General features: G+C 40.8%; 1 non-coding gene across 1 annotated transcript; it reads left to right on the forward strand.

The window, feature by feature from the left end:
- Positions 1-31526: 31526 nt before the first annotated feature.
- Positions 31527-31633, forward strand: LOC111765687 (U6 spliceosomal RNA). The gene has a single exon (XR_002797967.1). It is a non-coding gene; the product is annotated as a U6 spliceosomal RNA (small nuclear RNA).
- The last annotated feature ends 40456 nt before the right edge of the window (positions 31634-72089 follow it).

Consider the following 72089-nt stretch of genomic DNA (forward strand, 5'->3'; position numbering starts at 1 on the left):
GGAAATTTTTTTCTTTTAGAACCTTAACTATATCATACCACTGCCTTCTTGCCTCCATGGTTTCAGATGAGAAATCAGCACTTAATCTTATGGAATCTCCCTTGTATGTGATGGTTCCCTTTTCTCTTTGTCTTGAGCATTGGATAATTTGACAAGTAAATGTCTTGGGGTGGGCCTGTTGGGATTTATGGTGTTTGGGGTGCGTTGGGCTTCCTGGACATGTATATCTATCTCTCTCAATAGATTTGGGAAGTTTTCAGCCATTATTTCCTCCAACACCCTTTCTGTCTCCTTTCCCTTCTCTTCTCATTCTGGGATGCCTATCATACATATTTTTGTGTGTTTTGCATTGTCATTCAGGTCCTTAAGTCCCAGCTGGATTTTTTCTACCTTTTTATTGATCAGTTCTACTATCTGTTTGATTTCAGATGTACTGGCTTCCACATCACTTAATCTCTCCTCTGCCTCTTCAAGTCTGCTGTTATTTGCTGAGAGTGTATTTTTGATTTCTTGAACTGTGGTGTTCATCACCATCATATGTTATCTTTTTGCATATGTCTGCAATTTCCTCTCCAAGTGTTATCTTCATATTGTTAATCTCTTCCTTTACTTCATTAAGTTGGTCTCTAATATATGTTTTGAGATCTTTAATTACTTGTCCAATGTTCTGCTCTCCTTCCTTGTTTTTAGTTTGTTCATTGGATTCGGCCATGTTTTCCTGACTATTGGTTTGGTTTGTAGTTTTTTGTTGCTGTCTGCTCATCATTTTATCTTGACTGCTTTAATCAGTTCCTTAGCTTCTTTGTCTAGTCTTGGGGATTAATTAGTTGTTGTTCATTCGTAAGTGTTATGTCTTCTTTTTGTCACTTTGTTCTTCTTATTCTATTTTTTTTGTTGTTGCTGGCTAAGTTCACTTTGAAGGAAAATATTAGGGCCAGGGAAAGCAAAATGAGAAAGAAAAGAAAATGTATAAAGTAGTATTGGTAATAAATGTTAACAGAGCAACAATGTGAGATCTAGGAGAATGGATATTAGACTCATGTAAGTTGTGTAGAGTTATAGCAGTAAGTAGAGTACTGATAATGAGAGAGTCAACTGAATATGGGGAGGAATATAGTATGAATTAAAAGGCCAGTGTTTTTCTGAGAGAGGGAAAGAGAAAAGAAAGACAATAATATCAAGAGTGGATATAAGACAGAAAACAGAGCAAAGGTATCAGAAATCAAAATTCAGACAATTTGGGGGCCAAAGAAAGGGAGGTGGAATGTAAGAGAAACAGTAGGTGATGGAGGATAGAAAGATGTAGGGGAAAGGGACTAGTGTAGGTGACCAAAATCAATACACACAGAAAAGAGGAAATAGAGGATGAGGAAATACAGCAAATGTGAAGCTTTCCCTGCAGCACCTATTATATAAAGAAAATAAAATAAAAAAGAAGAAAAAGAGAGAAAAGGGAAAACAAAGAGAAGAGAAAAAGGGAGGCAAAGAAAAAGGGGAGAAACAAGCAAGAAAAATAAAAAGAGGAAAAAAAAACTAAATAAATGAAAAAGGACCTTGGGGGATAAAATGAGAGAAAAGACCAGGAGACAATGCAATATTAGCAATCAAGACAAAAAAAAAAAAAAAAAAGAGCCAACATTTCAAGCTAGGAATCCTATTTGCAGTTAAATAAAACGCTTAGGGATCTGACCTTCCCCCTTTCTCCCTTCCTCACTTCTCTCTCTCCCAGGGCAGCAGGAAAGCTGCCTGAGAGGTCTGGCAGGAGATTCAAGTGGGTCCTTGTTGAACCAACTCAACACAGAAGACAATGACTCTTTATTTCCAGTGTGAGAGCACCTACACCTCACCAGAAACCCCAATTATACTATTGGAAGCTTGGATAGTACCTCCTACAGTCTCTCCCCCTTAGGTGTGCTATGGGAGGTCTAATTGATTTTCTGACTCCACCTTTTCCCAGACCAAGTTTCCTATCCCAGGACGTTTAGGTAAATTGGGCTTCCTCAGCAGATTCACCTTTCCTTTATTTCCAGACTCTCCCCAAGTCAGCTGGTACATTCCTCCAAGCTCAAGGAGAGAAAAAAAAACAACAACAAAAATTGCGGAGGGCTAGGGTAATCAAGGACCTCAGATGGACCTTAGGGCATGCTGGATTCGGGGATAGGAAGTCTGTAATATTGGAGACTCAAGGTGTGTGAGTCTCTAGAGCGTGGTCCACCAGGGTTTAGGGGACACAGACCTGGGAACCACACATCCAGTTAACACGGTACCTGGGAACACTGCAGCACAACACAGCCTTCAGGGATCACTGCAGCTGGGCCACCAGCCCTAGGGGGAGGGGTTCTGCCTACAACTTCTGACCTCTGTGTCAGAAACCAAAAGTTCCACCTCTTGCAAGAATCTCGTCTGTCACTGTCTCACCAAATCAACATCCAGACATCTCCTGCCCTGCAAGCCCTGAAACAGCCCGCTCAGGGTTTGGGAACACCTCAGCACAACAAAGTTTTCAGGGCTCACCGCAGCCCTAGGGGGAAGGGTCCCACCCACAACTTCTCACCTTCATGTAAGAGACCCAAAATTCTACCTCTTGCAAGATTCTCTTCTGTCACTGTCTCAACAAATCGACATCCAGACACCTCCTGCCCTGCAAGCACCTGAAACAGCCTGGTCCAGCAGGACTCTGACCCCACTCAGCTGCTTCTTTGCAGGAGAGATTATGAGGTGCAATCATTCAGACGTCATCTTGCCCCGCCTCCTCCTCTTCACTGACTTTTGACTCAGTCACCTGTAGCTTTATGGTGTGAACCAGCTCCTTGTTCCCAGGTTACAGACCTGCCTATCATTCCAATAATCCTGTCTCACTTGAATGAGAAGGGTATGTCTTAAAATGTAAAGCTTCTAGTTCTCACACTGTCTTCTGTAGTCCAAATGACTGTTGATGTGTAACCTGATGTCTCAATTCCCAGTGAGAAGAGTCAATTCTTTGGTGTTTACCAACCCAGCAACTGCATAGCTCCCTAAGAGAATCAAATCACCCAATAGAGCTTGCATGCTTTGTCTCAAATATGCCAATCAGGGCAGACACTGGAGTCCTGTAACCCCCGTAAAACAGGGAACCCCAGGGCAGAACTTCACATTTTCTCCCTTGAAAATGCCCACCTGCACCTCTGAAGTTGCATTTCTGTTCTCTTGCTTTACTCCCCATTAATTCTCTGCTTTCCTAATTAATTTGTGAGTTTTCCTTGACGTCTTCTCACAACAAAGACAAGAACCTAGATACCGGTTCAGGTAACATATAACATGGCAAGCCAGCCATGAGGAAATCATCCCTGATGACCCCTTCCTCCCTCCGATGAGACAGGTGATTTTTTTACTTCTAACCCAAGTCTCTGTATGTCTGTTGGGTGGAGGATGTGTGAAGAAGTGTTTGTCTGTATATACGGCTGTCTCTCTCTCTTTCCTTGCCATTCCAAATGGGACTCCAGCCCTGTTCTCTTTTCACCTAGAGTTCTCTGGCTTCTTTTTGGGGGTAGTAGGAGCTAGCCCCCATGCTGTGCAGATCAAGGAAACTCTAGGCAGTGGGTCATATCACCCTTGGAACCTAACTGGGAACATTCCCTGAGTCATCCAATAGGAGCATGGAGTCCAGGAGATCTGTCTATCCTAAACCACTTTCTAATTCTGCTCCCCACCCCTACCCTTCACAGGAAGTCATAAAATCCATCTTAGGCCACTTCCCTAACTGCCTCTCTGACTTTGGGTCTCATTTCTCTAAGTATAGCATATGTCCTGATTATCTTACAGGTCTAGTGCAATGTGGAAAAGGTTCTATAGAAGAGCTGTGTTCCCTTATAGGCCAGGTCCTTGACCTGCAATTTCTAGCCAGTTAGACAATGATCAAAATTTTACCCTTTAAGAGCATCCAAAAAAACTGCTGGGGGAGCCCACCCTCCTTTTTGGGAAGAGTCTCAGCTTGGGTGCTTCGGTCTGACAGCCAGCACCAGGCATTCCCCCAAGTCTCAGGGTGCCTCAGGAACACCTGGAGGCATAGCTTCTGCAAATCCCGGGAAGCCAGGAACCAGAGCAGCAACTCTAAAAGACTTGAGTGACTTGGGCGCTTCAGTTTAGAAACTAGCTCCAAATGTCCCCCACAACTTGAACAGCCTGGACACTTTAGTTTGTATGCTGCTTCACTTGTCCCTATAATGGGGTGTGGCCTCTAGCCAGTGGACTCCTCTTGGGTGTAAAAAGCTGATCCCTTCCTGCCACACCAAGTGGCTGCAGTACAAATTAAAGAATGGCCAAAAGAAACCTCTGTATGGGACCCTGAAGTCCTGTTAAATCTGTGTCAAAGGGAAGAAGGGGACAGGCAGATCTGAGGGCCAAAGACCATGTAACCACAGGTCTCCTAAAAGGGGTTAGAAAATGAGCTACCAAACCAGTCAATTTTAACAACCTCAGGGAAATCACTCAGAGGCAGAACCTAAAAACCCAGACTTCTCTCAAGGAAAGCTGGTAAAGGCAATAAAAATACCCTCTGGCAAACAGATCCTCCTAGGAACTCATTTTATTAGCTAGTCTGCCTCCAATATCTGTAGGAAGTGGCAAAAAACTTACCCCGAGTCCCCAAACTCTCGTTAACTCCCTTTTAGAAACAGCCTTTGCAGCTTTCAATAATGGAGACCGAGCTGCCAAGGGGAAGCAAGTTTACCTTTAACTGCTGCTGTTAAAGTCACCCTGACACCTCAGGGCTACCCAAATTCAGGCTTCCATGTCAGCAGGAACCTGCTCCAGGTACAGAGTGGTGGGTCCTAGACCCCAAGCTGCCTTGCCCCAGGATAGGACAGCGGGCCCTGGGCCAGGCGTGGCTCCCTGGACAACACTGCAAACCATCAACCTGGAGGAGCTTTGTGTGACCCTTGAGGTTTCAAGTAAGATCATTAATATCATAACATAGAAGTCACCTGCCCCATACAGATCTGCCACTGCAGACCCCTCTCGTATGCCTTGTGCCTAATAAGGGGAGCGAATGGGGAATGAAGACCTAGGCTGTGTCCTAAACCTCTCCCCTGTAGAATAAGCAGTGTTGCCTCAGGGAAGAAGCTGCTAAAGTCCTCCGGCCCATGATTAAAGGCTCCTGAAGAATAGTTTCCCAGTTGTTTGCCAATCCTCTAGCAACATCCCCATCCCCCCAGCATAGAGCCTGCAGGATTTTAACCCTTGTGACAGGTAGCTAATGGAAATGCAGCCCCATTCCTGTCTCATTGCTAGGTTTCCCTGAGCCCCAAGCTCCACATCTAGCAGCTGCCCAGGGTTTCCCTGGAGAAACCAAGTTGGATGCCTCCCAAAGGTGATTTTAAGTTTGTGTCATTCCCTATGTCAAGTAAGTGTATGAAATTCTTCTGTTCTAATCTCTGCTTATATTAACTTTTTCAGTCTGCTCATGCCTAAGAACTTGTAATTCAGATTTGGGGTTCACCTATTACAAACAAAATAATGAAAAGTAACCTAAAAATAAGTCTTTATATTTCAACTGGACTTAATGTATAAAAGAAATGACTTGGAATTTGTTCAACTGCTGAAAAAGCAGAAAAACTTAGCGACAATGTTTCTAATAGTTTTAGTTGCCTAATTAATAGACAAAAAGTAGCCAATTTGTTTTTAAGTAAAAGTGTGCTCGAAACTGTAACTAAGAGTCAAGATCATTATATAGATGTCTTTACATTATAAAACAGCAAAAGGATGATATCTGAAATTGCTATAACTGGGTGGATTTAGCCTAGATTTGCTATTGTAATGGTAATTCTAAACTTAGTTTTGACTTTGCTTGTGGGTATTTCAAAACTGGCTTCACCTAAGTAATGGTAACTATTCTTCCCTTTATAAATCTGCATTGTATTTTAAAGCATTGCGAACAAATTGGTTATTAGCCAATAACTAAAAAGAACAAAATTCATGTGCAAAACTGCATGGTCACAGTGCAAATTAATTACAAATAGCCTTCGAAGAGATCTTTTGAGAATGCTATTTCACAGTTAAGCTTATTTTGTAAAAGAATGAAAATTGTAAGTAACATTAGTGAGTTGTGTGTTTCTCTTTCTATTTGTATCTGCCTATTTGCTCAGTGTATATTTTCATACCTCAGGATAGTAAATTCAAATCAACAAATGAAAATTCTTAAAAGAGCTCTATTCAAATCACTAAAAGTTAAATCAGCTCTGTGTATGTAAATGAATATCCCTGGAGCTCAAATTAGAAAAGTTAAACAGAGTAGAGATCTGGATATAGAAACTCTTGGGCAACAGTATTTTTTCCTGAGCTCCTACACCTGCTCAGCCCCTAGGGGCTTCCTCTCTTTGCCAGAGCTATGGGGGGAAGAGCTGGATGTGACAAGATAAGGAAATGCAAGTTTAGGTGGGCTGGGGGTAGAAGGACAAGAAAATGCAAGTTCAGCTTAAAACTCTTATCTACTAGGCCAGAAAATTAAGAATCATGGTTTTCTTTTAGTTATCCAATTTAACTCTTTTAACAGCCTTAAAAATGAAAGTGTTATGGAAGCAGAGAGATTCAATGATCACATATGGAAGGCCAGGACTCAGTAATAATTTTAGGAAGGAAAATATTAATGACTGGTCAGGCTCGGGAACTTTTCTGTTCAAAAACCCCAGCCCGGAATAGGATTTTCGGATTCCTTTTATACAGAGGATGTAGGAGTCAGGAGTCAAATGGTGCTTTGTTTGAGTACTAGATAAATTTGAATTAACACATATTCTCTACATTCCCAGTAAGCTTGAATTAACATATTTAGTTTGTATTCTCCCTAAATTGGCTTTCAGGGACTGGAGTGGTTGGCATGGTTACAAAAGGTGGAGCTGCAGTTCTTATTGTTTGACACACACAGCCCAGGTTATTCATGAAGAGACACACAGCCCCCACACATAGCCCATATCAAAAGTAATTAATAATCCAATTGCCAAATTTAAGTAAAGGAAAAGTCCTTATAAGCTATGAAAAATCTTTTCTAAATTATAATTAAGACAAATTGAGTAATTATAATATAGTCAAGAACTTAGCCACCAGTATGCTTTTAAGGTCATTCACAATTATAAAATTTTATTAAAGAGAGAAGCAGCTATGGTTCAAGCAGTTGAGCTCCTGTTTACCATATGGAAGACCCAGATTCAATCCCCAGGACCTCCCAGTAAAAAACGAAAAAGGGTGTCCCAGACCTGCATAGTGTGGAGAGGTGCAGGCCCCTGCGCAGCAAAGCAATGTACTGAAAAAGATAATTATGCAACCAAATAGAAAAAAAAATTTTTTAAAGAAAGAAAAAGAGGTTTTAACCTCCTGTGGAGGAAGGAAGACTGTTTCCTGCAGAAACAAATTGCTCCAATATTTAGTTTGGGTATAATCATCCTAGGTTTATAGGACACTAATAAAATGTATTAGCATTAGGTATTAAATCTTTAAGATGATGAAAATTGTAAGTTCATGTTGTTGCGGCAGAGAGAAGTCAGGTGATTGCAGTATTGAAGGCCAGGACGTGAGAAAACTCTGAGAAGGAAGATTTATTTAGACTAGATGGGCCTGGCAGACTCCTGTCCAAAAAGCCAAGCCCGCAATAGGATTTTTCGGCCCCTTTTATACAGAGGATGTAAGAGTGGGGAGTCAAACAGTGCTTTTATGCAAAAAGAACTTCCTTTGTTAGTTTCTTAGAGTTTTAAGTATTTGTCTGAGTACCAGATAGGTTTTGAATTAACATATCCCCCACATTCCAGGTAAGCTTGAATTAACATATCCCCCACATTCCAGGTAAGCTTGAATTAACATATCCCCCATATTCTATCTGGATGTAAGTTCGATTACACATTCAGTCTGCATCCTCCCTATAGAGCCCATATCACTTAGTTGGCTTTCAGGGAACTAGGCATACTTGGATATAGAATAAGATAAGTTTGAATTCATGCACAGCCCATATTACGTTTAATGAAATGTAGATCTGTCTTAAAGTGAAATGACTACTTTCCACAGAATAGAATGAGGAATGTAAGGTAAGACTTAAATGGGTAAAGTAATTTTCATTGATTACTAACTATAATTCAATAAGCTTATTTAAAGGTGAAAATACCTAGTTTATGTGGTTATTGTTGGTTATAGGAAGTTAGCAAAAGCATCTTCTAAACTGAAGTATTTAAATGACTAATTCCAGAAAGGTATTATTGAATAAAAACCTAAATTGATATTATTATCAAAAAGTAACTTCGTTACAGGAAAATCTGTCAAAGGCTACCTCAGCCTGCATATAAAGTGGTGGTAGGGAAAATAATAACAATCTTGACCCCACAGGGAATCTTAGGTTTTCATAAAATAATGGAGAAAGTAGTTTTCCCTGTGCTGCTAAAGTAAAACATCGGTTAATGTAATCATGGTAAAGGTAAAAGAAAAAAATAATAGAAAAATGCTGGCTAGTTAGTAAGCCTGCAATTCAATCATGGCTTGGCCCTGATAGCAGCCAGCCTCCCTTGTCAAATGTACTTCAGAAAACTGTTCACAAATGCATCTTTGTAGATGTTTCGTAATATATCTCACTGAAGTACTGATAAAATAGTAAACTAAAGCATATGTTTCAGATAACCATTCCCTATGAGCTGTCAATATTCTAATATTGCATGCTACTAGGTATTTAAAATAAAGAAAAGCTATCCTTGCGTGTAACCAAATTAAGTCATTACTCTGGCAAGTTTAATTCTGATGGCAATTTTATGTTGTATGAGGTTTGCTTGGAGACAGTTTGCAGGATCGTTTTGGTCTTTTTATTAAGGGGAAGGAAAATAATTTTGTCTTAAGATAAAACAACCAGTTATTAAGAAAGGGAAAAATGTGGGACAATACCTGAATGAATGCAGAGAATGCAGAGACTGAAGAAGGTTCATATAAAAATAAATTTTGTAATCAAAGCTAGATAAGATTAAATGGGTCTATATCCAAAGTTTTAAAAGCCTTAGTACCAAATAGTATACTAATGCAAAACTAAAATTTAGTTCTCTCTGTTAAAGTAATCAAAGTTTTTTAAATCATTAGTCAGTCTGTTTTAATAAAATGTTATAACAAAATTTCTCCTGGGTAATCAGAATACAAAGCAGGGAGTCTATTTTATTAAAATAGCTTCTTGCTTTAACCCTATTTTGTCCTTGGTGGTTTAAGAAAAACAAATCTTCTCAACCTAATAGAACATAATGTTCAAATCTAACAACTTTTAACACTTTGCTTTCTCAAAGTCAAACCCAAGGAGGTATCTTTTATTTCCAGCTATTGCAAAAGATTTGTTCTTTCACCTTTAAAAAAGTAAGGTACTAAGATTAAAGTTCATTTAACATATTATAAGCTAAATGGAAAATATTTAGAAAGTGTATGAAAAATTAAAAGAAATTGCCTAACCTTCTGTTAGAGTAGTATGAGTAATGTGTTCATATAAATACTAAAAGATAGTATAGAGTTCCTGGAAATTTGGCATGTTTTCTGCCTGATAGTGTTAAATGGCAGTATAGTGCTGTTAATCATAGTTTTAATTATTTTTAAAATGTTGTATGTCACAGAAAAAATTTCTCCACCTGGGAATCAAGAGGCTAATGTTCTATCCCATATCTAAATAATCTACCCCACCCTGCAAAGGAGCTGCCTTGTGGCCACATAAAAAGAGTGGCGGCCATCAAGGGGCTGCCACAAAGTGATGCAGAGCTAGGGCATTGGGTACTCCTCTAAAATATTCTAACCTAGTTCATGGCATATAAAATTAAAAGGCCTGTTCTTAAGTTCAGCTACAAATGGTGTACAACAAACATATCCATAAGGCCACACTGTAAGGAGATAAACTTCAGCTTTGTCAGACTTTCTTAAGCATTTAAACCAAGCCCCAGTACCATGCATGGTGTCTCTCCATTTTAGTTATTGACAAAGAAGGTCCCTATGAACCCTAAAACAATAATGGTATCTGCCACATCTGGCCATGCGCCTGAAGTAAATGGAACTACATTGCTGCTTTGGACCCCTGCAACCCTGTCAGCGGACAGTGGCTCAATATTGTCTCCAGACTAGCTCTGTTTCAAAGTGCCAGAGTGCGCTATACACTAAGTTTGAGGAACACTGGAGCCTACCTTCCTAACCTCTCTCTAGGATCAATGGACCTGAAGCATGCTAGATGTGTGAAGAACATACCAAGCGGAGCATTGATCGCTAGAGTAATGTGAGTAGAACTCAAGCAAACACAATTGGCATTAAGGCCTACTCCTATAAAGAGACAACATGTATGGTATGGCAAACATGGAGCACATCCATTGGTAGCCTATGTCTTAAAACTGTAGTCCAGCACCGGACTTGGCCCAGTGGTTAAGGCGTCCATCTACCACACGGGAGGTCCACGATTCAAACCCCGGGCCTCTTTGACCTGTGTGGAGCTGGCCCATGCACAGTGCTGATGCACACAAGGAGTGCCCTGCCACGCAGGGGTGTCCCCCGCATAGGGGAGTCCCACGCGCAAGGAGTGTACCACATAAGAAGAGCCACCCAGTGCCAAAGAAAGTGCAGCCTGCCCAGGAATGGTGCCACACACAGAGAAATGACACAACAAGAGGACGCAGCAAAAAGAAACACAGATTCCCATGCTGCTGACAATAACAGAAGCAGACAAAGAAGACAGAGCAAATAGACACAGAGAACAGACAACTGGTGTGGGGGAGAAGGGGAGAGAAATAAATAAATCTTTAAAAAAAATAAAAAATTAAAAAAAATAAAACTGTAGTCCTTATTTAGTAGCAGTGCTTCAATATGGGTTCATTGACTATAAGAAATGTACCACACAAACAAAGGATATTGTTAATGTGGAAAGTGTGGGAGGGGGAGGGAGTGGGGCATATAGGAATCCCTTATATTTTTTATGTAACATTTAAATACTTTAAAGCTTCCTTAAAATTTTTTTAAAAATTAATTATATATTTTTTAAGAACTATGGGAAAATTTTCAACTGTCATTTTGCTTACTGGAGAAGGTCTCCCTCTCCAGGTGCCCAGTAAACACTTATGTTTGCATCTTTCGGCTAATCTTCCTGCTTCACATGAACTTATCCAATGTCTTTCTCAACTGGGCGGCCAACTAGCAGCTGCACACAGGCAAAAAACACTGTCGGGTATGCAAATACATGCTGGCCTCCAGTAGCTAAGGTCTTCCTTAGAACTCTCTTCCCTTATCCTTACCTAATTGGAGTGATTGATTAATAACTATAAATCATACCAGCCCTTCTGGATGACAACTCCTAAAATTCACAAACTCCTTTAGTTATACTGCTTCTGTTAAATATGTCTCTTCTACTGTCAGGAAACATGTCAACAAAAATCTGCCCATCCTCATATCAGTTTGGGATGGCCTCACCAGGATGGTGGCAAAATGTGGTGCCCTAGAAGCTCAAGCAGGCTTTTGCTATAAAACCCATTAACTGTAGCCCTGACCCACCAGAAGCAGTTGCTGAGGCATTCAAGTGCCAGCCATCAGACAGCCTGAAATATCTCTTCAAGAAGCAAAAGCTAATTACCTGATGATACTACCCCAGCAATCTGTACCTTGTGAAACCCCTTATTTTTGTTGCTTCCTCCTTATAGCTTCTATTATCATAATAGCTATAATAACTCTCCCTTGTTGAATATAACTTGTTTAGCTATTAACATGACAATCTTAAAAACTCTTCTCTTAATTAATATTCTTGCTCTAAACCTCCAAACAGAATGAACCAGTCCAAAACACCCTTTATTCAACCTTGTCCAGAGAGCTGCCACCCTCTTTAACCTAACCTCCTGCTGGATCTGTAGCCCCATATCTAACAAATCTAAGACCTATCCCACAGACCCCTGGTCTTAGGCACACCTCTACATGTATGGTGTTCCTAACCTTTAGTTTAAAATGGAATGGGGCACTCTGCTGCTAACTAGCAATCCTTTACTCTTAGGAAGCCCCTGTATATTTAAGCTCCTAACTCAATTTATCTCTTCCAGGATTGATACATCCCAAAACAAACTTCTGCTCATGTGTGGATATCACTCAGTCTCAACCATTAAAGCAAGAACCCCTCCTTCTAGTCCCAGTAGTATAGTAAGATTGTTTTGCACCCTGACAGGCAGGTACTACAATCCCTAATCAGTAGGAAACAGATACAGAAGAACAACTACTGCCCTTCAGCTCCTCCTTAAGATTAAGGGTGTACAACACTCTCAGGGGAAAATTGAGGCAGGATAAAATAGGGACCTAAAGACCACACAAACACTGCCCAGTAGGAAAAAAAAAAAAAAAACTGGAACACATTCTATTGGATTCACATAGGCAGGTTATCAGTATCAGTATCAGCATACCTGCTGATGTTATGGGAAAGCAGTAAGCCACTTTCTCCCATCAGCTGAAAAAACAACACCAACACTGTGTGCCCACTGACTGCATAAACAAGTCATGGGAATGGAGCTTACAATGTTCACCCAACAGAAGAAAAGAAGAAAAATAAGTCATTCCCACACTGCCATCTAATTATGTAAGCCCCTCATGGGAGCAATAGCCAGGAGCCAGTCATCACTGGACAGCAACCCACAACCCCCTAAGAGAATGAAATCATCCAGGAGAGCTTCCCTGTTTTGTTTCATATATGCCAATCAGCACAGACCCTGGAGTTGTCATGTATCTCTCCCCCATATAACAGGGGCTCCCAGGACAGAACTCACATTTTTCTCCCTTGAAAATGCCTGCCTTCACCCCTGAAGGTGTTTTTCTGTTCTCTTGCTTTACTCATCAATAAATTATCTGCTTGCCTAATTAGTTTGTGGCTCATCCTTGAATTCTTTCTTGCAACAAAGCCAAGTACCTAGATACTGGTTCTGATAACACATCTGTCCTATTTCAGGAACATAAATATCAGACTGGCAGCAAACAACTGTTGTCTCTCAGAGGGGCTGGGAAACTAAAGGTCTGTGTTGGCAGAAGAGTCACCTTTCTCTGTTTACTCTTTGCATTTTCTCATATGCAAGTGTTAATATTTTAATAAAAATCTGAAGAGAAAACAACATAGTGATAAAACATAACACACCCCAGATGATTTGCATACATGCAAAGCACCCTTGTCCTAAACCAAATCTGTGCCACATTATTTGACATCTCCTTAATCCAATCCAAAAGGATTGAGAATAAGCAAGTCAAGGTTACTGTGGCCTCTGATAAATAATAATAACAAGAGCAATGATAAAAATTTAATAGAGAATGTTATGCTATGTGCCTGGGCCTCTGCTAAGCACTTTATGTGCACGATCTCATTTCATTTTTATCCTAAACCTATGAAAAAAACACTAATATTGTCTCCATTTTAAGTATGAGGAACATGAGGAATAGTGTGTATTCTGAAACAAGTTTGCCTGCCTCCAGTAAATGAGCTCTCACTGCCTCATCATACAGGAAGAAAAGGAGGGGCTGCCACCATCACCGTCTACTAAGGACAACATGCTATCATAGCAATTCATTTTCATTCATGGGAACAAATATTTGCAGAATGCCTATGTATAAGCAAGGACCCAGTGGAGAATGTTCATTCGTCTTAAATTCAGAGCTCCTGCCCTTACGAGTTGGTGCCACTTACTAGTTGTAATCTGAGGCCTTGGACAAATCTTCTTACTTCACCATCTGTAAAATGGGGATAATGACAGAGATTCTTAGTTTGCTTGCTTGATCTCCTTTACTCTTTGTTGAAAAAAAAAAAGCCATGATATAAATAATTATAATCCACCCACATTTGATCTGTGAGGTATTCAGTCTTATAGATAAGAATGCCTAAAAACAGACTCACTGTACAGAATGATTGTAAAGGGTCTCACTTGAGAGACAGGAGCTTCAGGAATGAAGCCATAACTAACTCTCCCAATGGTTGCAGGGCATTTGGAAGCACTGCAGAAACTTAAGATCAAGATGGAGAGGGGCACACCTTTTAGGACAATAGCCCTCCACTCCACTTTGTAAATTTCAATTTCTACCATACTCTTTCCATTCCAAAAATAGTAATTTCTCAGAAAGTAAACTCTAAATCTTAGCAGCCTCATGTTTAGAATTGCAAAGGAAAATGTGTTATTGTCATGCAACAAGTCCATCACTGGAAAAAAAAAAATGTTCAATTGTTTTCTAAATCACTATTGATTTGAGACCAATTTATGTGCCAAGTGAGGTTTAGTAGCCTTAAGTTCCTCCACTAGATTGTGTGCACCATGAGAGCTTGCATGGCCTAATTCGTTCCTATACTCATTACACCTACCCTAGTATAGGGCGAATCATTGTGCAGCAAGCATTTTTTCATGACTGGATGGATGAATGGATGAATGGGTGGATGGGAGTGTGGGTGGATGGGTGGATGGATAGATGAATGAATAGGTGGAAGGGTGGATGGGCGGATGGATGTTTAACTAAATGATAGTGGGATTTTTCTTTTACTAGGAAACTACTCATTATATCTTAGCTTCTAATATAAAATATAATCATTTTTATGAAATGCCATGTGGAAGAAAGCAAAATATATAAGATCTGGAATTCAGAAGATTGGGGTAAAAATTCAGGTTCTTCTACTTACTAGCATTATGACTCTTCCCAGTTTACTTTTTTTTTCCTCCCTCTATTTTTTTAAATGTTACATTCAAAAAATATAAGAGGTCCCCACATACCTGCCACCCCCCTCACCCTATTCCTCCCATATCAATAACCTCTTTCATCATTCTGAGACATTCATTGCATTTGGTGAAAACATTTTGGAGCACTGCTGCACCATATGGATAATGGTTTACATTGTAGTTTACACTCTCCCCCAGTCCACCCAGTGGTCCCTGGCAGGACATACATTGTCCAGAATCTGTCCCTGCAGTACCACCCAGGACAACTCCATGTCCTCAAAACACCCCCACATCATATCTCTTCTTCCCTCTCTGTATGCTCAGCAGCTACCATGGCCACTTTCTCCACATCAATACTATAATTTCTTCCATTACTAATCACAATAGTTCCATAGTAGAATATCAGTAAATCCACTCTAATCCATACTCTATTCCTCCATCCTGTGGACCCTGGGATGGTTATGTCCACTCCACCTCTATATTGAGAAGGGGCTTAGATTCCGCAAGGATGATGGATGCTATTCTCCTACTTGCAGTTGTAGGTACTCTTGGCTCCCTGGTGTGGTGGTTGGCCTTCTTCACCTCCCTGTTACCTGGTCAGGGTAAGTCCAATAAACCAGAGGGTAGGAGTTGCAAGTCTGCTGAGGCTCAGGGTCTAGCTGTCACATGGACAGTCCAGAGATTCAGGTCTCCTGAGTATACACCAACCCCAGCACCAACCACAAGTCTGGTAAAAGTGACAGAAGAGGAATGCAAAGAAAGGCCACATCTGAGTCCAACTCCATCACACTCGGAAACACAAACTCCAAAGAAGGCTAGCTGACATGGCATTGAACTCCAGAGCCATCCATCATGATCATAGAACCTGTGGTTCTCTGTAGCTCTCAGGAGAACCAGTACCTGGGGTTGTATCTACTTTGGCTGTCTCTGGGATCCTGCTGAAGCATGCGTAAGTGTGACCCCTCTGATGACCTCCCGACTCTGTTTTGAAGACTCACAGTCATATAAACTCATTTTTTCTTTCCATTTCCCCCTTTTATTTAAGGTGAAAAAGTTTTTAATACCTGATATTACATGAAGGCATATTCTGCTTTTACTCAATGAACGACTATCTCTTTATCCTTAAAATGTAGTTGTATGTTACGAAGTGGTTAGTTTCTATAACCTGTGCATAAGACAAACAAAATTACTTTCAAAAAACTCTTAAATATCCCACAATATTTTATACATAGATGTGTGATACTATATTATTTTTGTATACAGAGCTAATTTTTTCCTTCAGCACCGAATGGATCGCTGTCTTTGATGGAGTCCCAGAAACAAATTAATTAGCTCATATTTTTGAGCCAAGTGGTAGAAAAAAAAAATGACTTTTTTGCATTTGTTTGCTAAGTGTAGATAAGTGAATTCCAATTAGTTAATTATGTATATGGTATAATCTCTGTATGTGCCTTCTCTTTTATATAACAGCTTTACTGAGATAAAATTGGCATACCATACAATGCACCCTTTTAAAGTGTACATCTCAGTGGTGTTTTGTATATTCACATAGCTGTGCAACAAGTACCAGTACATAAATTTAGAACATTTTCATCACCCCAAAATGTATAACCCTATCCCCATTAACAGTTACTCCCCATTCTCCCTTTCTCCTCCCAGTCCCTGGCAACCACAAATCTCTGTTTTGTCTCTATGAATTTACCTACACTGGACAATGCATATAAAAGTTGCACCATTTTACATTCCCCCTAGCAATGCACAAAAGTTCCAATTTCTCCACATTCTAGTAACACTTGTTGTCTTTTTTATTTTAGCCATTTGAATGTGTAAAGTGATATATATATACTTTATTTTCTTGCAGGGTTATTGTGAGTATATGAAAACATGTTTTAACCAACAAAGAGCTATAAAATATGTTGGTTATTGTTACTACTTTTTTAAATTAGGTACTGAATCAGGCAAGGTTCTTAGTTGAAAATTTAAAAAAATATAAGAAAAAAGAAACCAGCTGTGATTTAACTAGGGCAGAAAAAGACTTTGTTGGAAGGGATTTCTAGTAACCCATAGAATTAAAAAGGCGGAATGGAATCAAGACAGGCCAAGAGATGAGAACAAGAGTCTGGGTCACATCACATGAAAGCTATAGAGGTAGGGCTGCTACGGCTCTTCCAGGGGAGTCTGTTACTCTGTTTACAATGGCTTATCTGCTCTCTGTAGCCCTTGCTATAGAAATGAACTTGAAACTTCTCCTGTCTCTCATGTCATTTACCCTGGATTCATAGTACAGGAAGGAAATATTCAAGTGGCCAGTCTTAGGCCATTTGCCCCTGGGAGCTGGAACAGAACATTTTTCAGCCTGAAAAAAAGATATTCAGAAGCTGGACAGCAAAATTTTTGTTGCAGAAAACATAGGTAAAACATAATATGGTGCCTGGCACACAGTAGATTTTAGTAAATGTACTTCAGTCCCTCCTTTCTCTGCGATGAATACATCTCTTTTGGGGGAATGGGTCCTCAGTAACAACTACTAATTACCCTGCTCTTGGCATCTGCTGTTCAAAAGGCCCCTGCTGGATCCAAAGTACCCATTTATACACTGGGCAAGTTTAGTTGATTCTCAGATTCAGTAGCCTTTCCAGGTTCATTTTAGGTCAACTATCTTAACCCTGCCTGTACACTGGAATCACCTGTGAGCTTTAAAAAATAGTCACAACTAACTAAATACAACTAACCAGGAGATGATGATGGAGAATGGCCATGTCAAGGAACAGAGAGTGTCTGTAACTGCAAGCAGGATAGCCCCAACCATCTGCCCCATGGGATCTAAGCACCCTCTCAATTAGAGGTGGAGTGGGTATCACCATGCCAGAATCCTGAGGATTGGGGAATGAACAATGAACTAGAGTAGCCTTAATGTTATCCTACTATGGATTTACTGTGATTCTAGCAATGGAAGAACTGTTATCATTGATATGGAGGCAGTGACCACTGAAGGGAAGGGAAAGGGAAAAATAGCTATAATTTGGGGACATTCTCAGGACCTGGGAATTGTCTTGAAAGACATTGCAATGACAGATTACAAGTCATTATATATCTTGTAATAACTTACAAAATGTGTGGCAGAGAGTGTAAAATACAATGTAAACTATATCCACGTTTAGTGGCAACACTCCAAAATGTGCTCATCAATTGTAACAAATATACCACGTTAATGAAGGATGTTGTTAATGTGGGAAAATGTGGGAGAGGTAGGGAGCGGGGCAGATGGGAATCCCCTATATCTTTTACATAACATTTATGTAATGTAAGTATCTTTAAAAAATAAAAATAAAAAAGTGTATATAAAAAATACCCATGTCTGGGTCTTAGACCTAAAAATTCCAATTCACATTCAAAGGTCTAGGGTGGAACCCATCATCAACAGAATTTTTAAAGCCTCCGAGGTGATTCCAATGTGCAGCCAGCCTTGAGAACCACAGGTCTGGAGAAAATGGTCTCCTCTAATCCATCAGTGTTGCTCTTTCTTGAAGCTCTGGCTTCTCATTTGATATAAATGGGCATGGCTGGTGCACCTGCAACACAAAGAGACCTTGCTAAGAACCTCGAGAAAGGAATTAACTGTATGACAAGGAGGAAACATTCAAATAGGAAAATCATCTCAAAAATTACTACAGCACTTAAAGAGATTTCCAACTCGGAAAGCAGAGAAGAAACAATTTTCTAACTCACTAATGAACATTGCACTTAGCTAGCTGTCAAATACACAAACAGGCTAATTTTTCATCCTAATTATTTTGGGATGTTTTTCCCGGGTAGCACGATTATGTGGCTGGAAATCCTAACTTTTTGTATTTACTTATTGATATTCAAGGTGATAAAGATCCTCAAGCCTCTAAGTCCACAACACAGGCTGAGCTCCTTATTAACAGAGCATGCCAGTGCATATTTATGTCTCTCAAACAATCCTGAGCTACCCAATCTTGTCCAATTCAAACTCCCTACCACCTTTAAGGGGAAAGTGAAAGATGCTGGCAGGGCTAGGAAGAGGGCAAATGACTATGGTAGGGGTTCCATTCTGTGCATTCCAGGTTCCTGATAGCCAAAGCAAAGCAAGGTCCATTAAAGTAAGTTAAGGGTCCAATGTCAGGACAAGCAAGCACAAATAATGGTCCAAAAGATGGAATTAGAATCAAAATTGGGAGACAGAAGCAGTAGTTTGGAATGAAGTTGAAATTGTGGATATCTGTTGTTTTTTCTCTAGAATTTTTTGTTTGTTTTGTAACCATGCCCTGATTTCCCCTTGGGGAATTATCCTGCCCTGTTGCGTACAATCTTAGTGGCACTGTCTCTGAAGATGTCCTGCCTTCCTCTGGCCAAAGAGTGAACAGATGACCCCAAGACAGACTGATCTGACATTCTTTCCTGGAAATCTGAAAATGAAGCATAGCAGAAAGGACAGAAAATGGCTGGCACTGATTCATGCTGCCCATTCATTACTGCTTCAATCACCCCAAATCTTACGGGCTTAACACAGCAAAAGTTTAATTTCTAGACTAAGGCTGCTTTGGTTCCAGGAGACTCTCCATGGTGCCAAGTGACTCTCCAGGGCAGAGTCATCCATGGGGCTACTCAGCCACCCCAGCTGCTTTGCTCTTGCAGGGCAAAAGGAAGACTTTTCTTAATCTGTACATGTTTCCTACTTTTCTTTCAATAAAAATGTCGATTTCTCTCTCAGGTTTGAGCTGCTCATTAGGAGACTTAATAAAGATAGTACTTTATCACACATGTCATTTTTGATTTCTTCATTGAGAGGAACAATGACTCCTGCAAGATACCTCAAGAAATAGGGGTTTATTGCAAAAAGACAGGAAGCAGGCTGAAAGGCAGACATGTCAGAGGCACCCCAGACACAAGAGCTGCACTCTTGTTCTTGCCTTCTTAGCAGCAGGAGTTCCTGGGGCTGGCTTCCATAGTTCTGCCTTCGCTGTGACTGTTGGACTCTTGGCCCACACTTCCTTCATGGCTCTTTTATTACTCCTTCTCCTAAATGGATGACTATCCCCACATTTTCTCATGCCGATTCCAAACAAAAAATGAAATCACCTAGCAATTCTGCATTGCCTCTCTTGATACCTCCACCCCCAGGCCATCTCATAAGTCACCTTCAGTGGACTGTCCTTGAGTCAAAGGCCCACCACACTCCAATCAGGGACTCCCCCTCACCTGAAGATTAGCTTGTGACCCTGTCCCCCAGGAGGGACTCCTGAGCGAGCACTATTGAATAATGAGCTACCCCTGGAGGACATGGAGAGTTTCAAAGGCACAGCTTGGAAACCATCAGAAAAGCTTTGCACAGAAATATGAATTCAAATCTCACCAGCTGAGTGACGCTGAAATGTCATTTCCTTTCCTTGACCCTCTGACTCTTCCACCCAAAAATGGGTAAAACCAGCAGTGTTCTCACCATTTGGAACGATATATGGACAGAGCTGGGCTAGAATTTCATGAGTGTTCAGATGGTGGCTATCATATTTTTTAGTGAGGTAGAAAATAAAATCTTAGAAGCAAAATGACCAGAGACTCAGGCTCACCTTATCCAGTGCTAAATTATGAGACTTTAGGTTTGTTGTGAATGACTCAATCTCTCTGTCTGTAAAATGAAAATTATTTCTCCTACCGGATAACTTTGGTATATGGATTAAATAAGGAATTACATAAATTGCCTGTGATATCAGAGCCCTTTTAATAAACTGCAGCTTACCAAAGAAACTTGAGTGTTTTTTCAATGGCCACAAAATGGTGCACTGTGATTCTAAATGAAAATACCCAGTCTTGTGACAAGCCCATGGTAGGCATTAAATAAGAGTAGAGTAGCTTCAATCGAGTCCCAGTGCTATTGCCTATGTGGTGTCTATTTATTTTGGCTCAGGTGTTGCCATTTAATTCCCCACAGGTGGGTAGCATTTCATGGTTTGCAAACTCCTTTCCCATAAAATATGTTACCACACACCTGCGAGAGGAGCTGAGCAGGAAGGTTTCAATCATAGTTGCCTCATCCATAAAAAAGGATAATTATGCCAACACCCCACACATACCCACACACAAAATTGCTCTGAGCATTAAAAGGGGATCACACCTCTAGGGTGTGTAGCACATTGGCACTGTGTAGACACAGTAAATGATGGGTCCTGCTCACCCCTTCTGCCAGTTCTGAGATACTGTTCATTTATTCATTATTTAGCACATTCATTTATTCAGTGAACAATTTTTCATGTGCCAGGCTCTATTCTAGGCACTGTAAATAACAAGTCAAATAAAATATATTTGCAGCTCACCCTCTTCTGAATTCTTTTTTTCCATTGCACTTATTTCTTGACGCTTTGAAGAATTTCCCCTGGGATTTGAAAAGATTCCTTTTGCTCCAATGATGACCCCATCTACCTAGTTGGAAAAGGTCCCTCTCAGCTGCATCCTGTGTCAATCCTTTGGCACATTCTGCCTGCTCTGTTGACTTTGACACCCATTAGCACAGCTGTTGGAGAGAGGTGCAAGTTCCTCTTTGACAGATTGAATATTAACTCCCTTCCAGCAAATAGATAGCCATCCATTCACCCAAGGCTGGAAAAAAATTTATTCTCCAAGACCAGAAAAGAGAACAGCTTCATTTAGTTGACAAATTGCTTAACTGCCTGCCTGCCCTGGATAAGGGGATAGAGCATTTGAAGTAATTATTTTTAAAAACTGAATCAAACATCCTTTACTATTTTGGCTTAATCAGCCTACAATTATAAACTTCCAGAACCCTCCAGTCTTTTTCCTTCAATCTCTATAATAGTTATTATATTCCTTCTTTTTCAAAGTGATATATTACTATTCACAAAGTATAATTACACATATTATATCAGGAAAATCTTTTGGATAATACAGAATTGTTGGTTTTACCTCTATTTTCAGTTGAATAGACGATGGTTCATGTAAAACCAGTGGCTCCCAAACTTTTCATCATCAGAGTGCCCCCACACCCTAAGATTATGCACTATAAAAATTTTTGTCAAAAAAATCAAAACACAAAAGTGTATAAACAGGATGACCCCAAAAATAAATGTGAATGACCATAGCATAAAAAGATATAAAGGAAACAAACATGGGAACATAGTTATCTATGCAAGATAGACTATGAGGCTTTACCACACCTTCTAAAGATTCTATAATATATACATAATACTTTTATAAATTATAAATGTAGCTTGGATTTTTTCAAAATAACTATCAGCTTACAATCAAATTAAATAATAATGAATTACATGCTCCTTTTATTCTTCAAAGACATAAAAATACATGAAGCCAATTAAAAACAGTAAAGAGAACAGAGATGCTTAGAAGAGCAACCTTACTAATAACCAAACAGTGAGTTTTGCAAAACAACATAGAAAATTCTACCCTGTGATTGTGGATGGAGTCAGTCATAGGCAATGCCAACCTGCAACCACAAAAATGACTAAATATCCCCTCTTTGCAGAAACATCACATTAGTCTAAGTGATTCCTTTGTCTTACCATGAATATGCCAATAAGCCTTTATCTTCCTACTTCCTAGATAAAAATTAAGATATCCACTCACCAAATTGAGAGCATTTGACGCAAAACTTGCTTCCTTATTCCCTCCTTTAAATCATCCAACACATGCCCAAATCTTATAAGAAGCCTCTCCCAATTTCCCCTTGCTAAAATGCTTCTGAAGTTCCCACAAGGTGCTAAATAAATCTAACTTTTTTTCTTTTATTTCAGATGTGTTCCTGTTGGTCTTTGGTTACCACAGACCAGATACTCAACAAGAACAGGCATTTGCAAAACCACATGGTAGTAGATGCCACCTGCTCAAGAATAAGTTTCACACTGAATCTGAGATCCAAATATTTCTTGAGTTCTTCAGTGTTATGTTTATATTTGGTTCCTAGTACATTTGATTTATTAGATTATGTTGTTCCTTGGTGAAATTTGGCTTCTAACACCATCATCTTTTGTCTTTCTATTTGTCCAATATTTTGAGGGTTTTCATCTACAAGGAGAAAAAGTCTATATTGAGAAGACAGACATAGACTGGCAAGTCCACTCTCAAGGTGACCTGAAGAGCTGATGAATAGAGCCATGTCATCAACATGGCAACATAAGACATCCCTTGAGAAAACCTCCCCAGGGATTCAGTGAATAACAGGACAAATCCCGTTTGCTTAGGACTTGGAGGATGGTAGAGATTGGAGAAGGACTCCACAATGCTACACTAGAGAAAAAGAAAAACATTAGGTAGGAAACTTCCACCCCAGACCTCCCACTCCACTCTCTCTCCCTCACTGGATCTCATGCAGCTTGGGACTTGCTTGGAGACAGTGGCCCAGATCCCTCCCACCGCCCACTGCCTACACAGACTATAGAGCCCACAGTAGCAAGTTAGAACCCCATGCATATCCAGGTACAGGTACCTAAGTCCACAGAAATCCAGGACAGAACACAAGCCATTGAAGAGTGCTGTGTACAAAAGGTCTCCAGTGGGGAGGGGAAGGGAGAGAGACTGGTTGCAAAGTGCTGTCTTCACTCACTCCAGTTACTGTTGACTGGACCACCTAAATGAAAAGCAGATTTTTCTGGAGTGACACACCTTTCTGGATTGACCCCATCTGGCTCTCCAGGGTGAGATACCCTAATGGGGAAGTTAAACTGAACTGCTATAAAACAGGAGGATCCCAGAACTGAAAAGAGTAAGGAAATCAGGACACTGAATGAGGAAGAGAATTCAACAAATCAGAGGAGCTGGGGAGAAATATATGCACAAACACACAGAACACTTCAAGATTCCCAGAAAAGGAAGAGAGGAAAGGGAGTTTTTTCCCTGGAGGTGAAACAATGACAGAAAGTACAATATTAAAAATTGTACCACATATCCAGGGTAAGAATCAGATGAAGAAGAGCTAAGAAAAATCTGATCACTTAAACACGAGCTATTCCAAAGGTCTAGAGTAAGTTGGACCAAGCATCAAATAAGAGCCTTAATGCAAAGCCAATCAGCAATAAAACCCTAGATAAGAGGGAGGACCTGACCTTCGAAGTTAACTCATCAAGATTATCAGATGCCTAGACATCAGAAAAAATCACAAGCCTTACTAAGAAACAAGGAGATAAGGCTCAATCAAGGGAATAAATTATAACTTCAGAGGAGACATGGAATTTGGAACAACTGATCAAAGAAATTCAAACAAATGTCCTAAATCAAGTCAAAGGGCTGAAAGAAAATATGCATAAAGAGATAAAGGATATTAAGAAGACAATGTATGGGTGTAAATAAGAGTTTGAAAGTATAAAAGAAACAGGACAGAAATTATGGGAATGAAAGGTACAATAATAGAGATTAAAAATGCACTAGATACAAACAACAGCAGATGTAAGGCAGAAGAAAGAATCAGTGAATTAGGAACAGAACAATCTAAATCAAACAGTCAGAAGGCTAGATAAAGAAAAGAAAAGAAAAATTTGAGCAGCGTCTCAGAGATATGACAACAAAAAGCACACAAACATACATGTCATGAGTGTCCCAGAAGAAGAGAAAGGAACAGGGGCAGAAAGAATGAGGAAAAAATGGCTGAAAATTTCCCAACCCTTATGAAAGACATAATATATATATCCAAGAAGCACAACATGCTTCAACAGATTGAACCCTAATAGACCTACTCTGAGACACATACTAATCAGAACATCAAATACCAAAGATAAAGAGAGAATTCTGAAAGCAGCAAGAGAAAAGCAATTCGTCACATACAACTGATCCACAATAAGACAAAGTGCTGATCTCTCATCAGAAACCATGGAAGTGAGAAGGCAGTTGCATGATATAGTCAAGATACTGAAAGATGAACTGCAGAAACAAAATTCTTTATCTGGCAAACTGTCCTCCAAAAATGAGGGCGATTTTAAGATATTCAGAGATAAACAGAAACTGAGATAGTTCATCAAGAGACCTGCCCCACAAGAATTACTAAAGGGAGTTCTGGAGGTTGAAAGGAAAAGGAAAAAAAAGTGGCTTGTAGTAGTGTGAAGAAATGAACATTATCAATAACAGTAACAAAAAGGGTAAATGCAAAATCAATCATAGCGTATCTTCAATTTGCAACTCCAGAGATGGGGCAAGATAACGTCAGAGTAAGTACACCACCCACATTATCTTTCCTAACAACAACAAAAAAAAATGGCTGAGTGGGGACAAAACCCTGCCTGAATGAGCTGTTTTGGCAGCCCACAAAGCAGGAGGCTTTTGGACATCAATCTGGAGAGAGTGCAATAAAAAGAGTGTTTGCTCAAGGTAAAACCATGGATTTCTGGCACTTGTGACCGAAGCTGTGGGAAGGCTAAGCCCTTCTCTTAGGGCAGGTAGCCACAGCATTCCCTGAGCTCCACCAGTCACACAGTGGCATTCCCTGAATCCCATGTTCCTTGGGCCCACAATCCCTGAACCTGTGTTACCCAAACCCTGCATTCCCTGTGCCCAGTCCTCCCCAAACCCCAAACCCTGGCATTCCTCAAGTCTGCCAATCTTGGACAAACTCCGAGAGTGGGTTCTGGTGAGGGTTGCAGACAGGCCTGAAGAGTGTGGGTTCAGTTGTCTGGACCCCCCTTTTTGAGCTTTGAGTATCTGGACATTATAGACATATACAGAACATTATGCCCAAATACAGCAGGATATACATTCTTCTCAAGTGCACACAGATCATTCTCCAAGATAGACCACATGCTAGGCCACAAAGAAAGTCTCAATGAATTGAGAAAGATTGAAATCATACAAAATAATTTCTCTGACCATAGTAGAATGAAACTGGAAATCTGCAAGGGCCAGAGACCCAGATTTGGTACTGAGATATGAAAGTTAAACAACACACTCTTAGAAAAACAGTGGGTCAAGGAGGAAATCTCAAAAGAAATCAATAACTACCTTGAAACTAATGAAAATAACACAACATATCAAAACTTATGGGATGCAGCAAAAGCAGTACTGAGTGGGAAATTTATAGCCATAAATTCATACATCAAAAAAGAAGAAAGAGCTAAAATTGAAGAACTAACTACATACTTGGAGGAATTAGTAAAAAAACAACAAACTAAACCCAAAGGAAAAAGAAAGAAATTACAAAGATCAGAGCAGAACTAAATGAAATAGAAAATAAGAAAACACTCAAAAAAATAAACAAAACCAAGAGCTGGTTCTTTTAGACAATTGATAAAATTGACAAACCTTAGTTAATCTAACAAAGAAAAAGAGAGAAGATGCAAATACACAAAATAAGAAATGAGAAAGGGGATATCACTACTGACCCCACAGAACTAAAGGGTATTATAAGAGGATACTTTGAAAAACTCTATTCCAACAAAAAGGACAATTTAGAGGAAATGGACAAATTCCTAGAAACATATAAGCAGCCTACATTGAAGAAAGAAAGAAGAAATTGATGATCTCAACAAACCAATCACAAGTAAAGAGACAGAATCAGTCATTAAACATCTCTCAAATAGGAAGAGCCCTGGGCCAGATGGCTTCACAGGTGAATTCTACCAAACATTCCAGAAGGAACTAATACCAATCTTGCTTAAAATCTTCCAAAATAATCAAAACAGAAGGAACATTGCCTAACTCATTCTATTATGCCAACATTACCTTAATACCAAAGCCAAACAAAGACACCACAAGAAAGGAAAATTATAGACCAATCTCTCTAATGAAACTACATGCTAAAATCCTCAACAAAATACTTGCTAATTATATTCAACAACACATCAAACGAATTATACACCATGACCCAGTGGGTTTCATCCCTTCTATGCAAGGATGGTTCAACATAAGAAAATCAATCAATGTAATACACCACATAAATGGATCAAAGGGAAAAAAAAATCCCATATCTATAGATGCAGAGAAAGCACTTGACAAAATACAGCACACTTTCCTGATAAAAACACTGCAAAAGATAGGAATAGATGGAAATTTTCTGAACATGATAAAGAATGCATATGAAAAACCCACAGCTAACATCATTTACAATGGTGAAATCCTAAAATCTTTCCCTCTGAGATCAGGAATAAGGCAAGGATACACACTATCACCCCTCCTATATAACATTGTATTAGAAGTACTTGCTCTAGCTCTGAGGCAAGAACCAGATATAAAAGGCATCCAAACTGGAAAGGAAGGAGTCAAAATTTCACTGTTTGCAGATGACATGATTCTAAACATAGAAAGCCCTAAAAAATTTACAGCAAGCCTTCTAGTACTTTTAAATGAGTTCAGTAAAGTCACAGGTTATAAGATCAATGCTCAAAAATCAGTAGCATTTCTGTACCCCAATAATGAGAAACCTGAGGAGGAAATCAAGAAAAAAAATACCATTTACAATAGTAAATAAAATCAATTACCTAGGAATAAATTTATAGGTGTAAAAGACTTATACACAGAAAACTACACAACACTCTTAAAGGAAATCAAAGAAGATTTAAATAAATGGAAGAAGATTCCCTGTTCATGGACAGAAAGACAAAATATAATCAAGATGTCTATCATACCCAAACTGATCTACAGATTAAATGCAATCCCAATAAAAATCAACACAGCAGTTTTTAATGAACTGGAAAAACTAACTATGAAATTTATTTAGAAGGGAAAGAGGCCCTGAACAGCCAAAGACATATTGAAAAAGAAAAATGAAATTGGAGGAATCACACTACCTGACTTTAAAACATACTACAAAACTATAATGGTTAAAATGGCATGGTATTGGCACAAGGATAGACATACTGACAAATGGAACTGAATTGAGAGTTCCAATATAGATCCTTGCATATACAGTCATCTGATATTCAACAAGGCCACCAAGCCCACTCAACTGGAAGAGATGGCCTCTTCAACAAATGGTGCTTAGAGAATTGGACATCCATATGCAAAATAATGAGAAAGGAACACCATCTTATACTTTATACAATAACCAACTAAAGATGGATCAAAGATCTAAATATAAGAGCCAAGACCATAAAGACCTTGGAAGACAATGTAGGGAAGCATCTACAGAACCTTGCAATAGGAAATGGCTTCATGAATTTCACACCCAAAGCACAATCAGTGAAAGAAAAAATTGATAAAAGCGACCTCCTCAAAATTACAGCCTTTTTCACCTCAAAGGAATTTTATCAAGAAAGTGAAAATGCAGCCTACCCAATGGGAGAAAATATTTGGTAACCATATACCTGATAGGAGCCTAATATCATCATAAATAAATCCTATATCTCAAAAATAAAAAGGCAAACAACCCATTAAAAATTGGGCAAAACACATGAAAAGATGTTCAACATCACTAGCTATTAAGGAAATGCAAATCAAAACTACAAAGAGATACCATCTTACACCCATTTGACTGGTGGATATTAAAAAAAAACAGAGGACTACAAGTGTTGGAGAGGATGTGGAGGAATGAGAACCCTCATCCACTGCTGGTGGAAATGTAGAAGGATCCAACCATTCTAGAGGACAGTTTGGCAGTTCCTCAAAAACTAGCTATAGATTTGCCATATGACCCAGCAATTCTACTCCTGGGTATATACCCAGAAGAACTGAAAACAAGGACACGAACAGATACGTGCACACCAATGTTCATGTCAGCATTATTCACTATTGCCAAAGTTGGAATCAGCCCAAATGCCCATCAGCAGATGAATGGATAAAAAAATGTGGTATATACCTATAATAGAATACTACTTAGCTGTGAAAAGGAATACAGTACTAACACATGGGATAACATGGATGAATCTTAAGGATCTTATGTTGAGTGAAGCAAGCCAGAAATTAAAGGACAAATACTACATGACCTCTCTGATATTAATTAAGCATATCAAGCTGTCTCAGAGAACTAGAGATTGGAAGATAGGCTTATAGGAAATAAGGGGATAGAGGAAGTTTGTGAGCCCTTGTCCACATATGCGAAATCTGTGATAAAGTAGAGTTAAGTAGTTGTGCCGTGAAGGGATAAGATAGGAGCATAGGGATAATACTGGGTTGGGCTTGGCATGCTTGAGGGGGGCCTGGGTTGGGAGGATGTGTCAGATGGTCAAGGGATGGGAGGAGGGGTGGGGGTGGTGGTGACAAATGAACATGGGAGATTATCGGGTATGTGGTTAAAACTAAAATGCTGGGAAAACTCTTCAGAAAATATAATAAGGAAGGGTTACTGGTTTAAAGTGTTTGGTTGGGGGGGGGGGCATCTGACATACGGTGCACCTGGGGCAGGCTTCTAGAGAGTATGTGAGTGCTTATCATTCCATAGTGTGTTATATCAGTGGGTCGAGACCCATACAATAAGCAGGAAGGTATTATGCCCCAATCCTGGGGAAGCCTGATGTTCTCAAGCAGAGGGGTGGGTATCCCTCAAGAGCATGGGTAGCTCCCAATGGAGGATGGCAGACTAGTATGTGAAGCCCTCAGCATTGTTGCAAGTATCTGTGAATCTTGTCCTTCAAGCAGTAAAGCTTGGTTGTCACTGTGGGCCCTAAGGGGAGGGGGAGAAAGGAATAAAATAGTTGGAAGAGGGATTAACTGCGGGGCAATGGAAGTGTTCTACATGATCCTGCAATGATGGATACAGGCTATTTTATATATTACCAAAATTTATAAAGATGTATAGTCTAAAATGTAAACCATAATGCAAATAATAATGTAACCAAAAATTTATAAAAGTGTACAGTCTAAAATATAAACCAAATGTAAATCATAATGGTACCATGGTTGGTAGCTATGTTTTAATATCTTTATATCAGTTGCAGCAAATATAATATGCACATGTAAAAAGATCGTTGCTGGGGAAGGGGGAAAAAGGTTTGATGTTGGGTATATGGGAGTCCCCTGTCTTCTATATGTGACTTTACTGTGACTTAAACTTTTTTGAAGACATAAATTAAGAAAAGAGGTGTAGACACTGAGGAAGAGATTGCCGTGCCTCTGAACATACAGGGCAACACCTATTACAGTGCTGAAAAGCAAAATATCAAAAAAAAAGTTTTATGATATTTCTCATTTTTTCAATGCCTGAATTTATTTTAGTTTTTCTAAATTATTATGTATTCTATTTCTAATCTTTAAACCTATCATTATTATTTCATTTTCCTAATAATTGAATTTGGCAATATATTAGACTTCATTTTTGAAGAAGTTTTGGATCACAGAGAGGTTAACTATGGCAGCAGAAGAGCACTGATGTGGGGTGTTATTAATGGGGGATGCAATGGTGGGATGGAGTTCTCCAGGGCAAGCATATAGGTTATATAGATGTTCTACATTCATTGGGTATTGACATAGAGGGTAGAGTAACACACAACAACTGAGGGAGGGCTGAATTCCCATTCCGGGAAACTCTGTCACACTCCCTAATGGAGGAACAACAAACCCCCAAATACTGGGGCAAAGACCAGAGAAGAAGGATGGTCCAATGATGGGCCCTTGTTAATGATGACTATGCTTATGAGCCAGTATGCTTGAAATTTCAACCTGGCCTAGAATTGCCGGGTGCCTTAGAGTTACCTCCTGAGAACCTCCATGTTGCTCAAATGTAGCCACATTCTAAGCCAAACTCAGCATGTAAATGCATTACCTTCCCCCCATGGGACGTGACTCCCAGGGATGAGTGTCCCTAGTGCCAAGGGATTACTGCTGAGCACCAACTAGTGATGCAACTAGAAAAAGACCTTGAATAAAAGGGGGAAATGGTAAAGACAAATGAGTTTATATGGCTAAGAGACTTCAAAATGAGTCAGGAGTTCATCAGAGAGATGGCGCTTACGCACATCTCAGCAGGATCTTAGAGACAGCCAAAATAGATACAACCCCCAATAGTCGTGCTCCTGACGTTTACAGAGACACCCAGGCTCTACTACAATCATGATAGATGGCTCTGGAGTTCAGTGCTTTGCCAGTGGGCCCTACTTTGGAATTTGTGCTCCTGAGTGTGACGGAGATGGGCTCAGATGTGACCTTTCTATGCTGTGGCAGTTTGATATGGTTATGAATTCCAAAAATAGATATTGGATCATATTTATAATCTGGTCTATTACTGGGCATGATTGAGTTATGATTAGGGCTTTGATTGGGCCATGTCATTAGGGCATCAATTCCCCACCCCTTGGGGACTCACAGATAAAAGGCATGGCAAAGGACAGAGTTGCAGCTTTTGATGCAAGGGTTTCTGATGTCGGAATTTTGATGTTGGAGTTTGATGCTGAAGACTTAACTTGGAACCCTGGGAAGTAAGCTCACAGAGGAAAGAGAAGCCAGCCCTAGGAAGAAAGGAACTTTGAACTCAGAGAGAAGCAGGACCCTGGAAGGGAGGAATCCAGGAAGCCTGAACCCTCACAGCTGTCAGCAGCCATTTTGCTCCAACAAGTGAAAATAGACTTTGGTGAGGGAAGTAACTTATGCTTTTTGCCCTAGTATCTTTAAACTCTTACCCCAAATAAATACCCTTTATAAAAACCAACCAATTTCTGGTATTTTCCATTAGCACCCCTTTGACTGACTTAATACAGAATTTCATAATGAGGAGTGGGGAAGTGCATTTGCAATTACCAAAATGTTGGAATGGTTTTATAAATGGATAAGGGGTGTTTTTTTTTTGGAGGAATTGTGAGATAGTTGGAAGAAAAGGTTTATGTGCTTTGAAGAGACTGTAGATAGCAATATGGATGCTAAAGAGACTTTTTATGATGCCTTAGAAGTAAATGATGAAACTAATACTGGAAACAGGAGGAAAGGTGATCCATGTTTTAAAGACATTGAGAAGTGCTCACTTCAGCAGCACATATACTAAAATATGAACAAAACAGAGAAGATCAGCATGGCCCCTGTGCAAGGATGACATGCAAATTCGTGAAACATTCCATAGTTTTAAAGACAAATGAGTTTATAAAGCTAAGAGTCTTCAAAAAAGAGTTGGGAGGTCATCAGGGGGGTTGTGCTTATGCACACCTCAGCAGGACCCCAGACACAGCCAAAGTAGGTGCAATCCCAGACACTGGTGCTCCTGAGGGCTACAGAGACCAAGTTCTATCGTTATGGCAGATGGCTCTGGAGTTCAGTTCTGTGTCAGTGGGCCCTACTTTGGAACTTGTGTTCCTATGATGGAGTTGGACTCAGATGTGACCTTTCAACACATGCCTCTTCTGTCACTTTTACTGAACGTGTGGTTGGTGCTAAGGTTGGTGTATACTCAGGAGACCTGAATCTCTGGACTGTCCTTGTGACAGCCAGACACTGAGCCTCAGCAGACTTGCAACTCCTACCTGCTAGTTTATTGGACTTACCCCGGCCAGGTAACAGAGAGGTGAAGAAGGTCAACTACCACATCAGGGAGCCAAGAGTGTCTACAACTGAGAGAAGGAGAATTGCATCCATCATCGATGTTGAATCTAAGCTCCCTCTCGATATAGAGGTGGAGTGAACATAACCATCCTGGGGACCACAGGATGGAGGAATAGAGTATGGATTAGAGTGGGCTTACTGATATTCTACTATAGAACTATTGTGACTAGTAATGGGAGAAATTTTAGCATTGATGTGGAGAAAGTGGCCTAGTTGCAGAGGGCAGGGAGAGGGATGAAGAGATATGATGTGGGGGCGTTTTCAGGACTTGGAGTTGTCCTAAAAGATATTTCAGGTACAGATGCTGGACATTATATGTCCTGCCATAACCCACTGAATGGACTGGGGGAGAGTGTAAACCACAATAGAAACTATTATCCATGTGGTGCAGCAGTGCTCCAAAATGTATTCACCAAATACAATGAATGTGCCAAAATGACAAAAGAGGTTGTTGATGTGGGAGGAGTGGAGTGGGGAGTGGGTGTATATGGGAACCTCTTATATTTTTTAATGCAACATTTTTTGTGATCTATGTATCTTCAAAAAATACAATAAAAAATGATGGAGTGGGGGTGTGGGGAGTGAGGTATGTGGGAACCTCTTATGTTTTTTAATGTAATGTTTTGTGTGATCTATTAACTTTTTAAAAAAGATAATTTAAAAATATAAATAATGAAATGAAATGAAATGGTTGTTAAGAACTTAGCAAGGTTAACTCCTGGTGTTTTATGGAAGGCAGAATTTGAAAATGGTGAGCCTGGGCATTTAGCTGAAGAAATTTCCAAAGTAAATCCAGAGGATGCAGCTTGGATTCTGCTTGCAGCTTATAGCAAAATGCTAGATGACAGAGATATACTGAGGACTGAACTGTCAGGTACAAAGAAAATGGAAACTGATTCTGGAAATTCCAAGCTTCTGGAAATCAAGCTCCCAGATGAAAGTGCCCCATTGGAGGACTTAACTAAACTTAGATTTTGTAAATCAGGATTGAGGATGCAGTTATGTCAGAAAGACTTGTCAAAAATCTTACTGTCTGATGGCTTCCTCCACTGCTTCTTGCATGCTAAACCAACAGACTTTTTGAGGGAGCTGTATGAACAAAACCACTGTCAATCTGGAATAAAAGGGACATGGGAAGGAGAGACTGAAGGGGAAATGACATTAAGAGGAAAACCATGGAAGCTGAGATCTGGAATTAAGACTTGACCTTGGGCCAAGAGAGGAACCCCACCCATGTGTACAGAAAGAGTGAGTTTGCCCCAGCAGTTGAAGAGGGCGGATGTTCCTGTCTGACGTTCTGAGAGAGTTTTGCTGCTCCAGGGTACAGAGAGGGTGGAACACATTCCCTAAGGATTAGGGTGGTTAAGATCAGTACCCCACAGGTCTGAGAGGGGTGGATCAGTCCCCCATGGATTAGGGAAGGCCAGGTAGTCAACTCATTGCTCCAAGAGGGTTGAACTTATATACCAAAGTTTAGGGGGAATGTTGTCTTCACATCACTGTACTAAGAGGGTTAAGACTCTAACCCAAAGATTGGGGGAGGTATGCCAGTCTCCCCAAAACTCTTCAAGGGTGAGGTTTGGAGCTTGGTCAATACCCAGATGCTTGATGAGGGTGGAACCAAGAAAATGGATGTATGGAAAGGGTGGGTTCCCATAAGGCACCAAGGAGAAGAAACCATCATCTTAAGAATGACTCTCAGACTTTGGGATGGAATATAGGTTGCCCTGCCAGTCTACTGAACTGTAGAGAAACTGTGACTCATGTTTCCCTCCCAATTTCTCCTTATTATAATGAAAATGTTTATCCTTTTTTTATCTATTTGTTTATCGGCAGCAGATATATTGTTTTGTAATTTCAGAGTTCTATAGCAGACATGACTTTGCCCCAGGACAAAATGTATTTCTTTAAATTGATTGTGATATGATTTAGTACTTGCATTGTATTGATTTAAGGTTTTTTCAAATATTGTAATATCTTTTTGGAATTCAGAGGGTGGATTGTAGCAGTTTGATAGGGTCATGAATTCCAAAATAGATATTGGATTATGTTTGTAACCTGGTCTGTTACTGGGCATGATTGAATTATGATTAGGGCTTTGATTGGGCCATGTCATTAGGGCATTGAGTCCCCATCCACAGATAAAAGGCATGGCAAAGGACAGAGTTGGAGCTTTTGATGCAAGGTTTGCTGATGTTGGAGTTTTGATGTTGGAGTTTGATGTCGAAGATTTAGGCTGGAGCTCCAGGAAGTAAGCTCTCAGAAGAAAGAGAAGCCAGCCTCAGGAAGAAAGTAACCTTGAACCCAGAGAGAAGCAAGACCCTGGAAGGGAGGAATCCAGGAAACTTGAACCCTCACAGCCGTCAGCAGCCATCTTGCTCCAACATGTGAAAATAGACTTTTGTGGGAAAGTAACTTATTCTTTATGGCCTAGTATCTGTAGGCTCCTACCCCAAATATATACCCTTTATAAAAACCAACCAACTTCTGGTATTTTGCATCAGCATCCCTTTGGCCAAATAATACAAATGCATGCCTCTTCTGTCACTTTTACTGAACCTGTGGTTGGGTTGGGGTTGGTATATGCTCAGGAGATTTGAACCTCTGGACTGTCTATGTGTCAGCTGGGCCCTGATCCTCAGCAGAGTAGTAACACCTACTCTCTAGTTCATTGGACTTACCCAAATCAGCTAACAGGGAGGTGATAAAGTCAACCACCACACCAGGGAACTGAGAGAGTCTACAGCTATAAGCAGGAAAATTCCATCCATCAACCATGTGGGATCTAAGGGCCCTCTCAATTTAGAGGTGGAGTGGACATCATCATCCCCAGAGTCCTCAAGATGGAAGAATAAAATATGGATTAGAGTGGGCTTACTGGTATTGTACTATAGAACTATTGTGACTCTAGCAATGGGAGAAATTATATCATTGATGTGGAGATGGTGGCCACAGGAGTTGCTGAAGGCAAAAAGGATGTGTGATATTGGGGCATTTTCGGGACTTGCCATTGTTGTGAATGATATTGCAGGGACAGATGCAGGACATTTTATATGCTGCCATAACCCACTGAATGGACTGGGAGAGAATGTAAACCACAACATAATCTATAATCCATGCTGTATAGCAATGCTCCAAAATGTGCTTATCAAATGCAGTGAATGTACCACACTAATGAAAGAAGTTGTTGATGTGGGAGGAGTGGGGGTTGTGGATGTGGGGTATATGGGAACCTCTTATATTTTTTATCATAACATTTTAAGTCATTTATGTATCTTTTAAAAAAGGACAATGAAAAATATTTTTAAAACTTTGCTACTCTACACTTCAGTTCTTTTTTTAATGGGTATTTTTAATTGTATTTTTTGAAGATACATAGATCACAAAAAATGTTGCATTAAAAAATATAAGAGGTTCCCGCATACCCCACACCCCCACCCCACCCTCATCCCCCACTCCTCCCACATCAACAACCTCCTTCCTCATTGCAGCACATCTATTGCATTTGGTGAATACAGCTAGAAGCACTGCTACACCACATGGATTATAATTCACATTGTAGTTTACACTCTCCCCCAGTCCATTCAGTGGGTTATGGCAGGATATATAATGTCTAGCATCTGTCCCTGCCATATCATTTAGGACAACACCAAATCCCAAAAATGCCCCCACATCACATCTCTTCTTCTCTCTCCCTGCCTTCAGCAACTACCGTGGCCACTTTCTCCACATCGATGCTCTTTAGTTCTTACAAAAGTCAGAATACAATTGAACAAGAAAAAGGTATATTTCCTGATAATGAACATGCAAAATATAAAGTGGTGAAGTGGGACAAAAACAACATAAAGAAGGAAAACAGAGGGATATAGGAGCAGAGAACACATAAGTGATTGAAGCTAAATTGGTATCTTTTCAAATTAGTAGGTTATAGATGTAGGTTGAATAATATAAACCACAGGATAACCATAAAGAAAGAATTTTTAAAATATACAGAAACAGAAATAAGAAAGAAATCAGTCAGGTACATCACAAAAGATCAGTTATAAAGAAAAGGAGGTTGCAATAAAGGAAAAGAGAGAACAAAAAGAAAAAAGTTATGGCATATAAAAAGCAATGGACAAAATGACTTAAGTAAGTACGGCCTTTTTAGTAATAACACTGAATGTTAATATATTCAACTTCCCAATCAAAAGTCTAGTGGCAGAATCAATAGAAAAGCATGACCAACTATATGTTATTTACCTGAGACTCACTTGAGACGCAAAGACACAAATAGATTGAAAGTGAAAGGTTGGAAAAAGATATTCCATGCCAGTAGTAACCAAAAAAGAGCTGGGGAATCCATAATAATATAGGACAAAATATACTTTAAAGAAGGATACTATATATTAATAAAAGGATCAATCCACCAAGAAGAAAAAGCAATCATAAATATTTATGTACCTAACTACAGTGCTCCAAAATACATGAAACAAACTCTGACAAACTGAAGAGAGAAATATACACCTTTAAATAATAGTTGAAGATTTAATATACCACTCTCATCAATAGATAGAACATCAATAAGAAACAGAGAACTTGAGTATTACAAAGAATGAACTAGGCCTAACATACATAAACAGAACACTGCATCCCAAAATATAAAATATACATTTTCAAGGGCTCATGGGTCATTCTCTAGAATAGACCATAGGTTGGGTCACAAAACAAGTCTCAATAAATTTAAAAAGATTGAAATTGTACAATGCATCTTGTATGACCATAATGGAATGAAGCTGGAAATCAATAACAGGTAGGAAACTAGAAAATCTACAAATATATTAAAGTTAAACAACACACTCTTAAACAATCAGTGGGTCAAAGAAGAAATAGCAAGAAAAATCAGTAAATACCTTGAGATGAATAAAAATGAGAGCACAACATATCAACACTTATGTTATGCAGCAAAGGTAGTGCTAAGAGTAAAAAAAAGAAAGAGATCAAAATCAAAGACCTAATGGCACACCTGGAAGTACTAGAAAATGAAGAACAAACTAATCCCAAAGCAAGCAGAAGAAAAGAAATAACAAAGATTAGAGAAGAAATAAATGAAATTGAGAATAAAAAAATAGAATTAACAAAACTAAATGTTGGTTGGATCAATAAAGTTGGCAAACCTTAGGTAGCTGACAAAGAAAAAAAGAGAGAAGATGCAAATGAATAAAATCATAAATGAGAGGGAAGGCATTACTAATGACCCCATAGAAATGAGAAGGATCATAAGAGGATACTATGAACAACTCCACGCCAATTTATTAGACAATCTAGATGAAATGGATAAATTCCTAGAAACACACAAACAACCTGCACTGGCTCTAAAAAAATTAAAAGACAAAGAACAGACCAATCTCAAAGACATTGAACCAATCAAAAATCTTCCAACAAGGTAAGTATTTGTACAGGGAAGAGATAAAATGGGGGCATAAGGATACCTTTGTGCGGGGCTTTGCAGGCTTGAGGAGAGTTAGGGATGGGAGGTGGGTAATATGGTCCAAGAAATTGGGGGGAGGGGGGAGGAACATATAAACATAGGAGATTGTCAGGTATGTGGTTGAGAGTATAATGTAGAGAAAACTTTTTCAAAAATATAAGGAAGGTTACCTGTTTAAGATGCTTAAAGGGGAGAATCTGACACAGGACAGGCTTCTGGAGAGTGTGTGCATGCTCATTTTGTCATAGTGGGTTATATCATTGGATGGAGACCCATATAATTAGAGTGAAGGAATACCCACATCCTGGGGAGGACTGATGTTCTTAAATAGAAGGAATCGTATCTCCCGAGAGAAATGGTGGCTCCCAATGCGTTAGGGCAGTCGAGCATATCAAGCCCTCAACATTGTTGCAAGTATCTCTGACCATGGCTGTTCAAACAGTGAAGATTGATTGTCACTGTAGGCCCTGAGGGGAGGGGGAAGGAAGTATTGAATAGATGGAATCAGTGTAACTGTGGGACAATGGAAGTGTTCCATAAGATTATGCAAGAATGGATATAGGACATGTTAAATTACACCAAAAATGTATAGGGGCCTATAGGCTAAAATGTAAATCATAATGTAAAACATAGATAACTAAAAATTTAGTTATCTTTAGTTGTATAGTCTAAAATATAAACCATAATGTAAACCCAAGTGTAACTTTGTTTGAAAGTTATTGTCTCAATATCTATACATCAGTTACAGTAAATATAGTATGAACATGTGAAAAGATTATTGCTGGGGAAGGGACAAAGTGTCTGATGTTGGATATGTGGGAGTACCGTATACTGTATATATGAATTACTGTGATCTAAAAGTTTTGTGAAGACAAGCTTAATAATTAGAAAAAAAGAAAAAGAAAGGACATAAACACTGAGGAAAAGATGGAAGAAGTTGCCTTGCCAATTTGCATACAGGGCAACACTTATTGCAGTGATGGAAGGCAAAACATCAAAAACAAAGCTTTTGCATTTTTAAATTTTTTGATGCCCCTATTTATTTTCTAAATTAGTATGTATTCTATATCTAACCTTTAAACTCATCACTATATTCCATTTTACTATGAATGGAACCTGGCAATATATTAGGCTTCATTTTTGAAGTTTTGGACCACAGAGAGGTTCAACAATGGCAGGGGAGGAATACTGTTGTGGGATGTTTTTGATAGAGGGCAAATGGTTTGGGGGGGGGGAGAGTTCTCCAGGGCATGTATACGGGGTACATAAAAATGTTTGGATATTTTCATAGTGGTTACAGTTAAAAATGACAACTGAGAGAGTGCTGAGTTCCTAGCCAGGGGAGCTCTATCTCATTCCCTAATGGAATAGCAACAATCCCTCAAGTGCAATGGCAAAGACCAAAAAAGAAAGATGGTCCAACAATGAGCCCTTGATACTAATGACTATGCTTGTGAGCCTATGCATTTGAAATAAGAACTAGGTCCAGAGCTGCAGGGTGCCTAAGAGTTACCTCCTGAGAGCCTCCATGTTGCTCAAACGTGGCCACTCTCTAAGCCAAACTCAGCATGTAAATGCATTGCCTACTCCCCCAGCATGGGACATGACTCCCAGGAATGAGCCTCCCTGGCGCTGAGGGACTACTACCAAGTACCAGCTGATGATGTAACTAGAAAACGACCTTGAATAAGAGGGTCGACTCAGACCAGCAGTATATCTAAGCCTACATGTAATATAAGGAGTTAAAAATGCTTTTTGACCTTGAATAAAAGGGGGAAATGGAAAGGACAAGTGACTTTATGTGGCTATGAGTCTCCAAAAAAGAACTGGGAGTTTATCAGAGAGGTGGCCCTTACACACACCTCAGCAGTGTCCCAGACAGCTAAAGTAGATACAACCCCAGGTATTGGTTCTTCCAAGGGTTACAGAGACCCACAGGTTCTATGATCATGGCAGATGGAGTTCAGTGCCATGTCAGCTGGCCTAGTTTGGAGTTTGTGGTCCTGAGTGTGATGGAGTTGGACTCAGATGTGATCTTTGGTCACAAGCCTCTCCTGTAACTTTTACCGGAACTGTGACTGGCACTGGGGTTAAGTGTATACCCAGGAAATCTGAATCTCTGGACTGTCCATGTGATAGCCAGGCCCTGAGCCTCAACAGACTTGCAACTCCTACCCTCTTGTTTATGAACTTACCCCAGCTAGCTAACAGGGAGGTGAAGAAGGTCAAACACCACACCAGGGGACCAAGAGTGCCTACAGCTGCAAGCAGGAGAATTGCATTCATCATCCAAGTGGAATCTAAGCCCCCTCTTGATATAGAGGTGGAATGGACATAACTATCCCAGGGCCCACAGAATGGAGGAATAGAGTATGGTTTAGAATGGACTTACTGATATTCTATTCTGAAACTTTTGTGATTAGTAATGGAAATAAATGTAGCATTGATGTGGAGAAAGTGGCCACAGTAGCTGCTGAGTGTAGGGAGTGGGAAGAAGAGATATGATGTGGGGGCATTTTCAGGAGTTGGAGTTGTCCTGGGTGGTACTGCAAGGACAGTTACTGGACATTGTATGTCCTCCCATGGCCCACTGGGTGGAGTGGGGGAGAGTGTAAACTATAATGTGGACCATTGACCATGTGGTGAAGCAGTGCTCAGAGATGTATTCACCAAGTGCAATAAATGTGCCATGATGATGAAGGAGGTTGTTGTTATGGGAGGAGTGGAGTGAGGGGTTGGGGTATATGGGGACCTCATATTTTTTTAATGTAACATTTTAAAAAATTTTTTAATAAAAAATTTTTTAAAAATCTTCCAACAAAGAAAAGCCCAGATCCAGATGGCTTCATAGGTGAATTCTACCATTCATTCCAAGAAGAACTAATACCAATCCTGCTCAAACCATCCCAAAAACTTGAAGAGAAGGGAACACTAACTAATTCTATGAGGCCAACATCACTCTAATACCAAACCACTTAAAAATTTATGTTCCTGAGTAAGATGGAGTTGGACTCAGATGTGACCTTTCTACACATGCCTCTTCTGTCACTTTTACTGAACCTGTGGTTGGCGCTAAGGTTGGTGTATACTCAGGAGACCTGAATCTCTGGACTGTCCTTGTGACAGCCAGACACTGAACCTCAGCAGACTTGCAACTCCTACCCCTCTGGTTTATTGGGCTTACCCCAGCCAGCTAACAGGGAGGTAAAGAAGGTCAACTACTGCACCAGGGAGCCAAGAATGCCTACAACTGCAAGCAGGAGAATTGCATCTATCATCGATGTGGAATCTAAGCCCCCTCTCAATATAGAGGTGGAGTGGACATAACCATCCCAGGGCCCACAGGATGGAGAAATAGAATATGGGTTAGAGTGGACTTACTGATATTCTACTATGGAACTATTGTGATTAGTAATAGAAGAAATTGTAACATTGATGTGGAGAAAGTGGCCATGGTAGCTGCCGAGGGTAGGGAGAGGGAAAAAGAGATATGATGTGGGGGCATTTTCAAGACTTGGAGTTGTCCTGGGTAATACCGCAGGGACAGATGCTGGACATTGGATGTCCTGCCATGGTCCACTGGGTGAACTGGGGGAGAGTGTAAACTACAATGTAAACCATTATCCATGTGGTGCGGCAGTGCTCCAAAATGTATTCACCAAATGCAATGAATGTGCCATGATGTTGAAAGAGGTTGTTGATGTGGGAGGAGTAGAGTGAGGGAGGTAGGGGATATATGGGAATCTCTGACATTTTTTGAATGTAACATTTTAAAAAAAAAGGAAAAAATTACTACAAGAAAAAATTATAGATCAATTTCTTTTATGAATATAAGATGCAAAAATCCTCAACAAAATACTTGCAAATTGAATCCAACAGCATATTCAAAGAATTATACACCACTATCCTAGGTATGCAAGTCTGTTTCAATGTAAGGAAATCAGTTAATATAATACACCACATTAACAAAATGAAAGGAAAAAAACTACGATTATCTCCACTGATGCAGAAAATGCATTTGACAAAATCCAGCATCCTTTCTTGATAAAAACACTTAGAAAAACAGGAATAGAAGGAAACTTCTTCAATATGATAAAGAGCAAATATGAAAAAGCCACAGACAACATCGTACTCAATGGTGAAAGACTGAAAACTTTTCTGCTGAGGTCAGGAACAAAACAAGGATGCCTACTGTGACCACTGTTATTCAACATTGTACTGGAAGTTTTAACCAGAGCAGTTAGGTTAAAAAAAAAAAAGAAAAGCAAACCAAATTAGAAAGGAAGTTGCAAAACTTTCACTATTTGCAGATGACATGATGAAAAGTCCTAAAATCCATAACAAAGCTACTAGAACTAATGAATGAAATCAGTAGAGTGACAGGTTACAAGATCAACATGCAAAAATCTCTAGAGTTTCTGTACACTAGTAATAAGCAAATAGAGGAGGAAATCAAGAAAAAATTCCATTTACAATAGCAACTAAAAGAATCAATTATCTAGCAAATATCTGGGAATAAATTTAACCAAGGATGTAAAGGACTTACACACAGAAAACTACAAAACACTGCTAAAAGAAATCAAAGAAGACATTCTGTGTTCATGGGTTGGAAGACTAACTATCATTAAGATGTTAATTCTACCCAAAAATGATTTACAGATTCAATGCAATGCAAATCAAAATTTCAAAAACCTTTGTTTTAGAAATGGAAAAGACAATTATCAAATTTACTTGGAAGGATAAGTGGCCTTGAATAAGAACAAAGGACTCACACTTAATTGACTTTAAAGCATATTACAAAGCTACAGTGGCCAAAACAGCAGGGTATTGGCACAAGTTCATACAGTTGACCAATGGAATTGAATTGAGAGTTTAGAAATAGACCTTCACATCTAGGGACAACTGATTTTTTACAAGACTGCCAAGTCTTGTGTCAAGTGATGCTGGGAGAATTGGATATCGATATGCAAAAGAATGAAAGAGGACCCCTATCTACACCATATACAAAAGTTAACTCAAAATAGATCAAAGACTTACATATTAGAGCCAGGACTATAAAACTCCTTGAAGAAAATGTAGGGAAGCATCTCTAGGATCTTGCATTGGGCAATGGTTTCTTCCAATTTATACCCAAAGCACAAGTGATGAAAGAAAAAATAGATAAATAGGATCTCATTAAAATTAGAGCATCAAAAGACTATGTCATGAAAGTGAAAGAACAACCTACAGAATGGGAGAAAATATTTGGAAACCATATATCTAATACAGGTTTAATATCCACAATATATAAAGAAATCCTACAACTCAACGATAAATAGAAATACAAACCAATTAAAAATGGGCAAAAATTTGAATAGACATTCTTTAAAGATGTTCTAAAAAGGGCTAAAAACACATGAAAAGATTCTCAACATAACTACCTATTTGGGAAATGCAAACAAAAACCACAATGAGATATCGTTTCACACACACTAGAATGGCTACTATTAAAAGAAAAAATAGGAGGTTCTAACAAGATGGTGTTAGCTTAGGTGGGCACTCCCTAGCTCTCTTGCAAAAAATGGTTGAGAAGGGACAAAATCCTACCTGACCCAATAGCATCCCTATACCCCCCATCTTATCCCTTCACTGCACACTTAAGTTCACTTAATCCATGCTGTATAGCAGTGTTCCAAAATGTATTCATCAAATGCAATGAATGTACTGCACTAATGAAAGAAGTTGTTGATGTGGGAGGTGTGGGGAGTGTGTGAAATGAGATATATGGGAACATCTTATATTTTTTAATGTAACATTTTGTGTGATATATGTACCTTTTTTTAAAAAAAAAAATTTAAACAAAACATTATATCATAAAAATATCCTACCGGATTGAACTGTTTTGGGAACACACAGATCAGGATGCTTCAGGGCATAGACCTGGAAAAAGAGATAAAGAGCCCAAGGGAAAACCTTGGTGCTGGAGTTGGTATATACATGTCCAAGAGACCTGAATCTTTGAGCTGTCCACGTGCCAGCTGGGCCCTAAGCCTTAAAAGAGTTGCAGCAGCTACTATCCAGTTCATTGGACTCACCCAGGACAACTAAGAAGGAGGTGATGATGGACAATCACCATACCAAGGAACTGAGAGAGTCTACAACTGTAAGCAAGGGAGTCCCATACATCAGCTGTATGGGACTGAAACCCTCTCTCAATCAGAGGTGGAGCAGGCATCACCATCCCAGAATCCTCAGGATTGGGGAAGGAATGAACTATGAACTAGAGTGGACTTACTGGTATTCTACTATAGACTTACTGTGATTCTAGCAATGGAAGAGCGTATATCATTGATGTGAAGGCAATGGCCACTGGAGGTTCTAAGGTCAGGGAGAGAGAAACAGATATAATATGGGGGCATTTTGGGGACTTTGGAATTGTCCAGAATGACATTGCAACTACAGATACAGGCCATTATATATCTTGTCATAACCTACAGCATTGTGCAGGAGAACATGTAAACTATAATCCATGCTTAGGGCAATGCTCCAAAATGTGTTCATCAATTGCAATGAATGTACCACACTAATGAGGGATGTTGTGGTAATGTGGGTAAGTGTGGGTGGTAGAGGGAGCAGGGCTATGGCAATCCTCTCTATTTTTTATGTAACATTTATGTAATCTAAATATCTTTTTAAAAATAAAAATTTTTAAAAATAAAAACCATAAACTCTAAGAGTTGGATTTTTTTAAAACATCATGTAATTTTCCTGTCCTGATGATGACTTTTTTAGACAAATTAGACAAATGCAAACATTTTTGTTTCATAACAGCTCTGTCTTCCCCCGATTCCACTGACACACAAAGATAATGTTAGTACAACATTCTAGTTTATATAAAGTCTCAGGTTTATTTCCTCATGATTTTAACCTTTAAGTGTACTTTATTGACTTCATGAGTTAAGTGAATTACCATTATTTTCACAAATTGTTTAAGATCACAAAATATAAAATCATGTTTAGTTAAACTGACTTACTAAAAATGTATTCTAAAAGGATTTACTCTTGGGACATTCTTGTAATGTAACAAATCATAAAAGCTTAAAGTGTCAACTTAAACTTGTAATTCCCTACGTATCTTTAAATCTTAAATTAATGTTTAATTGAGGTAATTGATTAACTAGCATGCTTACCTAAAGGTATATTAATATATTACAGAGTAGCATAAATTGATAGATTGAAAAAGGATGAACTAATGACCATGGTCCTGTTTATACACCTGTTTATTTTCAAAGAAATGTGAAAGAATGCCTGTGATGACGGATATACAAGATAATGGATCTACTTTGTTCATAGAGGGAAAATAGATTGGTTTAAGGATATGCAGTGAGTATAGATCAGAGGGAAATGAATCTAATTTATCTGGCTTACTAATAATGAATTTGAAAGGAGCAATGAAATGTGTTAAAATTTTTAACAAAGTAATAAAATAAACAAATAAAGGAAAAAAATTTTTTAACAGAACAGGTTAAGTATTATATGTGTATTCATAAGGAAAAAAATTAGAACTTGAACCAAGATGGTCATGATGGGGGTGGTAAAAATTGTCAGATTCTGAATATTTTGAAGATAAATTCAGGAGAACCTGCCTTAATATGTTTGGTACATTGTAGGCATAAAAACAATATTTATTGAATGAATGGTAGGCAAAGAAATGATACTATTTGTTTAACCTAGGGCAGAAAACTTGGGGTCTTGAGATCAGGCATGGTACAGAACCCTATTTTTCACTCTATACAGTTTTACACCTATTTCCCAATAATAATTTAAAAATATGGTTAGACTAATAAGTGCATTTTTATACAGACAGGGAAGAGTTTTTCCAGAAGTGGGAAGTAGGCATATCTCTTAGATATAAAAGAGAAAGGAAAAGAAATGACCCTAATTAAAGGTTGAAAAAAAAACTTCTGTATTCTTTTGTGTTCATCAAGGCAGGGGCAATATATCTGTGAGATAGCTCTCAGACAGTCACTGTAAGGATCAACCCTTGGGCAGGGAGATCCATTTTTATCTCAGAAGCAGATTCCAGTCCAATCTCTTAAGTGACAATCCCTCAGGAATGCAGGTAGAGAATGACAGTGCACTGCACTCTGTTAGTTGGATGATTTCAAGATTCATATTCTCCACCAATTCCCCATTTCTACTTAGGATTTGAGGACCTCTTTTAAAAATTGCCATCTATCCCAGCCAAAAAAAAGAAAGCTTATCTCCTGAGCATTACAGGAGAGCAATGTCTCTCCATGGAGGCGAGCATAATGAAATAAGAGATGCTGAAACTACAGGTGAGAAAAAGGGTGCTTTGTCAGCCACTCTCCTTGCTGGAGACCCTCCTTCCACTACACACCTAAGGGCTTCCACCTGTTCTCATCTAGCAGACGACATATGCCCTCTTGTACATTGCAGCTTCACAGGATGAAGGTCCCCTTATGACCCCTGAGGCCTAAGTTTCTTTAAGGTTTAAATCGTATTTCACCTCCCCACTCCCCTCCAGATTACAAGCATTCACTTTCCAGTTTTGTCTAGGCAGGAAGCAAAGAGGTAAAATCCATGCCACCTGTCACCTTACTAAAAAGAAAAAGGAAAAAAAGATAGTGGCAACAAAAGCTTTGTTTCAAGAAGAGTATTATTTGCATCAGCAGTGGTGGGTGCTCACTTGAAAGCTTTCACAGCCTGTCACTGACTTACTGACTCATTGTCACCACCTTCTTGTTTTGGCTATTGCTGTAGTTTATTTCCCAAACTGTAGGCCAGAAGGGCCTAGTAAATTAGAAAAATTAGAAAATTAGAAAACTATGAATCTAGAGACCAATGAGTGCAATGAATCCAAGAGTTTCTTGGGTCAGGTTTTTAGATCCTATGGCACCAGAAAGCTGCCTTTCAAAACAACCCCTGGGCCACTTATTGATTGGTTACTCCAAATAGATGATAAAATCACGTCTGAAATTATTAGTAACCAAGGAGGAGGTGGTGAGATCAACTGCTGGGCAAATTTCAAACATCCAGGAAAGGCTGAGGTTGGCTGTTGCCTCTTGAAACAATGGTTGGTTTCACTAACAGGTGAAGGATGTCAGGAGCCACAGTAATACAAAAGCAGTTGCATTAGCAGCACACAAGCCCAGTGCCTTAGCTAAAATAATGAACTTCTCCCTCATGTCATAGTCCAGTGAGATAGGGCCAGGGGATTGAGAGAGCTGCTGCTTCATGTAGTAGTTTCATCATCGTACAGGGACTCAGAGTTCCCTGCAAATGGCTGAAAAAATGTAAAGAATTGCATGAGTGTTATGGCTCAACTTGGATGGCATATTTCCCTTCTTTTCTTTCCACTGGCCATAAATCAGTCCTATCCCCACCTCCCTAACCACAAGGAATACTCAGAAATGTATTCTAGTTGTATGCTCAGAAAGAAAAAAAATATGGTTTTAGTAGGCATCTAGCTAGCCTTTGCCACGAAATCCTTAGGAGAACCACACATTTATGGCCTTTATCTTTCGTCAAGTCACTTCCATGATGACTTTTGGACTGCGAACCAGGGCCAGTTTCCTGGTTTCAATGACCTGCCTCTCAAAAGGCAAAATTTGGAGGTTATACTGGCAAGTATGTGTGTGCTTGTGTGCACATGGGACTCAGTGCATCCACACATACCCACACATTCCAAGGATTGTAAACATCTTCATGGAGCACTCAAAAGCCTACCACAGGACATTGTCCAGCTTTCTTCTGATAAGAAAGCAGATGAGTTCCTTAACAGTGTCTCCCAATTATTCATTCTATACTTAAAAATGATAATACACATAAGGTACTCTAAAGAATGAGGTGACATACCTCAAGTCAACTAACTTAGGGACACCAGTTGCCCCAGGACCTATCCAGCTGACTCTCGGGCTAAGGAGTCAACTCAGGCCCTGGAAACCTAATCGCAGCACACCTATTAGGAACCTGCCTTAGATCATATAATTACACTAGAAAACCCAGAACCTTGCCCTTCTATTTTTCTTACAGTCCTACGGAGGATAATTGTTATTCCTAGAGAGAAGAAGACAGCATTCCAGAGAAAATTGGAAAAATATCTTTTAAATCTGAATTAAAACTTCAATTAATCTTATGCCCAAGGGGAAAAGGTAGACAGGAACTATGCAGCTCTTTAATAACTCATGAATACAAATCAGAGACTTCAAATTGCTCTTTAAACAAATATTTGGACACTCATCGTTATCAATAATAATATAGCTTATCTGACACAAAGGAAAATTGAAAGAAGCTGTTTGGACTTAAGATCCATTTAACTTTCAATGGGCTTGTTTCTTTAAAGGACAAGCCCACAGAGTGGCTGCCCAAATGCCCACATTGGAAGAGTTTTCTAACAATCCTGCTTAACAAAAGTTCTATCCATGACTTGGCAGAGTTTCTGAAATTCTCTGTCATTTCTTTCGATAAAGTCAAAGTTGTCCTTATTTATTTAAAGTAAATAACAGATTGTTATAAATTCACATTAACTCCTTTGTGAGAGTTAGTTTTTCAGAAATCTAAGTGCTGAAAAATTGAGATGCATGGCCAACAAAGCGAGAAGCACATTTCTAACTTTGACAAAGTTCTCCAGTCATCCCCTCTGACCCCTCTACCTGAGTGAAGGAGTAAAATTTTAGGTCAAGACCAAAATATTTAAGGCCTTTAGAACCACAGAACTGGGTGGATGGAGTGGGAGAGGTAAAAGATCTTAGTGACACACAAGAATTATTTGTTCTTGGAGAAATTTCTTTTGGAATTTCTTGTCCATTGAAGTTTATTTCCCTTTGACCTTCTTTTCGAGGATCTAATTTTCTCTCTGACTCCATCCTCAACTTTAGACTGTTTTTCTTGTCTTGGTGCTCATCTACCAAGAAGCAGGTATGGAGTGTACAGTCTGGTTGTCCTTTTGCTTGAGGGAAGGGAGTGAGAATAGGGCCAAGAGAAAAGGAGGGCAAGGTCTGCCATGGTGTTTGCAACCTAGCACCTATTCCCATCCTGCTTTCTGAGTCTATGTGGCTAGATGAGGGAAGTGACCACATTCCTCTGGCCAGGCCTGGTAAATCAGAATATTTCATACCACTAGCCAAAGGGATCTGCTCAGCAATGAACTTGAAGCCAATGAGGATGAATTCTAGGACTTCTGTTGGCACAACTCCTTTTGGGTTGTTAAATTGTGGGGATATGAATCTTGGCCTTCTAGCAGCTATTTTGCCACTGTAAGAAGAGAGTTGCCTGATAGAAGAACATCCACAGAGCAAAACAGAACCAAAATCTATAAGAGACAGAAGCTGAGATCTGATGACATTATTTGCGCACCTAGATCCAGTCAAGCCTGAGGTCAGAGAATTAAATCTGGTCAAGAGATCCTCGTGAGGGAACTGTTCCATATCTTGACCATGGTGGTGGTCACATGAATGCACACAAGGTAAAATTGTGCAGATCTAAGTACACACACTCATACTAGTAGATACAAAATGGGTAAAATCTGAATAAGATCAATGGGTTATATCAAAGTCAATGTCCTAGTTGTAATATTGCACTATAGCTATGCAAGATTCTACCACTAGGGGAAACTGGGTGAAGGGCATACCTGATCTTTCTGTAGGGAATATAACTGCATGTGAATCAACAGTTACCTGAAATGAAAAGGTAAAAATAGGAGAATTGACACTTTCTTACATCTGCTTTATATGAAAGCTCTTCTAGAAATGTACAGGGGTGACAATGGCCAACATGATAGGTGGGAATGGGGGAAATTTGGATCTTATTAATCTTATGTGAATAAGATTAATAATTGATTCTTATTAATCTTATGTGAATAAGATTAATAATTGAGAAAAAGTTGTCAAAACCTACTATATATAATACCACCTCATTGGCTATCTATATGCTGTGTAACAAATTACCATAAATTTAGTGGCATAAAACAACACAGGTTCTATGGGTCAGGAATACAGGCTTGGCTTAGCTGGTTCTTCTCCTTGGTCTCACAGACTACAAGATGTCAGCTGGACTGCATTCTTTTCTGGAGGCTTGTCAGGTTGTTGGGAGACTTCATGTCCTTGTGGCTTTAGAACTCACAGAAGCATGCTTCCTCGAGGCCAGCAGAGAATCTCTCTCTCCAGTCTACTAAGATGGAGTCAGATATATAACATAACCTAATCAAAGGATGGCATCCCATCATCTTTGCCATATACTATTGGCTTAGAGCTAGTCACAGGTTCTGCCTGCACTCAAGGGAGGGGACTATACATGCATGCAACTCATTGGGAGTGTGTGACACTACTTTGTTTACACCATACTCAATGTGGTGAAGCCTTCTGTCTCAAAGTTTGTGTTCTCCTGGGAGGTCTTTGGTGCCTTTGAGAGCCTCTGAAAGAGAAGAAAGCCTTCATTAAGCAAAACTCCCCTGATCCATACTCTGTGCTAGGATTTTTCCATGCCATGTCTTCTCTTATCCGCACAATAAATCTAAGTAAAATTTATTAGCTTCATTTTACAGTTGGGGAAACTGAAACTCAGCGGCCAGGACTCACTCCACATCTGCCAGATACTACGTGACTGAGATCTTAAATTTCTCACCTATTTCATACCTATCAGCTCTGGAAAATTGGCAGCAACCAAGGATAGAGGGCAGAGATTTATTCAGGAATAAAGACAAGCTTCAGCTGAAAGATGCAGTAGGACCTGGCTAGGTCTGGGATAGAATTTCCAGAAACCTGAGGTGGGTGGGCGGGGATGTAGTCATCCATTCCAGGCTCCTTGACGGAGGGTCCCTGTGGAGCATTCCACATGCAGGATACAGGCATGAGCAGCTCTAACCAGGAAGGATGACAATTAGCCAGAGGGTGATCTGTGTTAAAAAAAAAAAAAAAAAGACAGGGTTGGGGTATCCTGAGAACTTAAATCATCAGCACATGAAACCCAGGCAACTGGGGAGCTGCTGTCAGTTTTTCCCTAACAACACTAAGATAGAGCTATATCGGGGAGATAAAGACGAAGACAAAGAGAAGCAAATGAAGAGACTCAGGAGTGTAAGAAAAGCCTCTCCAGGACATCCCCAGTAGTCAACTTAATTCAATGAAGCTGCTATGGCCTCACCCATCTGCTTGCTTTCATACATGCTGTTCCGTCGGCCAGTGATGCTTTGCAGCATTTCCGGCCCCAACAAAACCCCACTGAACCTTCCAGAGCCTCCTCCCTGGGGAGGTCCTCCCCTCTGCATCCCTGCCCCCAGCAGCACTGGTTGCATTTGGTGATACCAACACTCCTGGCACACAGCTACCTCACGTGATGACGCGCGGCATATTTTGAGACGTGCTTGTGTGTCTGTCTATCCCACCAATCAGTGGCTCATAAGAGCAGGGGCTGGTGGCCTGTTCACTTCTGAATCCCAGGATCTAATGGGGGACTGGGTTCACAATTTGTGCTCAATAAATGCTTATCGGGCAGTCCTTAGCTGAAGCTATCTGCAATGAGGAGATGGAGTGGAAAAGGAAGCTGTGCATCTGTCACAACACATCACTTCTCTCCCTTCCCTTATCACTCTGTTTTCAAATAAACTTTATTCCTAAATCTCCCTGGGGAAGGCTTAGGAAGGGGGAGCTGCCTGCAGTCTCGGCCTAGAGCCTTGTGCCAGCTCATTAAATTTAACTCACTGTCCCTCTCTTGTCCCTTCCCCCTCCTGGCAGCAAAACTTGGTCACTCCAACTGTTTAAAAAAAAAAACAACAAACCCAAAGGCAGATGCATTTGCAGGACTGAATGAAAACTGAGGCAGGTGAAAGCAGGGTGCCCCTTGGGAGGCAATTTCCTGGTGTTTCAAAGTTTGCCCCACTTCCACCACTTACCCGTGCCCCAGTTTCCAATTCCCTCAGCTGATACCTCTAGATAGGAACTGTAATGCACCTTGAAACGCAGCCACCTCTTTTTCCTCCTCCTTCACCATAGTCAAAATCAAAGAACCTGTCCCTGAGATCTCATCTCCAGATATTAATAATTTAGGACATATTTATTGAGTGGTTACTGTGTGCAAGGTGAAGAGTTAGAGGCCATGGGAGAGGCTATGGGAGAAAAAATAACACATGTGGAGTCCGAGAACATCATATTTGAAAGGGGCTTTGGGAAGCAATAACCCTCCTGTTATTACAAAGAGGGAAACTGAGGCCCATGCAGAGCAGAATTTAAGACCTGGACTGTGTTCTTTGCTGTATAAGAGCTTCTAGTCCTTCCAGGTAGAAAAAAGCATAGATATAGAGAAAATTAAGCAACAACATAAAATGTCCCAGGACATTTATGTTAAAACTTGAAAACTACAAAGAGTGAAGGTGGACAGTCCATCATCGTCATCAGAGTCATCATTGTCTCCATCATCTTCACTAGCATCTATTGAACACAACGATGTGACAGTCCCTTTGCTCAGTGCTTTACACATATGGCCTTATTAAATCTTCCCCCTAAACTTAAGAGGAGCTTGTATTTATCCCATCTCAGAGATGAAAAATCCGAAGTCCTGAAAGGTTAGAATTTCAGGACCTGGAGCCAGACTTTGTGGATTCACATTCTTATGCCCAGGTGCCTTTTCGTAACCTGTCTAAACCTCTTCTTCCTGATCTATTCATTGGGGAGGGAGGAGGGCCTAACTAATTGGGTTGCCAGGAGAATCAAGTGAATTTCTGAATGAAAATCCCTTACACTTTGCCTGGTGGTCAGTGCATAGGACAAGTCAACTGTCATCATGCTTGGCATTGCTGGTGTGTTGCCATTGCCATTGTTGTGCCTTGTTTTTGTTAATGATGAGCATGGGCTTTGAACTGCATGTTGAGAAGTAGCAAAATGTAATATGGAAGAACATTAACACAGCACGTTTCAAAGAAGGCTGATGTGACTACTAATAACATTATAATTACATTAAACGCTTACACAGGTTTTACTATGTGTTCAGCAGTGTGTGTTTAGGGGACCGTGATTAGTGCTGGGTGTCTGGGGAAAAAAGGTCATTGTGAAGGAGATGTAGGCAGGAAGGTAGGCTCTCATGAGAGAGAAGCCTGACTGAAGGCTGTGATGGGTGTGCCACTTCCTCCCCAAAAGGGAGAGTGAGAATGATTCCTGCGGCTATCCCAGAATGGCAGTGGGAAAGTCTTAAAGCAGGGGGAATAGTGAGACAAAAGCCCACCAGAATCAGGTCTTGGGAGGGTGTCAGAGAAAGCCAGAGTGACATGTGCAAAATGGGTCCCCAGAGCAGAGAGCCCTTGGGGATAAAGTCAGAACTGGGGGTGTTTTAGGCTGTTGGATGTTAAGGGAGAAGGCAGTAGGGGCAGTTACCAAAACTGAGGTACATGGGAGCTGCCAGGATGACTCTGGAGATTTGCAGGTGGGGAGATTGTCCAAAGCCTTTATGGGGATCATCGGGCCCATTTAAGGGAGGTCAGAAGGGAAAGAGCAAGGGCTGTGATATCAACCTTCATTCAGGCCTGCATGCATTCTCTTATTTGTTTATTCCCTTCACATTTAACAGGCACTTACAGGTCCCGTGTTGGAGACTAGAAATTTAATGGGAAGCAAGAATGACATTGTTATCAAGCAAGGGTGTCAGGTACAGTATCAGGCTCCTTAAACAAGTTAGTTATGTCCTTAAAACAACTCTACTGGGAAGTAGATGTGGCTCAAGAGACTGGGTTCCCATCTACCCTACGGGAGGTCCAGGGTTCAATTCTTGGGACTTCCTGGTGACTGTGAGCTGACTTACACAGCAAGCTGACCCAAGTGGAAAGCTGACCCATGTGGAATGCTGGTCCATGCGGAGAGCTGGCCCATGCGTGAGCTGGCCTGAGTGGAGAGCTGGCCCATGCGTGAGCTGGCCTGAGTGGAGAGCTGGCCAGCACAGGAGTGCTGGCCAATGTGGCGAGCTGGACCAAGCAGAGAGCTGGCTCATGCAGTGAGCAGGCCCAAGTGGAGTGCTGGCATAGCAAGATGACTCAACCGAAAGAGACACAGAGGATAGACAATAAGAAATATAGTAAACCAGGAACCTGAGGTGCTGCAAGAGATTGAGCACCTCTCTCCCACTCCAGAAGGTCCCAGGATTGGTTCCCAGAACCACCTAAATACACAGAAGCAGAAGCAGACACAGAAGAACTCACAGTGAATGGATGCAAAGAGCAGACAATGGGGGGTGGAGGGGGAGTGAGAGAAATATATTAAAAAAACAGAACTCTATTTGTGTTTTATTATTACGATTTTACAGGGAAGTGGGGTGGAAACCAGGGCTCAGATAGTAAAGTGATTTGCCCAATATCACACAGTTAGTAAGAAATACTTCAGCCAGCATTTAAACTCAGGCATTCAATTCAAATATCATATTAGAAATCAGAGAGAATTAAAGCAAGACTATCCCCAGTTTCCATTGTTAAAATCTCCCAGCATCTCATTTCCTAAAGTGGCTGTGGTTAAATTCAGCAGCCTACAATCACTTTCCAGTCCAGTCTACGTGGCTGATTGCAAGATTTGAGGACGTTGCTCCTTGATTAGGTGCATCAAACAAGCTGCTAAGCCACCCTGGCCCAGCACAATGGGGCTCAATTGGGGGTGAGTCATCCAGGAAGTCCTCCTGAATGTCAAGAACAAACATCCCAGAATAGATGCACACTGGGCACCAGGCTTCAGTGGCTGCCCCACGTCTGCCAGCTTGTGAATTGGAGATGGCAGTGAGCTTGACAAGATGGGTCTGAGCCAAAAATAACCACTGTCTGCACTAGAAGGCTCCTGGGGAAGAGAAAGAAAACTCCAGGTACAAGCAAATTGGGAACGCTGATAACAATGAATCCACTGCAGATCGGGAGCTCCATCCTGTGTGTTAGATACGCCAAGGCATTGGACTGGTTTGGCCTGAGACCATGTTAGAAAGCTTTCTTTAATATTTTTAACCTGCCACAATAAGGTATATAAAAAAATAAAATTCGATTGACCTGATTGAAGAGCTCATTAATCATGAGAAACAGGGTGGGTCTGAATTAAATATATATATAAGAGAGAGATTCAGTCTCTCAAACACCAAATGCTTAATTAGGCTTGACGCAGTCTTAGGTAATTCACTTGTCACTAGACAGGCAATGATAAACAATTAATTCAGTGAATACTGAGTTTCTGCAAAATTCAAGCTCCTTAACCAAATACTCAAGGGTCTCCTTCTTTGGGAGGATTAGTTAGGTCTCCTTGAATCAAAAGAGAAACACAACTCAAATTAGTTTAAAGGAAACAAAAAGGAACGTTTTGGTTCACAAAACAAAAATCCAGAGTTATTATGTCTTCAGGTATAGTGGGACCCAGAAGTCAAAGCAATGTCAGCAGGACTGTCTCATTTCTCGGCCTTGCTTCCCTCTGTTTTCACTCCATTCTGAGCAATAGCTTCTCCTTCTGGTGTTTCCAAAGGCCCTCAGCTTTCAGACTCACAGTCCATGTACCATGTAACTCCTATAAAGGCATGTGCACCTTGTCCTGTGTGGTGCCCCCATAGGATTCAGCTCCAGCTGTCCCCAATGGTAGTTCACTTGTCAATGCACCCCTGACTCACTTCCTTCTTCAATCAGCTTAGCTCTGATTAGACTGGCGGGTCACATGCCCATCTTCCACTGTTAACTCTGGGGAGTTTGATGGCATTCATGATTTGCTCCAAAAACTGAGGATGGGATGACACAAACACACAAAATCCAAATACATTCTAAGAGAGGGTAGTATCCCTAAGGAAAATTAAGGTGCTTCTCCAAAGGAAGGGGATGTACACTAAATGGGTGGAAACCACCACTGTATACAGCATGCATAATACACAACTCTTCCTGGCCAGAAGGCATTCCTAGGGACAGCCGAATTCTATTCCTGAGCCTCACGCTAAGGAGCTGAGCGACACTGCAAATATCCCTGTCCTCTTGGTGCCTTAGTTTCTCTTTTAAAAATGGGGGTCATTCAAATGTCTCAGTAGTGGTGCATTTTGTCTACATTTTATGTGGAAACCCAATATCCAGTTTATACTTCAGATGACATGCACCAGCTTGTGTTGAATCACGGGGAAGAAAGAATAGGAAGCCCGCCCCCGCATCGTCCCTGTGGCTCCTGATGTCCCGCGTTGAGACTCTGCAGGATACACGTGTTGAATTAGGTACTAGGGAAGTAGCAGAGACAAGGAAGAGAAGGAAGCAAACCAAAGGTGCATTGTCGAACAGACTATCACTGCAGATGGCTGAACCTGGATCCACACGTGCCTTGGACTTACACCATCTGGTGTAAGTTGCGTCCCCAGAAATACATGTTGACACCCTAGTCCCCTTACTTGTGAATGTGACCTTATTTGGAATTAGGGTCTTTGCAGATGTATTCAAGTTAAGAGGAGATCATACTGGATTGGTATAACTGGTGTCCTTCTAAGGAGAGACTTGGAGACACATAGGGAAGAAGGACATGTGAAGGTGGAGGGGAAGACTAAGTGGTACGGCTCCTGGCGGTCACCACAAGCAGGCGAGAGGCAGGGAACAGATTGTTCTTGAGAGCTTCCAGAAGGAGCCAGCTCTGCCAACACCTGCATTTCAGACTGGAAAAGCTACGTGCAGAAGGAATAAGAGCCTGGCACCAACAGGGTCCGTGATGGGGATGAGAGGATTTTTTCTTTCATTTGGCATGTGTTTATTGAGAACTATGCTGTCACAGGCGCTGTGTACAGGATGGTGAAGAGGGGGACTCCTGCTCTTACAGAGCTGACCGTCTGGCAGGGGAGATTCCGGGACGATATGATGAGCAGTCACAACAGCGTCGGCATGGGAGCCCACAGGCGGGGTCTCCACCGAGGCTGTCGGGCAGGCTTCCCAATCACTCTCCCACTCAGCCCCAGGTCAGCAGGCATTCCACTCTTTTTTGGGGGTGGGGGGGTGGGGGGGTGGCCTCCCTTCCCCTGAATTGCCCAGGAATCCCAGAGCTCATGCATTAAATAAGAACTGGTTCTGCCTCCAAGTAAAGTAAAAGGATCCAAATTTCTGTTGCCTTTAAAACCTAGGGTTGCTATAGAAAAATGATTTTCAAGTCAAAAACCATCCTTCCCGCACAAGGGAAGTCTTCAGCTGGTAAGTAGTTGTTTGCTCCAAGGGTGTGTATGAGGGAGGGCAGGATGGACAGGCACTTGTCCTCTGCCCACCATCAGGTTGCATTTAGCTAGGGTCAGCCCATTCCACTATAGGCAGCCCAGTCTCCTGTCCCTTAAAACCTCTGCTTGTATAAATGCCTTCCCAGGCCTGGTTTTATTTTTTTTTTTACAATCTATAGAACAGATTGAAATAAATTGTTGTTGGCCTCCACTTACTATCTCTTGCCTAAGGAGGGATTGCAGATACCAGAGCAGAAGGCAGCCCCTCACCCAGAGAGTCATACATTGTCATAATAGCACAAATTAAATCATATGTCCATCTTGGGAACCACAAGGCCCAATGCCTTATATCCTGCCAAGTTGTTTAACGGGGCAGAGCATGGAGTCAGACCTACAGGGCTCCACTCCTGACTCCTCCTTTTATTCCACCTGGGAGACTTTGCACAAGTCATGCACCCTCGCTGAGTCTAGGTTTCTTCAGCTGTAAAATGGGACGTGATAATAGTTCTTAGCTCAGAGAATTGCTGTGACTATTAAATGAGATGATTCCTATTGAGTGCCAGGCATCAAGGCAACTATACGTAAGTAAGTGTTAGCTATTACCATTGTTATTGTTTGGGTTCAGCATCCTGGGTTCAAATTCTTGCTCTATTCAGCGCCATGATATAAGTGACTTTGTCAGCCTCTCTAGGTAGACTTTCCAATGGCCACCAACTGGGCATTTCCAGTCTTTTCCTGGGTTGACAGACTTCTCTTTTCCTGTGTCTGCTTTGTATTTATCAACACTCAGTTTTCTACATCATGCTCCTAAAGCATCTTATACGTTTCACCATGATATTTTTTACTCGGAATCGGAGTCTTCTTATCAAGATTCTGAACTTCTCAATGGCAAAAGCTCAGTCTCATTCATCTTTGGATTTCTAGTGTTTCACAAAATATCTAACACATCATTGATATTTCATAAATATTAAGTTAATTTTTAAAAAATATTAATTAATCTCTACCTTACTCAAAACACTCACTGGCTGACACAAGGAGACAGAACCAACTAGAGTGAGCTCCAAAATGTGTGCCAGGCATTGTGCTCTGCAGCTAGAATGTATTTTGTTTATTCTCTTTATCGGTAAGGAATACATCCAGATTCATGTAATGGAAAATTCCATGAGCATATGAGCAGCTTATACAAATAAGGCTTATTTTCCTACTGGTTCAGAGGCAAGCAGTTTCTGGCTTTAGTTCTACTGTGCCTTGATGCCACCAGAAACCCCGGAGTGTGCTTCCTTTTTGCTCTGCCATCCTTAGTATTTGTCTTCATGCTTGCAAATGGCTGCAACAGCTCCAGGTAACTCTTCCACATTCAAAGCAGAAAGAGTAAGGAAATGTATACCAATCAATTCAGTCTCCTTTTGTCAGGAAATCCATAGCTATCCCCCAAACCAAAGTAGAACTCAACCTATGTCTCATTTGCCACCTCAGGACATGAGAAGCTGACAAGGCAGGAGTCATTAACTTGGTGCATTGTTTCTGCAAACAAACAAGCAAGTTTCTTACCAAGAAAGAATAGACACTGGGAAGGCACTTAAGAGTATCTGCCATACTCCATGGCAACCTAATGGAGGCAGAATTATTACCTCCTTTTCACAAATGCAGAACCTCAAGTTGAAGAGTAAAGCAGTGTTCACGCATTCAAATAGCTTGTCAATGGAAGAGCTGGTGTTCAGGCCCCGATTTGCCAACTCAGAGCCCATGCTTCTTGCCCCAAGCCACATTCAAAATCAAGAGGGAAAAATACATCAAAATTTACATTCCTATATGTCTACAACAAGCGAGGCCTCAGCTTAAAATAACCTTCTTTTCTAGGGAGAGGTTGCTTACCAAAAGAGGCAAACTCATTACCTTTCTGACACAGGCATCAAATGCCAACTAGATTAGCTTACCATCCTCATTTTCTGCATGCTTTATAAGACAATCACATGTAATCTTTAACCAGATGCCAATCCACTGTACCTCACTACTAAAATATTTTGAGTCTAAGTTTTGGAAGCTGAAATGAATCAAATAAATCACAATGAGGCTTTAAGAACTGTGCAGGGTGAAGAAACCATCCAGACAGACAAAAAGAAAAGCTTAATCCTGCTCATTTAAAGAAAATCTTGGATGGGTCCATTCAGCCGGAACTTGTCAACAGCTTACAGCAATACAATGCCTTTGTGGCCTTCCTAATCCATTTTTAATTTTTGAATAAAGTTAATAACTTAAATACCTTGGACTTACAAGCTGCCTTCCTTCCCAAAGATATAAGAATCTCTCTCATATATATTCCCCATCTGTCTTTGCCAAAGCCTGGTGCCATTTATAATGATAAGAATAATCATGTCTATTTTGCAGGTAGAGAAATTTAAGACTGTAGAGAGGGGAAAGGGCAGACTTCTGTCAAGAGAAATGCTGCTTTCTCACATGCTCTTTCTTATTAAGTTCCTTCCCAACCAAAGAGAAAACTTGATTTATTTAGTCCAGAGCTTTTGGTTGCTAGCAACTTGCCTGGTGCTGTTTCCACATGCAAAGTGAATGGGAGGTTTGTGCCATTATCCACTTGTGCTTAGCCAAGAGCCCCATTTATAAGTTTGCCCAGAAAATGTACTGACTCTTTCCTACTCAGTTCAACTCTCTCCAACCTGAAACAAATATTTTCTGGACCTGACCTTCTCCTCAAGGTTTCATCTTCTGCAATGAGTTCCACACTCTGCAAGGAGTATTGAGAGAGGCAGAAACGCCCTCCTCCAGCACTTCCCTGAAAAGGCAGAAGTGCTGGGAGAATTTATCTCCCTCAATAGAAGTAGGAACGTTGGATAGAAGCGGAAGCCTTCTGTCCATGCTCCCCATTTATCATCTGGTGAAAGTAAGACTACTCCCCATAACACAGTGAAAAGAGCACATGCTTTGGAAAAGGCAAGCCTGAGTTCAAGTCCAAGACCTGATACTTGCCAGTTATGGGACCCCTAGCTAAGCTGCTTAACCTCTGAGTCTCACCTTCTACATCTGTGAAAGGAGGGTCAGAAGGCAAGACTAGAGAGAGGAATTGTGAAGATTACCTGAGATGGTATGAAAAGGTCTAGTAAGCATATAATGCATTTATCTTTGCCTCATTAAAACGTGAGATGTGGCTGCCATGACCTGCTTGCCTGGGTCCTCAGAGGCGGAGAGAGGGCAGAGCTCCAGGCTGACAAGGCCCTGTGCTCTGGAGTTGAGGAGCTCCTGGTGGGATGAATGTGGAAGTGGGTGCTGGTTAAATGAAATCACCCTCCTGGAGGAGAGAGATTCCTCCTACCCCAGAGGGAAACAAATGTTAGAATGCTGAGCACAGCCCTGAGGAAAGGAGGTGGTCAGCACCGGGGCAAGAGCTGGGAGCGCAGCCTGTTGGGACTCCTCCTCCACCCTCCCTCCACCTTCCTCCCTAATCCCCCCTCCGCCTGCCCTCCTGCTTCCCTCACAGTCCCCACCCTGGGCACTTTCACCCCTAGAAAACAGGACAGAAATGACTCCAGGGGAAGTAGAAATCATTAGAAAACATTTTAAACCTTCTCAATATCACTGAGAGCCTAGGACATGGAAATTCAAACAACAATCAAAATAACTCAAAGTATCATTTAAGCGGGCTAAATAAGGGGAGGAAGTGGTCACAATGCTTTCTAAACAAATACACTTTATTTGCTTTGAAAATTTAATGCTGAATATAGCTCTTTGGATATGTTTCGGGACATAAATAATTCAAATTCCTGATTTTCTTGTCTTTAAATACTTAAGTAACAGTAGAGTACCAACAAGCATACCTATATTTATTTTCTTGACAATACCAAACCAAAGCATAGGAGAAAACACAAACAAGAGATAGATTCTTAGTGTGGGAGATGAAAGGGTAGAGAAGCTGCTTGTGGCAGTTTTCTCCCAGTTAGTGAATGGTGGAACTGGAGAGAATCTCCTTCCCTACTCCATTCCTCACTGAGTCCCATGGTGAGGCAGTGCCTCACAGAGTGCGTGCTTGGCCTCCTCTATCCTTACTCCCTCGACGCAGAGTCACAAATAACTCCAAATGAAAGTGTCATTTGGATCAAAATATTAGAGATGGATTAAGACATCTAAAATTGCACATAGATCAAAATATATGAAGTAATATATTTTCTGGCTCCCCCTCAGGACTGTCATCAAAATAATAAAGAAGCCATTTCCCACCTCCCACACTAATTCTATTATAATAAGAACACAGTTATAGTTGCCTTTGAGAAATTGGGAATTGTGAAATTATGAGCAGAAATGGAAGCACTCTCAGCCATCGGGATTTCAGGAAAAGAAGCTTAAATCATTTAGGCATGACCGGCTGGAAATCCCTGGGCTTCAACCTAGCTGGTTAACGGCCAAAAGTCAAAACCTTTTCCTTTACCTTCTGTGTCCACTTACCATAATGTTACTCACTCTCCAATCCTGCTTGCAAAAAACAAAAAAACAAAAAACTCTTCTCTTCTTCCCTACTCCAGACATTCTCAGCATCTACTGCTGGTATCTTTCAAAGGTCTTTTAAACAGCAGGAGACATTTTAGAATTTTAGAATATGAATTGAAACCAGAATATGTAGATTACTGGTCCATCACTTAGAACTTGTCAGTCTTACTTTACCTCAGAGTGGTCACTGCCTATGAAAGTGTATGCTTCATGATTAATTCCATGAGGTGTACACATGGTGTAGTAAGACCACCAAAACCCATAAAAATTTTCAGTCAACAAATCATTTGATGATCATTTAAAGAAAGAATACGAGTCCTGAGTGCAGTCTGAAAACTTTCTTTGATACCTTCTGGTAAATGAGTAGTGAAACTGAGTCAAGGAACATCAAGGAACAAACAGGGAACCAAGCCCCACATTAGAAATGTCTGGGACCAGAGGAGGGGTGGACATGGAAGAAGCAAAGAAGATGAGGGTATCTGAGTCTGGCTCCAGCTCCAGTTGGGACTTCCATGAATAAAATCAGAAATCATGGATGTGGCTGTGAGTTCCACTTAGGCCCAAGCAGTCTAGAGAAGTTATTCAACAACCCTAGCCTCCTTGTGTTGAGGAAGTGATTCTTGCCTTTCAGAGAAACAAGGTACATATGAGTAGTTGGAGCAAGCAGAGCAAGTTGTTTAGGAGCCTTGCCTTTGTCACGTTCTCTTGTAGCTCAAAGACCTGCAAGCCAAGGAGGAAATGGCCAGTATCTCAGCCCCAGTAACTCTAGGTCCATTGAGGTTTCACTGAACAAATCAGATCATCTTGTGTCCACTGGGATGCTGAAGAACAAAGGAAAATTTGTTCTGATATTGAAGTCCTGCATATCAATATTAGAAAACAAAGTCACCACAGAGCAAAGATTTAGGCTATTTTTGTACTTAAAAGCATCACAAGTTGCCCAAGCAATATGAAACTATGGTAGAGGTTTTTTGTTGTTTTTTTATTTTTACTTTTATTTTCTATGGTAGAAGTTTTAGAGCAATCTTGGCTGAACCTAAAATAAAATAAAGAATCCCAATCATCCAAACAAGAATATTAAGTTGTATGATGCAGGGGATGTTAGTACATGAACCTATAATAGGTTTTCACTTGAACAACAATCCAACATTTCAAGTTTTGAAATGAATTGTATCAAAGTGCAGGAAACTATCTCCAAACACTTGTCTGTTTTATTATAAACCTCTCTCACTAGAAGGCAGTTCTTTGGCAATTTTGTTAAAATACCAGGACTGGAATATTATGCAGTTCAAATTTCAACAAGAACCTTCCTCAAAGTATGGTCATGGAGTTGTTCCATGTTTTAATGTTCTACCAGCCAAGTATGCAGATTACAAGGGACATGGATCTCAGAACTCTTCTAAGAATCTGAGTGATGTGTTCTTCCATAATGATGGAAACATGAAGTTGATGAAGTTACTTTAAGGATATCACCTGACAGGTCCTTTCCAAAGCCCCAGACCTATTGTATTTTAAATTTTGTTTATTTTCCTTAAAGAGTGACCCCAATATTGTATAAGCTTCAAGACCCACAAAACCTGTATTCACCCCCAAAATGGAAATAATGGGGAAAAATCTCCTTGGAAAAATGGCAACCCAGAAGGTATCTACAAGTTTGCACCAATGGCTTGGAGAAATGTAGAGTAATAATGAAATTTAAAAGAAGTTTGGATCACATTACCTCACATCTAGACAGGTTCTGAACTTGCATCACACAAAACCACAAATCTGCTTTGAAAGATGAATTTTATTGTGTTAGCTGCCATCTTTTACATTTTGACATATTTAAGGATATATACTCTCATTTTGTTAATATAAATGAAGTTTGCCTTGTATTGGGAGAAACATAGGCTATGCCAAGTATATCAGACAGAAACTTTATGCAAATCATTGGAGTTCCTCACCTACATCTTTTTCCCAAAGAAAACCCCTGAATCCAAGAACATGCCACCTTTGCTGAGATGCTTATTGCTCCTAGGCCAATAAAAAGTATAAACTCTGCCCTGGGAATCAATTACCAAATCACCAAGAGACTTGCAGGAACTCTCTAATATGAATTGTAATATCCTGAGCAGTGGTGGAAATATAAGATGGGATAGAAAAATTATTGACATGGGATCTCTCACCTATTTCTCAACATTTTTTATGTTTTAGCAAGGATCCTGGAAATTAGGCCTAACAGTTGGATGGGAACATGCTTGACACAATATTGAGGATAAGATGAGAAAGCTCAGGAATAAATTTATTAAATAACATCTACAAGCCCACACCTGACTTTGTTTCCCAAGAAAACCCAGAATACGTTTTCTTCATTAAGGAGAAAAAAATCCACTGTGAGAAACTGTGTGGTGGCTGTCCTCTGGAGGCCACAGTTGGCTATGGGGGCTGCTGCCATGGAAGTAGATTTCCTAACATCGTGTGGTGATGGGAGCCCAGACAGCAGAAGCCACATGGTAGCACATAATGGTTAGAGGTAAAGTGAATGTAATTATCATAATGGGCAGAAAGGCTGGAGTTGCTTTCAGGGTGCCATGACCTGTAAGCATTATGGTGTTCCTACAAGGCAGCTAGATGGAGTGCTATCATGTTATCAGTTTAGATAATCAAAAAAAATCAAGTCCTTGCCTCTCCACTTTCTAGGTGTGTTGCTTACACAAGCCTCAAACTCTCCAAACATTTGTTTTCTTTTAGCTGTAGGTTGGTGTATTATCCAGTCAAAAGGGGTGCTGATGCAAAATACCAGAAATCTATTGGCTTTTATAAAGGATATTTATTGGGGGTAGAAGTTCACAGTTACCAGGCCTTAAAGAGTCCAACTCAAGATGCCATAAGAGGTACTTTCTCACCCAAAGTCATTGGTCACGTGTTGGACCAAAATGGTGAGCAATGTCTGTGAGGGTCCAGCCTTTCTTCTTCTTCTTAAGGCTCTCTGGTACCAGCTCCTTCCAATCTCAGTTATAGCCTAGTGTAAGGCTCATCTCTCTCCAGGCTCAGCTCTCTTCCCAGGGCCTCCACTGTGTCTATGGAGCTGTCTCTATTCCTCTGTGTTCTTCTCCTCTATGTTTACTTTCTGGACTCCAGCTCAAAACTCCAACTTTCTCTTCTGCCATGTCATTTTCTCTGTGAGAGCCCACCCACAAAGGGCCTACTGACATGGCCCAATCAAAGCCTTAATCATTACTTAGTCAAGTAAAAGTGAAACCTCTGAATCCTATCCAAACTAATATGCCCAGAGGGACAGACCCGTTCACAAACATAATCCAATATCTATTTTTGGAATTCATAAATAATGCCAAACTGCTACAGTTGGTAATGATATTACTTGCTCTATTGACCTCACTTCTAGGTGTGATGATCAGAATCAACATGGGTAAAATTGCCTAGTAACCATTCAAGCATTATATGAATGTGAGTTATTAGGTAACATTCCTTTGAACTAGCATTTTATCCTTTGAAATCCTATAGCAGTGTTCTGTTTAGTGATGTTCGTAAGCTAACTTTAACTTATTCACTTTCTCTCAGATAAACCTACTGTCCAGCTACAGGGGGGCAGGCATTGTGAGAGGAATAGGAACATAAAGATGAATAAGGCACGGTCTCTACTCCCAATATATTCTCAGTGTAGAGGGAGTAGGTAAGCAGGTTAGGTCTGAAGTAATCTGGAAAATGCCTTATCAGGGCAAGAGAAGAGTAATGTAGGAACTCTGTTGGAGCAGGTAGGTTTGCCTGGGGGTAGATAAAATGACATCTCAGCAGGATAATTAGTAAATGGAAAAGATGGAAGCAGAGAATTGTAGTATGGCAGATTCTCCCAAGCACCCCTCAGTGCCATCCTCCTCTTCATTCTTTTAGTAACAGAACCCTCTTGGGTTTTAGCTGGGAATAGGCTCTCTAGCCAGAGCCTACATGAAGCCACCTCCTTTGCCACTAGGTGTGTAACATGTGATGGGAGCTCAAGGGATGAGGGCAAATTCCAGGTCATCTCCCTAGAAACTAAGTCCCTTGACCTGAATGCTCCTTCCCCTGCCCATTGGCTACAATGTGAACATGCACAAGGGGCCAGTTTCAGCCATGCCCAAGGACAACAGCCTAGGTGATGGTACAGCAATACAATGGGAGAACACCACGGTCCTAACTTTCTGGCTGCTGTGACAAATACCACACAGTTAATTGGTTTGCTTACTGATGGGAATTCATGGCCTCACGGTTTGGAGGCTGGAGGCTGGCTTCCTCCCAGGATGGGCAGTGTTCTGGTAGGCTCGCAACCCTGGGGTTCCTTGGCTTTCCCATCTCACGGCGCTGTCCTCTCCTTCCTCTTCTGGGTTCCTGCTGACTTTCGACTTCCAGTGCCTGGCTCCTTCCTGGGGCTGTCTCATTACAAGGCCTCCAGTAACCCAGTTAAGACCCACCCCCATTCAGCCGGGGCCCACCTTAACTAAAAATAACATTTGCAAAAGGTCCCATAGGGATTTGGAGTAAGAGTAAGAACAGGTCTAAATTGGGGTACATAATTCAACCTGCCACACCTGGGATCTGAAGTCCTTGTAAAGCAGAACTGTCTGGCCAGTTTTGAACCACTTGCCTCTCTGTATTTTATGAAAGAAAAAGAAAGTTCTGTCTTTTCTGTTTTTTTATCTTTTTTTTTAAACGGTAACTTTGCCTGTTACCCAACATCCCATTAGAGGAAACAGCATGTAGAAAGGCCCAGAATAATGAAGGTATTATCCAGTTCTGTTTATGGAAGATGAAAATTTTAGTTGGTAGCCATGGAGAAACTCAAAAGGACAAGTTCCCATGAGGATGTGAAATGTTGCAAGAAAGGTGGTTGTTTGACAAACCTAGGATCTTAAACTTAGTCCCCTGGGTACCTGGGAAGCAAAGAATGTTTTAAGAACCTCATAAAAGTCTTTCTCTTGACTAGCCAACATCAGAGATCATGCAGCATGTTAAAGGAAAAAAAGAAATGAAGAAAAGGAGGGAAGGAGAGAAGGAGGAAGGAAGAGATGGAGAGAAGGAGAGAGACAAAGAAAAAGCATGTGTTTTAGAGTGAGAAACCAAGACTTCTGCATTCTCAGTATGAACTTAGGCAAGATTCCCTGAACCTCAGTTTTTCCGGCTGTAGAATGGAGGCAGTAACATGCTTTGCAGAGTTATTTTGAGGACAAATGAGATCATGTAAACAAAGTGAATGGCACATGTTATAAATCAATAGATTATAACTATTATTCATAGTCCAAGGCCTTTATGTCTGGATGTTTGTCCCATTGTCCCAAAGACCTTTCCCTTTCTGAAGTCACAGCTGCACAGCTGCTACAGCTCTCACTCTGTAGCATTCTCCCTCTCAGAGTTACAGATAACTCTCTTGTGACCATCCCAACCAAGCAACTGCAGCTGCTCAGCCAAACTCAGCACAATTTGTTCTTTTACTCTTTCCTTACGAATGGGTTCCTTCAGCCATGAAATGCTTTCCCTGGATGACTTTGAATATGACTCCTTTGGCTGGTAAAGAGGTATGCATATGGTGGAATGTGCATTCTTTCAAAGATGTTAAGGGGAGAACACTTCTACTCTACTCTCCGCTGGGGGGATTCTCTGCACAGGGAAGTATGGGTGGGTGGTTAGCCCCATCTTGCTGTAGTCTGAGTTGGAATGCACAATATTGGGGAACAGAGAGGACACTAATATATATGATTGACTCAAGAACTCTTGGGTTTCAGTGGAGAACTCAGGATGCTTATTTGCAAGAAGTCCTTAAGACCTGCTCAGGAAAATGGTGACAAGGACCTTGGAGAAGCAGATTCTTTCTCTGAAATACAGGCTTTTCACACATGAAAACAAGAGACAAAGATCATCTAATACCCTGGGCAAGTGTTGGAATGCCCAGAGTGGTAAGAGGTGGGAGAAACTCTAAGGGAGGAGAGCCCCCAAAGCCAGTGCGCATTCTGGGACTGTGGAGAATGAAAAATGCCCTTGCAGAAGTGCTGCTGTGTCCCTACATGCCCCAAGCCCCAGCACTGCAGAATTTCATCCAAGTCCCTTTGTGGAAAAAGCATTAAAACTAAAAGCTTAAGCTATTTGGAGAGCTTGAAGAACTTTACTAATTTCTGAGAGACGAAGCATTGTGAAACAGACTTAGAAAACTGCAGTCCCAAGGAGCGCATAACTCAGGGCAGACAAGAACTAGATCCAGGCCTTCTGACTAAGGTCCATGCCTTCCCGCTTTACTGCCTGCCGAAGCAAAACGAGTGTCCTTACTTCTCTTCTGAGGAGCTGCTCTGGTTTTGTTGAAGGTGGGAGGTAGGTATGTGACTTAACTCTAAATGTACATCTCTCTTTCGATGAGGCAACTGGATGGGTTAGAAAGTGGATGGGCTTGGGCACCAGGTGTTCCTGGTTTGTTTAGAATCCTAGCTCTAGCACTTACTAGCTGTGGGTCCCCATTTCTTTAACAGTGACTAGTTCAGTCAGGATCATTATGGTGCTTGTTTGTAAAACACACCAAGTAAACAGACCGTAAAGAGGAATAGCTTCCCAGTGGGTCTCTCCCTGTCTTGAAGTCAACTGAGGGTGACTTCCATTTCAATACATTGATGATGATTTACAGAACATTTTCTTTCTTTTGTTGGTCAGCAGGGTTTTTTTGTTCATTTGTTTGTTTGTTTTGCTTGCTTAGTTTTTCCTTTTAAAGCACGTACAGGTCTTGATTAAAATACAGAACATCAGGGCTATGAGCAAAAATCTGAGTTGCGAAAGTCAGATTCCTGGAAGAATGGAATTCAATTCCCTGGAATGAAGATGGAGTACTGTGATGGGGGGAGGGATGAATGGGGGAGATAGAGAGCTGGGAAGGTGAACAGGGGCCATGTTCACCTCGAGTGTCTCAGAGGCAGCCCATACCCCCTCTTCCCTTGGAATGCTTAGCGTCCCCTTGCCCCTGTGCAATGATGGTATTTGTATGCACTATTGATCAGGAACACACAGGACTAATCTTTGAGATGTCATTGGAGCCTGGGCTCATGTATAAACTTAGCAGGCCTGGACTAGGGCCGAGGTTCCCATAGTCTAGGCACAGGAGCCACTGGAAACAAATATCTCTGAATTGGGAGCATTGGCCACATTTGTACTCATCTCCGTTATTCTCTCCCACGAGCTTCACAAATGTTTTTTGTAGGATATGGAAGTATGGTTTTAAAAAAAAACAAAAAAACTGTATGGTGGAGAAATCATGCACTATGGAAAAGGGCTTAGGCTACATGAGAACTTTGGTAAATTCTTGTTCCCCTAAGCTAGGCAAGGCTGAATCCCATGCTAGTGGACATGGAGAGAGCATTAAAATTTCCTGAGATGAAGCTCTATTCTACCTCAGGGCAACAAAGGGCCACAGATTCTAAAGGGTCCCAAGTCCAGGTGATGAGAACAGCAAGAACCAGGACATCTTCATGGCCTGACAAAACATATAAGCATCAAATATTCCCTCACCCCAGCCATTCTCAACATGTCTTCTATATCCCAGTCTGCAGACTAAAATATTGTTTAGCAGCAACAATGCTAAAGTTTCCTTCACAAATACAGGTTTTCATGACAACCAAATAGAGGGTGGGGAATCAAAGAAGGATTGATTTAAATTCTCTGTCAGTTGCTGTGAGATTTTCTCTACGCTCTTGACCAATGCCTTTGATGTCCATGCAAGGGAATACTGTGCTTATTATTGGACCTGATTTCTAAGCTGAGAGTAGCTGTTGATTTCTTCTTTCTGTGACCTCCAGTAGTTTTCCATTCCTTGATTACTAGAAACTAGCCTGCCGCTACAAATACAGAGAGGAATTTGCTCATTCAGTCTGAATTTTCTGAAAAAAGAATCATTTTTTAATGGCTGTTATGGTGATGACTTTGATAGTCAAGGCAATAGTGGTGATTCAGTTATTAAGTAAGTGAATGATTGAGCAGTAACAATGTGACATGAGCTGTGCTGTAGAATGGACACTGACCCAGCCTGGTGTTGAGGTGGTGAAGGATGGGGAAAACATGAGGAAATAGAAGGAACTCAACGGAAGTGTTAGCCCTCGTAGTATTGGTGAGACCTGCGGAGTGATGGATTTGGTAATGGCTGTGCAATGGTAATATTATCAACCATGATGGAGGTAGCGATAGGTGTTGGAAGAGTCTGGGTGCGATTGTTTGTTATGATGATAATGGTGAGAGTCAAATGTTGATGATGTGCGACGGTTTGCTCGGTCGGTAGAGGTGGGGTCTGGCTGCGGACGAGGGGTCGGTCCCACTTGGGACGAGGGGTCAGTCCGGCAGCAGACGAGGGGTCGGTCTCACAGGGGTTGCGCGGTTCGGCTGACGGGGTCGCCCAGCGAAGCCGGCGACGAGGGGGTCGCCCAGAGAAGCAGGCGACGAACTGGGGACAAGGGAGGCCAGGCCCTTGTCGGGGGCTCTCAGGACTGGAGGGCGCACAGCAGAAGAACTACCGCGGAGACAAGGTAAACACGCAAGTCCAACTTTATTGAGGGAGAGGCAACAGTTTTATAGGGGCTGGGGAAGGCTGATTGGTCGAAGCCACGCCCTGTTCTGATTGGTTGTCGGAGAAAGGTCAGTGGGAGGTACTGGATGGGGGAGGGGTGGTGGTTAGGGATTGGCTGTTGCTGTTGCTGGGGGAAGTGGCAGGGTTTAGTGATTGGTGGCTGCTGTTGCTGGGGGAAGTGGCAGGGTTTAGGGATTGGTGGCTGCTGTTGCTGGGGTGGAGGGCAGACTGGAGTTTCCCACCCACGCCTGACTGTTGCTGCTGTGGGGCGGGGAAGGGCAGACTGGAATTTTCCGCCCTGCGCCTGCGCAGGGAGAAAGAAGAAGAAGGCATCATGTGGCGCTATCCAGGAGGAGGGGCGGCCACGGAAGCATGGCTGCCGAGAAGGGGAGACCCGAGGGCACTCTGCGCCCATGCCGAGCTTCCTTCAGGGGTGGCGGTGGGCCCGACCAACCACCCTATTATGGGGGCAGCGGTTTGGAATAGGCCTACCGTGGCTGCCGCCCCCCTCCAGGCCAGCAAACCACACTTCAGCCCGAGGGGTGGCCACAATGATGGAGCTAGAATGTTGATGTGGGTGATGATGGTGCAGGTAGAGGTGGTGGTGGGCATGGTGAGCACAACAGAGGGCTTTTAAAAATATGATATTCCTCAAATAATTTTGTTCACCAAAATGCTATCAGAATTTTCCTCTCAGTAAAACTAAGGAAAGAGATAAAGAGTGGCTTCTCCTTCCTTAGGAAAGCACTCTCTTCATTACAGCAGAATAAAAGAAAGCATGTGAGGAAATGACCAGGTTCTGGATGCATCATTAGCTAGAAGAGCTAACAAGGTTGGGTTGTCAGATGCGATCTTAATGATGGAATTCCAGCCTGATCCATCACCTCCTCAAAGATCTTCCAGGAAGATAGAGCAGAAAGGTGAGTGAGAGGAAATTTCCACAGAGATGAGAGAGACTGGGGATGGAAAGGCTTTGTGTCACTTGGTCCTCAAAACAACGCATAGGTATGGTGTCTGGCTGGAAGAGTTCACAGAACAGAACTCAGAATATGATCATACCTATGGCTAAGGTTTATGACAGTGAAAGGCAAAATTACAAAGCAAAATTGGCGAAAGGAAAAAGTGCATGGGGTGAAGGCTAGAGGAAACCTGGTGCAAGGTTCCCAGAATCTTCTCCCAGTAAAGTCACATAGAACACACCTAAGTCCTCCAGCAATAAGATTTTCTTTTTTAATATACTTTGTATTGTCTTTTTTTCAAAGATACATAGATCACACAAAATGTTAAATTAAAAAATATGAGGTTCCCATATACCCCACTCCCCACCCCCACACACACACTTCTCCCACATCAACAACCTCTTTCATCAGTGTGGCACTTTCATTGCATTTGATAAATACATTTTGGAATACTGAGGCCCTACATGGATTATAGTTTACATTGTAATTTACACTCTCCCCTTGTCCATTCAGTGTGTTATGGCAGGATATATAATGTCTTGCATCATGTGCAAAGTGTCTACCAGGAAAGCTTATTAGAAATGAAGTGCCCAGGATTTTTATTGGAAGCCAGTCACGTGAGTCCACTCTGCCTAGCTCGTACCAAAATTCCAGACTCCCGGAAGGAAAGCAGGAATTCAGAATAAACCACATTATTTGTACGGCTTAGACACAGTGAGCCACTATTATCATTTATGGAAAGGTTTATACCAGTATAGGAAACCTTTAGCCAGACAAGTTTTCAAACACCAACCAAGGACCAGCCTCACGAGAAGGTCTTTCCAAGGAGAGCAGTCTCATCTTTTCTGCACAGACCTCTTTCCCCGGAGAGATGCTGATGGCCATGGCTAAGAACCAGCATCCCCAGACACAGAAAACTTGTCTCTAGAACTTTACAAGCTCTTTGCAAGCAAAAGTGCACTGCCCTTGACCTCACTGAGTGAAAGAATAATTATACAGCCATGGGGATCTCTTTCCACTGACTAAGAAGAGTCCAGCTGTATCATACTTTAGTAAGCAGATGTGTTGCATAAGCTTTACTTCTCGGTGTGGCTATAAAGTGATGAGGTCTCTAACAAAAGCTAATCTAATTACCTGATAATTGCATCTTGTAAAAGAAATGTTTGCAGAGCCAATCTGGCTTTGTCATTGATTCATATTTGAATTGCAGAACTTTGTATGGTAAAAGAGGATTGGTCTAGAAATTTTAGATCGAAATCTATTTTTACTACTTACTATTTAGTCGACCTTAGATAAGTCACTCAGAATGGTTTTTGGTTTGT

This window comes from Dasypus novemcinctus, chromosome 14 (assembly GCF_030445035.2).
Source record: "Dasypus novemcinctus isolate mDasNov1 chromosome 14, mDasNov1.1.hap2, whole genome shotgun sequence".
Taxonomy (NCBI): domain Eukaryota; kingdom Metazoa; phylum Chordata; class Mammalia; order Cingulata; family Dasypodidae; genus Dasypus; species Dasypus novemcinctus.